General features: G+C 38.7%; 1 protein-coding gene across 1 annotated transcript; it reads left to right on the top strand.

Moving 5' to 3' along the window:
• Window positions 1–27,760: 27,760 nt before the first annotated feature.
• Window positions 27,761–60,110, top strand: DSC1 (desmocollin 1). Its single transcript, XM_081561539.1, has 16 exons — window positions 27,761–27,823; window positions 30,725–30,809; window positions 32,374–32,576; window positions 33,839–33,955; window positions 35,679–35,834; window positions 39,332–39,476; window positions 41,231–41,397; window positions 41,834–41,968; window positions 42,841–43,026; window positions 45,032–45,294; window positions 45,672–45,814; window positions 54,006–54,218; window positions 54,546–54,788; window positions 56,088–56,209; window positions 58,815–59,057; window positions 59,894–60,110. The coding sequence occupies exons 1-16, from the start codon at window positions 27,761–27,763 to the stop codon at window positions 60,089–60,091; spliced, it is 2,682 nt and encodes an 893-aa protein (XP_081417665.1). The 3' UTR covers window positions 60,092–60,110.
• Window positions 60,111–60,948: the final 838 nt, after the last annotated feature.

Raw genomic sequence — 60,948 nt, forward strand, 5'->3', positions numbered from 1 at the left:
ACCAGCTTTATATCCTACCTTCTGAAGCCCAACATCTACTCCTACGTGTGATCTCAAAGTTCCTACCAGTATAGATAGACAAGCTCTTTCAGTTCCTTTGGTGTGTAAGCTATTTCTCCCCAGAGCAGAGACTGTATTTCTCCATAAAGCCCTGTGAGACCTGTGATACTCAATGTGTCAACTTGGCTAGGCTATGATGTTAGTTGTTTGGCCAAATACTAGCCTAGATGTTGTTGTGAAGGTATATTTTAGTTGTAAATTGTCAGTAGACTTGAAATAAAGCATATTACCCTCCATGATATGAGCGACCCTTGTCTGATCCATTGAAGGACTTAAGAGCGAAGACAAAGTTTCCCTGAAATGAAAGGAATTTTCCTCAAGACTGCAACATAAAAATCCTCTCCTGAGTTTCTAGTTTGTTCTTCTGCAGATTTTGGACTCAAGTTGAACACGTACCTAAATTTGCAGCTTGCTGGCCTGCTGTATAGATTTCCAAGTTGGCAGACCTCACAAACATCCAGACCAATTCCTTAAAATAAACCTCTTTTTCTCTTTCAATCTGCATACACACACACACACACACACACACACACACACACAGTGTTTGATATATATTTTTATGTTGGTTCTGATTCTCTGAAAACTCTAACCCGAATCCCAAACTTGATCATAGGTTTGAAGGCAATGAGAAGAGAATGGGTAGATTTGGAAAGAGAATGCTTATTCCCAGGAAGCCCCATTCATCTTAAAGTTTTTTCTTCTAGGGATACTATATTGTCTATTGTCTTGGCTTGGGTTCTCCCAGGAGCAGAGCCTGAGGCAATGTAGACTCTTGAGCACCGGTTATTTATTTGAGAATTAACCCCAGGAAGACAGAGTAAAGGGTAGGGGAGAGAAAAATTGGAGAGGAAGAACCAGTACACGGGTTATTTCTGAGAGGCCTTATGAAATGTCCCCCAAAACTTTTGAGAATAATAGAGGGAACTACTTCTCCACTTGTTTGCATCCTCCGTTGTTTAAGATTGTGCATATTTGGGCATCATATGTATTTGTTTTTGTTGTTCTGTCATTAAGTCATATCCAACTCTGTGCAACCCCATCAACTGCAGCATGCCAGGCTTCTCTGTCCTCTATCTTCCAGAATTTGCTCAAATCCATGTCCATTGAGTCAGTGATGCTATCTAACCATCTCATCCTCTGCCGCTTTCTTCTCCCTTGCCTTCGATCTTTCCCAGCATAGGGATATTTTACAACGAGTCCACTCTTCACATCAAGCGGCCAAAGTGTTGGAGCTTCAGCTTTAGCATCAGTCCTTCCAATGAATATTCAGGACTGATCGCCTTTAGAATTGACTGGTTTGATCTCCTTGCTGTCCAAGGGACTCTCAAGAGTCTTCTCCAGTACCACAATTCAGAAGCATCAGTTCTTTGGTGCTCAGCCTCCTCTGCGTGACTACTGCAAAAACCATAGCTTTGACTGTATGGACCTTTGTCAGCAAAGTGATGTCTCCAATTTTTAGTATGCTATGTTTGTCATGGCTTTCCTTCCAAGGAGCAAGTGTCTTTTAATTTTGTGTGTATTTACTAATCCCATAATGAACCTTGGAGCTGGTCACCCAGAGCCACTGGAGGGGTAAGATAGTAACCCAAACATTCTGTTCTCTGACTATAACCCATCTTCTGGAATTCAACCCACTTCCTTTCTTACTTTTATTTTATCTGTTTTCCAACTTGTAATCTTTTTTTCTTTTGTCTCCCGATTTCTAATCCTTGATTCTTACATTTTGTCCATTCACAGGGCTCTACTGCCTTCAAGTAGGTTCAGATCTTATCTCCATGACTTGCTGGTTCTCTGACCTTAAACTCTCTAAGCCTCAATTTTCTTGCCTATAAAAATGGGATAATAACAGTACCAACTTTATAAAATTGTCATGAGCATGGTTTGAGATAATGCACATAGAGCATTTAGCAAGGTCTGATACATAGAAACTAGTCAATAAATGACAGCTAGTATGACTGTGATGGTTATCATAATAATGATAGTGGTATTTGTCCAGCTCAGGTACTACAGTTCATCACTTCATTTACTCTCACCTTTTGACCCTTGGGTTTCTGCTGGTCGTAACCAGTAAACATCAAATTTGAATTTATGGTCTCTTCATCTTAGTTGGACTTTTCAAGTATAATTACCAAAACAGGAAGATTAGGGCTCATACTTATTCATCTTCTTAACCTTTAGCTAGAGTAAGTCTACTTTTTCTACACAGTCATATTGTGCCTGCTCAGTCATGTCCAACTCTTTGCAACCCCATGGACTGTAACCCACCAGGCTCCTCTGTCCATGGGATTTTCCAGGCAGAATACTGGAGGGGGTTGCCATTTCCTTCTCCAAGGGATCTTCCCAACCCGGGGATCAAACTTGCATCTCCCGCCTTGCAGGCAGATTCTTTACTGCTGAGCCATCAGGGAAGACCTTTCTACACAGTGGTCATTACAAAGCCTTGCCCTTTGCAGCTGATGTTCATTATCTCACTTTTTTTCTTTCTTTTTTTTTTTTTTTGAGTGATGTTCTTACTTATTTTGAGAAGAAACTTAAATCAAGACAAGGACCTCAAAACCATCCTCTACAGCATCTTCATCCATTCTCCCCTCCTTTCCTTGAAGCTCAGAAGACACTCTGTATCATTATCTAAATCTAAGAGTTCAACATTTGGTCTTGCTTCACTGATCAATGAACCTGTTGCTACCTACATGTGCCAGTCAGGGTATGAGACCCTGTCCCAAGAGTGCTCTGTAACCTACCGACTGCTGGCTTTCTATGTCTGCTTTGCCACTTTCTACTAGTGTAACATTTGGGGAGTTATTTGGCTACTGGATTTCTCAGCTTAACCTCTATGAAAATGGAAAATAATAATAATTATCACATTGGGTAGTTGTGAGAAGAAGTTAATGTCTGTGAAGTGCTCAGAACAGTGCCTAGAACATCTTATGAGCTATATTAGCAATAGTTATTATTGGAACTTCCCTAACAGTCCAATGGTTAAGACCTCATCCACACTCCCAATTCACGGGACACAGGTTCAATCCCTAGTCGGGGAACTAAGAACCCTCATGCCACACAGTGAGGCCAAAAAACGCAAGCTATTATTCTTCTTGATGCAGGAAATACATCTGTTGAGGGACTTCATGGGAGGCAATGCAAAGGTGAGGGATCCCCTCTCCCTGTCTTCTGGCATGTGAGCTAGGAGTTTAGACTCCCTCTTCTGGGGATTTGATATTTGAGCAAGGGAAACAGAGGCAGAGAAGATATTCCTGGCTGTATCAGAGGCTTTGAAACCTGTGAGGGTGACAGTGTTGTGTCCTGTCACTGCAGGGGGCCATCCTAGGCAGAGGCATCGTGTAACAGGGTCTTCACTGTGTTTTCTCAGAGTGACATCTCCCTGGCTCTTCCCAGTTTTCTGAAGCTGGTTCATTAGCTTTTGTGCTGATTCTGTCATGTATGTCTTATTACTACATCCAATTCCTTTTCTGTGATATTAACTGGTGTTCATTTCTCTTGTCTGAAGCCAGGAATCCTGACAGCTTACAGGGATCCCTGCTGAATCTTAAAACTCTCTCTTCCCTTGAGAAGATAGCTTTCCTTTGCTATTGTTCAGCCACTCAGTTGTGTCCGACTCTTTGCGACCTCATAGACTGAAGCATGCCAGGCTTCTCTGTCCTTCACTATCTCCTGGAGTTTGCGCAAACTCATGTCCATTGAGTTGGTGATGCCATCCAACCGTCTCATTCTCTGTCGTCCCCTTCTCCTCCTGCCCTCAATCTCTCCCAGCATCAGGGTCTTTTCCAATGAGTCGGCTTTTTACATCAAGTGGCCACAGTATTGAAGTTTCAGTGTCAGTCCTTCCAATGAATATTCAGGATTGATTTCCTTTAGGACTGATGGGTTTGATCGCCTTGCTGTCCAAAGGACTCTCAAGAGTCGTCAGCACCACAATTCAAAAGCATCAGGTCTTTGAGAGCCTAAATTCATCTCTGAGAAATGATTGTAATGCATGGGATACACTGTATGTTCCACCCTAGATCTCTTAGCCTTGCCTTCTCTTGTTTCTCTACCAGATCTGCGTGTTTCCTGGCTGATTTAACACAGATACAAAAAGCATCTTGCCTTCTGATCACACAGAATTTTTTGCCATGTCCCTTCCATATCCCCATCACACAGGTTTGGAGTGACTTTAAGTCCTGAATAAATTATTGCTCAGAAAATGTCATTTTAATTTTATAATATTTAAAACACACTGGCATGGATTATAAGCAGAATCTAAATATGGATACCTCCATGTTGTACATGAAGGATAATTGGGAGTTTATATTTTATGTTGTTATATTATCTTTAATAGACTTCTAGTTTATAACAGTAGGAGTTATCTTTTTGAAGGAAATGCTCCCAAGAAGCCTAGCAGCTACTTTACTGGAATGATTTCATAAATAAGTTTCCTAAGAATATTGTTTGACTCCATTTATTAATGCAATTCCACTAAGTTGCTAAGCTAAAACTAGAGTTTAATATTTAATATCCTCAATAAAATAAAAAGAAATCAAATGATTTTTTTTATTAATAAATTTATTATTTTAGTTGGGGGCTAATTACTTTACAATATTGTAGTGGTTTTTGCCATACATTGACATGAATCAGCCATGGGTTTACATGTGTTCCTCATCCTGAACCCCCCTCCCATCTCCCTCCCCATCCCATCCCTCTGGGTCATCCCATTGCCCCAGCCCTGAGCATTTGTCTCACGCATTGAACCTGGAATGGTGTTCTGTTATTAAAATGTTCTCTCTCATACAAATGAATAGGTCAAAAATGAAAACAAAAACAGAAACTCTGCAACCTTATATCAGGATGATGTTTGCTGTGAAATGTACTTGCCTTTAGATTTATATATGAATATTTGAGGGACTCTCCTGGTGGCCACTCTCCAGTGGTGAAGACTTTGCTTTCCAATGCAGGAGGTGGGGGCTTGATTCCTGGTCAGGGAGCTAAGATATCACATGCTTCCCAACTCACAAACCAAAGTATAAAAGAGAAACAATGTTGTAACAAATTCAATATTTAATCCAGGTGACTGCAAATTTCACAGATTGAGCAATTCACTTGTGTACTCAAAGTACACAAGTGTAAGAGGCAAACCTACTCTTGAAATGACTAAATGGCTAAATGACATTACTTATTATGTTGAATGGGGTTTTCCTTGAGGCTCAGACTGTAAAGAATCCACATGCAATTCAGGAGACTCAGGTTCGACCTCTGGATCCAAAAGATCCCCTGGATGAGGGCATGGCAACCCACTGCGGTGTTCTTGCCTGGAGAATTCCATGGATAGAGGAGTCTGGTGGGTTACAGTCCATGGGGTCGCAAACAGTCAGACACGACTGAAACGACAGCATGAGAGAATTATGCTAAATGAGAGCGTTATTCCAAGAGCTCAGCCATGTTCCCTATCCCTCTTCTTCCTTTTTCTTCTATATTTATCTCTCTCCTTTTTATGCTTGAAAATAATTTATTTACTTATTTGGCTGTGCCGGCATGTGGGATCTTCGATCTTTGTTGCAGCACGTGGGATCATTTGAACTCTTAGTTGCAGCATGTGGGATCCAGTTCTCTGACCAGGGATGGAACCTGGACCCCCTGCATTAGGAGCACAGAGGGAACCATCAGGGAAGTCCGCTGCTTGAAAAGAATTTTTAGGACTCTGTAACAGATTTTTCAGCAAGGAATCACAAACTCAGAATACAAAAGCTTGTTAATTTTTCCTCAAAGGACAAGAGAAATAGTCTATTCATCATACGCCTTTTTTCCCCTCCAGGGAAACTCCAGCACCAGGGGAAGGGACAAAATCTGTGTTTTGGACGCTGCTGGACTCTGTGGATACGATAATCAGCAAGACTGCCAGGACCTTGTCTTAATGGAGGGCACATTCTAATGGAGAAGATAGACAAAGAGACAAAAATAAATGAGATACAGTGTGCAGTCCTAATAACTGCTAAGAAGGAAAAAAAGAAGGACTGGCAGAGAAAGTCATTGGGATCATGGGATCTGCTCTCAGTTAGGTAGCCAGGAGAAGCTCTCTGAGAGGAAGATATAAGCTGATTCATGGCTTCCCAGGTGGTTCAGTGGTAAGGAATCCACCTGCCAAGCAGAGACTCGAGTTGGGTTCCTGGGTCAGGAGGATCCCCCAGAGAAGGAAATGGCAACCCGCCCCAGTTTCTTGCCTGGGAAATCCTGTAGACAGAGGAGCCTGGCGGGCTACAGTCCATGGAGTCACAAAAGAGTGGGACACGACTGAGTGACTAAACCACCACCACCGTGGGAAGGGGGATGAACCAGGAGTGAACTAGCTGCTGAGGAGGAATTCCAGACAGAGGGACAGGGCGTGGCCAAGTCAAGGCAAGAATGACGATTTACCTGTGTGGTCTCATGGGGACCAATTAATTTCTTAACACCTAATCCTGTCATTGTCTTTTTTATTCAACAAATATTTATTTGTTTTTATGTGGGAGGCATAATTCTAGCCAATGGGATTAAACAGTCCCTGAACAGAAAGAATTTATTGTCCAGGAAGGAAAACTTGCCAGTCAACTGGAAATGACTAATCAGAGTAAAAAGAGGCTTTATGTGAGAAGCACACCTGCTACCAATTCACGTGGGGGTAGTGAACCAGGAAAGGTTTGCCTACACAGGTACCTGGGCATAAGGGGAATTATATGTCATTAACAGGTCATAGAAACACAGGAGGTGTAATTGTCTCCTTTCACTGGATTGGAAGAGTTGAATAAATGACTTCACCATCTCTATGGTTGAACTGTGTTCCCCCCATATTCATATGGGCTTCCCAGTGACTCAGCAGCAAAGAATCCACCTGCAGTGCAGGAGCTGCAGGGAACATGGGTTGATCCCTGAGTCAGGAAGATCCCCTGGAGGAGGACATGGCAACCCACTCCAGTATTCTTACCTGGAGAATCCCATGGACAGAGGATCCTGGTGGGCTACAGTCCATAGGGTCGCAAAGAGTTGGACATGACTGAAGTGACTTAGCATGCACATACATATTTATACGCTGAGGACTGGTACCTCAGAGTGTGACCTTATGTGGGTCAGGGTCATATGCCCATTAGCTAAAATGAGGCTATTACTATGGGTCCTAATCCAATATGACTGGTATCTTATAAAAAGGGGACATTTGGACACAGGGACACATAAAAAGGGAAGGTAATGTGAAGGGGCATGTGGAAAAGACAGTCATCTCTAAGCCGGCGAGAGAGGACTGTAACAGATCCTTCCCCCTGGAAAAAACACTTTGCTCACATCTTGAGAACAAAGAGATAATAAATTTCTGTTGTTTAAGTCACCCAGTTTGTGATATTTTGTTACAGCAGCCCTACTAAGCTAATACAAACATAAACTAGGAAATACCTACATGATTGTCTTAAATGAAAAGAATATACAGAAACGAATGTACAGAAGGTATATGTGTTATGTATGTGTTCTCATTTGTGTCCATCTCTTTCAACCCCGTGGACTGTAGCCCACCAGACTCCTCTGTCCATGGAATTTTCCAGGCAAGAATATTGGAGTAGGTTGCCGTTTACTTCTCAAGGGGATCTTCCTGACCCAGGAATCGAACCCAAGTCTCTTGAATTTCCTGCATTGGCAGTCAGATTCTTTACCACTGCACCATCTGGGAAGCCACAGAATGTATATATATTCACCTATAACTTGGTTATGTATCCTAAAAGTGCACACACACAAACAAAAATATTACACCTTTGGGAGAAAATATTTGTGAAAGATGTATCTGATAAAGGACTGGTAGCCAAAAATATACAAAGAATTTTTCAAAATTTAGAAGTAAAAAAAAACAGTCAACTAAAAAATGGGCCAAAGAACTTGAGTCCTCATCAAATATGATATGTGTGTGTGTGTGTGTGTGTGTGTGTGTGTGTGTTAGTCACTCTGTCCTGTCCAACTCTTTGCAACCCCATGGACTGTAGCCTGCCAGGCTCCTCTGTCCACAGGATTCTCCTGGCAAGAATACTGGAGTGGGTTGCCATTCCCTTCTCCCAGTGATATACAGATGGCAAATAAGCATATGAAAATATGCTTCACATCATGTCATCAGGGAAATGCAAACTGAAATAACAATGAGATACCACTGCACACCTATTAGAACGGCTAAAATCTGGAACACTGACACCACTAAATGCTGACAAGGATGTGGAATAAAAGGAAAACAAAATGATACAGCTGTGTTAAAGGCAGCTTGGCAGTTTCTTTCCCAGGTGGCTCAGCTGTAAAGTACCAGTCTGCCAAAGCAGGAGACATAGGTTCGATCCCTGTGTCAGGAAGTTCCCCTGGAGAAGAAAATGACAACCCACTCCATTATTCTAGACTGGAAAATCTCATGGACAGAGGAGCTGGCAGGCTACCGTCCATAGGATCGCACAAAGTTAGACACAGCTGACGTGACGCAGCACACATAAATGTACTTGCCTGGAAAATCCCATGGACAAAGGAACCTGGTGGGCTACAGTCCATGGGTTGCAAAGAGTCTGACACAGTTCAGTTCAGTTCAGTTCAGTCGCTCAGTTGTGTCCAACTCTTTGCGACTCCATGAGCTGCAGCACTCCAGGCCTCCCTGTCCAACATCAACTCCCAGAGCCCACCCAAACTCGTGTCCATTGAGTTGGTGATGCCATCCAACCATCTCATCCTCTGTCGTCCCCTTCTCCTCCTGCCCTCAATCTTTTCCCAGCATCAGGGTCTTTTCCAATGAGTCAGTCTTCGCATGAGGTGGCCAAAGTATTGGAGTTTCAGCTTCAACATCAGACCTTCCAGTGAACACCCAGGACTGATTTCCTTTCGGTTGGACTGGTTGGATCTCCTTGCAGTCCAAGGGACTCTCAAGAGTCTTCTCCAACACCATAGTTCAAAAGCATCAATTCTTTGGTGCTCAGCTTTCTTTATAGTCCAACTCTCACATCCATACATGACTACTGGAAAAACCATAGCCTTGACTAGAGGGACCTTTGTTGACAAAGTAATGTCTCTGCTTTTTAATATGCTATCTAGGTTGGTCATAACTTTCCTTCCAAGGGGTAAGCATCTTTTAATTTCATGGCTGCAGTCATCATCTGCAGTGATTTTGGAGCCCAAAAAAATAAAGTTTCTCACTGTTTCCCCATCTATTTGCCACGAAGTGATGGGGCTAGATGCCATGATCTTAGTTTTCTGAATGTTAAGCTTTAAGCCAACTCTTTCACTCTCCTCTTTCACTTTCATCAAGAGGCTCTTTAGTTCTTCTTCACTTTCTGCCATATGGGTGGTATCATCTGCGTATCTGAGGTTATTGATATTTCTCCTGGCAATCTTGATTCCAGCTTGTGCTTCATCCAGTCCAGCATTTCTCATGATGTACTCTGCATATAAGTTAAATAAGCAGGGTGACAATATACAGCCTTGACGTACTCCTTTTCCTATTTGGAACCAGTCTGTTGTTCCATGTCCAGTTCTAACTGTTGCTTCCTGACCTGCATACAGGTTTCTCAAGAGGCAGGTCAGGTGGTCTGGTATTCCCATCTTTTTCAGAATTTTCCACAGTTTATTGTGATCCACACAGTCAAAGGCTTTGACATAGTCAATAAAGCAGATGTTTTTCTAGAACTCTCTTGCTTTTTCGATGATCCATCGGATGTTGGCAATTTGATCTCTGGTTCCTCTGCCTTTTCTAAATCCAGTGAACTTCCAGTTCACGGTTCACGCATTGCTGAAGCCTGGCTTGGAGGATTTTGAGCATTACTTTACTAGAGTGTGAGATGAGTGCAATTGTGCGATAGTTTGAGCATTCTTTGGCATTGGTTTTCTTTGGGATTGGAATGGAAACTGACCTTTTCCAGCCCTGTGGCCACTGCTGAGTTTTCCAAATTTGCTGACATATTGAATGCAGCACAATATGACTTGTCTGACACAACTGAGTGACTAAACAACAGCAAGAAGCATGCTCCATATGATCTAGCAATTGTATCTCTGTATTTACCTAAGAGAGCCGAAAATTTATGTCCACCCAAAAACCTGCACACAGATGTTTATAGCATTTTTATTCACCATTGCCAAAACTTAGAAGGAACCAAGATGTCCTTCAGCAATCGAATGGATTCACAAATTGCAATACATTCAGACAATGGAATATTAATTAGTACTGAAAAGAAATGAGGTATCAAGTCATGAAGACAATGATGAAACTTAAACGTATGTTACTAAATGAAAGAAGCCAATTTGAAAAGGTTCCATACTGTGTAATTTCAACTATATGACATTCCGGAAAAGGCAAAATTGTGGAGACAGTAAGATGATCAGTGGTCAGCAAAGGTTGAGGTGGGGAGGAAGGATGAATAGGTGGAACACAGCCTAATTTTAGGGGAGGTAAACTTCTGTACAATACTATAATGGAGGGTACATGTACATTCACCAAACCCATACAGTATATACCACAGAAATAAACTCTAATGTGAACTCTGGACATTGGATAAAAATGATGTAACACTATGCCATCAGTTGTAATAAATGTTCCATTCTATTGGGGATGTTGCAAATAGGGGAAGCTACAGTGTGTGGGGGTAGGAGGTATGTGGGAACTGTCTGTACTTTCCTGAAGTGCAATGGCAGCCCACTCCAATACTCTTGCCTGGAAAATCGCATGGACGGAGGAGTCTGGTAGGCTACAGTCCATGGGGTCGCTAAGAGTCAGACACGACTGAGCAACTTCACTTTCACTTTTCCCTTTCATGCACTGGAGAAGGAAATGGCAACCCACTCCAGTATTCTTGCCTGGAGAATCCCAGGGACAGTGGAGCCTGGTGGGCTGCCGTCTATAGGGTCGCACAGAGTCGGACACGACTGACGCGACTTAGCAGCAGCAGCAGTGGTCCTTACTCTTGGCAGCACATTAAAATCACCTGGAAGGATATCTTTGTTTGGTTTCTTTGTTTATTAAGTATCTGAGCTAGCTCAAATCCCAGCAATTTGGATTTAATTGACCTGGGGTGGGGCCCAGACATCAGTAATTTTTTTTTTTAATTGTATACATGGTTGAAGTTGAGAACCCCTGACCTAAGCAGTATTTCTCCTCCTTGGCTAGACATCACAATCACCAGGGGCAACTGTTAAAAATGTAGCTTCCTTGGTCACTCCCTCAAGAATCTGATTCCTTAAGTCTGAAGTGGACCAAATGAATCTGTGCTTCTAACAAGCACCCTGGGTGTTTTGATAATCAGCCAAGTTTGAGAAACACAGGAGATGTCCAATAAAAATACTAAACAAGCTCAACTTGTCTGTTTTTTGTTTGATGACAAAATGCTCTCCAATTCATCTTACTGCTGCCTCTCGTTGAAAAAACAAAGTTTTTCTTTTAAAATTTTCTACCTTTTCCTTGCATATATGTTTGTGCACGTGTATTTGGTTTAACTAACCATCCATCCGTTTCAGAGCATTAAAGGACCAATTTGCAATATTCACTTTATGCACACACAGTCACAGATGCCCACAACATTAAAAAAAAAAAAAAAAACTAGATAGCGGCAAAATATTTGTGTATTTTTAATCACTCTAAACACTGGAAAGAATTTTTTAAATGATATTTTTCTCTAGGGAAAATTGCTTTGCAATCAGATGCTACTTTCTTCACTGACTGAATTACCATGTTCTATCCACATGAATTTGGGATTCTTAAATGACATTCTCAGAGTCTGACATTGACTATAGAATGCATACGATCAAGCACTTTCCTTCAATTTCCTTCAAGTCCCCCCTGTCAGAACACCTCGTCCTCATCCTCATTTGGGAGGTAGCACCTGGTGGCTCAGATGGTAAAGAATCTGCCTGCAATGCAGGAAACCTGGGTTCAGTCCCTGGGTTGGGAAGATCCCCTGGAGAAGGGAATGGCAACCCACTCCAGTATTCTGGCCTGGAGAATTCCATGAACAGAGGAGCCTGGCAAGTTGCAGTCCATGGAATCACAAAGAAATCGAATGACTGAGCGACTAACACTTTCGTCACTAACTGGGTTTTGGAAGAAAGCTCCATTCTGCTGACTAGACTTTTCAAGTGACTCTGCCCAGTGAGATTCTGTAAAAGGTGTTTCTTGTTAGACAGCTGCCTTTCAGCCAGGACTCAAATTGCAACTACCAATTTTCTGGGGTGGGGTGAGAAGAAAGTAATTCTGCCTATATTTTCATAGTTTGAATGTTATAAGCAGCATTCTAATTTACAGTATCTATTAAGCACATTCGTACTTCTTAAATCAGCACGGAGTTCTAGAAGTATGCATTTCACGTAGAAAGACTTCTTTGGAACTTGTATTCAGGAAATAAACTCAAGTTGCTGCTTCAAGCATACTAGGATTTCCAGATTTAACAAACAAACAAAAATGAATAGAACAGCATCATCACCAATGAAAATAATGACAAAATAAAGGGGGCAAGAACCCACAGAGTTCTCTTTCTCTATTTTCCTTTTTTGCTGTACTCTGCTTTTACCTGTGGCTGTTTTTCGCTTGAATCTTCAGGCCCTCTGTAGTTAGATTTTTTACTTAGACACCAACATGTTTATTTTGTTTTAATTCTTTACAAGAAAGTGAAACATTGATATATTTTCTTTCATTTTTTTCCCCTCACAATCGGAAATAGAGTAAGATTGTCTTAGTCTAAAAACAAAACAAATAGAATAAATAATCAGTGTTATCCCTGTTGGTTGTTTAACAACCAATTCTCCAGAAAAAATACTTTTGAAACAATGTTCTGATTTAGAGCCTATGATGTTTGCCATGGGGTAAATACTCCCACCATTGTTGATTTCAAGCTACCAACCTGATGTCTCTGAGAGCAGATTTTGGAAGAGACGTGCATAGTTGGGTATAAAGAGTCAGGACACGTGCCTTCAGTGCATTCCTGGTGGGAACGTTATGAGCATTTATTCATTTAATTTAATCCATTATAACCTAATAAAGTGAAAGAAGAAACTTAAAATCAATTGAGTATGGGTCTTGGTCTAGCTACTTACTAGCCATGTGAACTCAGGCAAGTAACTTCATTCTCTCTGATCCTGAGTCCTTCTGACTAATGTATTTAAATCTTTCTCTATAACCATTTCCTTTTGAATGTTTTCTGCTTCTCAGCATGTTTCAAAACAAGTGTAAAGTAAGTCATGTTGTTAACATGTACTTTGATATGATGTAATGAAAATGGCACTTTTACTGCAATTTAATCATGGGAAAAATACCAGACAAATCCCATACGATAGACAGTCTCTGACCAGTATTCTTTAAAACTGTCAAGGTCATTGAAAGCAAGGACAATGTAAGAGACTACTACAGTCAAGAAGAAACTAAGAAGACGCACTTACTGAATGTTATATGATATCCCTGATGGGAGGCTGGAACAGAAAAAGGAAGCAAAATAAAAGCTAAAGGAAAATCTGAATAAAGTATGGACTTTAGTTAATAATAATGTATCAATCTTGGCTCACCAATTATAAGAAAGGTACCACAATAATGTAAGATAATAGTAGGAGAAAGGGAGTGTAGAGTGTCTAGGAACTCTGTACTCTTCCTGAAATTTTTCTAGAAGATTGAAACTGTTCTAAAACATAACAACAAGAACAACAACAGAAAAACTCAAGTATAACATTTTCCCTATGGAATAAATATTTGGAAAAACTATTGTATGATATCACCACTGAATCCTCTCTTCTATAGATTGGAAATTCCCAGTGTCTTTAATGATCCTTTATGTGTTACATCTTCAAGTTCCTCCATCCTGGGAGTTTCTCATCATTTCCTGGTTTTGGTTTTGGTTATAAACTTCTGAAGATTGTTCTCCCTTTGGATCCCTTTAGTTGCTTAAATTCACTTCATCTTTCAAGAGCCACTCACACAGCAGCTCGTCCTTCGTGACGCACTGAATCTAACACACTGCTTGCCTATCCACCGTGCCAAATGACTCTTCTCCGCGCTCTCGTGACGTTTGTTCATAGCTCCTATTACATCATGCAGTGTCATAATTTTTCTCATCTGTCTCTTTTTTCACACTTTAAGAAGAGGCCATGTCTGTCATCCTGGAAAACCTAGAAAAGCACCAGATACAAAGAAGGGACGTGCTAATTATCAGTTGATAAAGTTGGTCCTACCTAGACTAACCGGTAACGCTAATCCATTTTGGTCAGTTCTCTGTTCAAATTTACAGTTGTCGCCGGATATCCAAGGGGGACTGGTTCCAGGACGCCCCACTCACACCACTGAGGATACCAAAATCTGTGGATGTTCAAGTCCCTTATATAAAATGACATAGGACAATTGGGTCTTGATATCCACAGGCTGGACTCCAAGGAGGGTAACTGCAACCATGGGTGGGCGCACTGTGTCCACATGCCTCTTTTAGATCAGATGTTCTGTATCCTCTTTTCGCTTATCTAATTCCTATCTACCTTTCAATTCTCCATTTATAAGGTACACTTTCTTTCTGAACCTCCATTCCACTTATAGTTAGTGAGTCACCATTAACTTGTTTATCCTTGTTTTAATGCACACTTACTTTGATTTCAGGACCATTTTCTTGGTCTATGCTTGAAGTCCTTGGTCTATGCTTGAAGAACATGTTGATGTCTATGCTTGGCCACCTAATACTGGCTAAGATGTTCTGATGGTCTGGTTTTCTGATTATCCTGCTGTTCTGTGAATGTCCTTCCTCTGAATGAATGGAAAACTAAAATTCTGACCAATATTTAGCATGTATTCATGTATTTCATGGGGCTTCCCTGGTGGCTCAGACGGTAAAGAATTTGCCTGCAATGGGGGAGACCCAGGTTTGATCCCTGGGTCTGGAGGATCCCCTGGAGAAGAGAATGGCACCCCACTGCAGTATTCTTGCCTGGAGAATTCCATGAATAGAGGAGCTTCATGGGTTACAGTCCATGAGATTGCAAAGAGTCAAACACGACTGGGAACTAACACTTTCTTTCATATATGTCTTGTTCTGTTCTCTCTTTGAAACACGCATTTTGTCCACTTCACAACATTGTAAGCATTTTTTAGGGCATAAGTGTTTTCCCCTACAAATTTTGTTTTTCTCACATTCCCAGGCAGTGTGATAGACACATAGCAAATCCTTATTAATAAATAGGAGTCTTATTCTAATTCACACTGTCTGATGACCTGGCAAAATACTGGGCCCATTCCAATCTGAATCCAAACTCTGTGAGTTAAGTCTGGGAGTTTCTACAGTCAGCACTTTCTAGACTCACTTTCCCTAAATTATTCCACAGCTGGAGAATTGTATGTTACCAATTGATTGCAGAAGCATCTACAATGCAACAATAATTTGAATCCAGTGGCTAATTGGAGCTATTTCATAAAGGGAGTATGCTTTAAAGGGTGTGGTTTCTTTTGTTTAACGTTAATCACTCTTAATCCATTTACATAAAGGAATGTGTTTGCACAAGTTAATACAAACGTAAAGTGTAGATGTGTATTTTTAATGTAACTTAGTCCACAAATATTCATGGAGTACTATCTTCCCTTTCTCCATCAATTACTATTTTATGCATTATATATTCTATGAGTTAAAAATTCTTATATATTCTATTAATGAAAATAACACCATCAGGGCTTCAGCAAAACAGACCGGAGAATTCTTTTCTTTCTGAATAAAGGTAAAATAGCAAAAGAGTCAGCACAATAGTTGAGATAAAGCTGAGTTCTTTCACTGTACCTGAGACCTCTATTCAGTCTCAGGAGAAGGATAGTGGGCAGACAGGCACATCTTCGAAGTACAAATATTCTCAGAAACAATCTAGTTCAAATGTATATCGGGAAACTTTTACTAAAAGACAAAACACTTTACAAAGTGTTTCTCTATTCTCACAGGAGAATATGTTTTTTTTGATCATGCACAGCAGTTTCTGTTTCCCATTCTCATTTTTCTAATTATCTTCCTGTATATGACTCAGGATGTAAAGAATCCACCTGCCAATGCAGGAGAATTGGGTTCGATCCCTGGGTCAAGAAGATCCCTTAGAGAAGGAAATGGCAACCCACCACTATATTCTTGCCTGGGAGATCCCACCATGGACAGAGGAGCCTGCTGGACATCAGTCCATGCAGTTGCAAAGAGTTAGACACTACTAAGCAACTAAACAACAACACTACATATAAGAAATAGCAGCACTTCATAGCAACCCTTGTAAGGACCAACAATTTAATCCCTCTTCTTTACTCTTTGAGCCTTAAGCAGCAGCAGGACCACTGATTTGATGATTTGACAGTCTGTTTGTTCAGTTAACCTTCAGTTTTGTTGCTCAGTCATGTCTGACTCTTTGTGACCCCATGAACTGCAGCACGCCAGGCCTCCCTGTCCATTACCAACTCCCGGAGTTTACCCAAACTCGTGTCCATTGAGTCGGTGATGCCATCCAACCATCTCATCCTCTGTTGTCCCTTTCTCCTCCTGCCTTCAATCTTTCCCAACATCAGGGTCTTTTCAAATGAGTCAGCTCTTCACATCAGGTGGCCAAAATATTGGAGTTTCAGCTTCAACATCAGTCCTTCCAATGAACACCCGGTACTGGCTGGATCTCCTTGCAGTCCAAGGGACTCTCAAGAGTCTTCTCCAACACTATAGTTCAAAAGCATCAATTCTTCAGCACTCAGCTTTCTTTATCGTCCAACTATTTATCATCCAACTCTCACATCCATGCATGACTACTGGAAAAACCATAGCCTTGACTAGGTGGACCTTTGTTGACAAAGTAATGTCTCTGCTTTTTAATATACTATATAGGTTTGTCATAACTTTCCTTCCAAGGAGTAAGTGTCTTTTAATTTCATGGCTGTAATCACCATCTGCAGTGATTTTGGAGCCAAAAAAATAAAGTCAGCCACTGTTTTCACTGTTTCCTCATCTCTTTGCCATGAAGTGATGGGACCAGATGCCATGATCTTAGTTTGCTGAATGTTGAGCTTTAAGCCAACTTTTTCACTCTCCTCTTTTCCTTTCATCAAGAGGCTCTTTAGTTCCTCTTCACTTTCTGCCATACAGGTGGTATCATCTGCGTATCTGAGGTTACTGATATTTCTCCTGCCAATCTTGATTCCAGCTTGTGCTTCCTCCAGCCCAGCATTTCTCATGATGTACTCTGCATATAAGTTAAATAAGCAGGGTGATGATATACAGCCTTGACATACTCTTTTTCCTATTTGGAACCAGTCTGTTGTTCCATGTCCAGTTCTAACTGTTGCTTCCTGACCTGCATACAGGTTTCTCAAGAGGCAGGTCAGGTGGTCTGGTATTCCCATCTCTTGAAGAATTTTCCACAGTTTATTGTGATCCACACAGTCAAAGGCCTTGGCATAGCCAATAAAGCTGAAATAGATGTTTTTCTGGAATTCTCTTGCTTTTTCGATGATTGAGTGAATGTTGGCAATTTGATCTCTGGTTTCTCTGCCTTTCTAAAACCAGCTTGTACATCTGGAAGTTCATAGTTCACATATTTCTGAAGCCTGGCTTGGAGAATTTTGAGCATTACTTTACTAGCGTGTGAGATGAGTGCAATTGTGCAGTAGTTTGAGCATTCTTTGGCATTGCCTTTCTTTGGGATTGGAATGAAAACTAACCTTAGATAAGAAGAAATTCTTAGGGGCATTTCATGAAACACTATACAAAATGTAATCAATCGAGATTTATTTTTATGACATCCAAAACAAGCTACAAGAACCTTGGGGAATGGGTTTTACTTTTAGTTCAAAAGTGAAAGAAATTAGAAATGGTTCCATTGAGTGTGAATCACATTAGCTATAGAAATGACAACACGTATTTCAATCTAGCCAAAGTCAATTTATAAAGCTCTGGATAAATTTATGTTTGTTACTTCAGAAAATATCAGTAGTTTCTCAGGGAAGATTAGTGTTTCAATGGACTTATAAGGCAGAAATACTTTTGCAGTCAACAGACTCAATCACAAAGTTACAAAAGGCTAGAAATTAAGTGTAAAAACCTTCTCATCTCAAGAAGCTCCATTGAAGAAAGGCTTTTCATTATTAACTTATTTGGTGTGTTCTATAACTATAAGGAAACTTATAGTTTCAAATATGGGCCAATACATAAAACAAAACATAGACATCATAAAAAAATACGATGGCTTGGTAGTTGTGAAGAGTGCTATACATCATGACTAGGTAAATAATTCAAATTCAAATTATAATTTTTTACTTAGTAACATAGAAAGATTTTTAGTGATATGATAACTTTTGATCCTGGTGAGAGTGTTTATTGTTGCATTCATTGTCAGTAAGAATGTACACAGGTAGCATCACTCAGTATTAGAGAAATGCAAATCAAAACCACAATGAGGTATTATCTTATGCTGGTCAGAATGGTTGCCATCAAGAAGTCTACAAAAAATAAATGCTGGTATGCAGAAAAGGGAACCCTTTTTGCTCTGTTGGTGGGAATGCAAACTGTGCAGCCACTATGGAAAACAGTGTGGAGATTCCTTAAAAAACTGGAAATAGAACTGCCATACAACCCAGCAATCCCATTGCTGGGCATACATGGAGGAAACTAGAATTGAAAGACACGTGTACCCCAATGCTCATTGTAGCACTGTTTACAACAGCCAGGACCTGGAAGCAACCTAGATGTCCATTTACAGACGAATGGATAAGGAAGCTGTGGTACACATACACAATGAAATATTACTCAGCTATAAAAAAAGAACTCATTTGAGTCAGTTCTAAAGAAGTGGATGAAACTGGAGCCTATTATACAGAGTGAAGTAAGTCAGAAAGAGAAACACCAATTCAGTATATTAACTCACATATATGGAATTTAGAAAGATGGTAATGACAATCCTATATGCAAGGCAGCAAAAGAGACACAGATACAAAGAACAGACTTTTGGACTATGTGGGAGAAGGCAAGGGTAGAATGATTTGAGAGAATAGCATTGAAACATGTATATTACTATATGTAAAATAGATGACCAGTGCAAGTTCGATGCATGAAGCAGTGTTCTCAAAGCCAGTGCTCTGGGACAACCCAGACAGATGGGGTGGGGAGGGAGGTGGGAGGGGGTTCAGGATGGGGGGACACATGTGAACCCGTGGCTGATTCATATCACTATATGGCAAAAACCACCACAGTATTGTAAAGTAATTATCCTCCAATTAAAATTAATTTTAAAAAAGAAAATCTCCATATTGACAAAATTAGAAAAAAAAAAAAGAATGTACATTGGTACTTTGCTTTTGTGATGCAAGTTGATTTTATATACCAAAAGCTATTAAGTCCCATTAAATATTTTTGATCTAGAACTTTTACTTATAGGACTCTATCTTGAAAAGATGCTCCTAAATCTAGAGAGAGCCTTCCCAGATAGCACGAGTAAAGAACCTGCTTGCCAATGCAGGAGACAAGAGATGCGGGTTTGATCCCTGGGTTGGGAAGATTCCCTGGAGGAGAAAATGGCAACCCACTCCGGTATTCTTGCCTGGAGGATCCCATGAACAGAGAAGCCTGGTGGGCTATAGTCCATAGGATTGTAAAGAGTCGGACACAATTGAAACAACTTCGCAAACAAATCTAGAGAAGGGTTTATCTATCAAGATGGTCTTTATAACCATAAAAATAAAAAATTAAATGACTTAGATACCCAATATTAAGGAGTTTGGTAAATCAATCATAAATCATTTATTTGAAGACGTTTAATACAGTCACTGGCAAATCTATGTAGGACTTATGACATAGGACAAATATTTGTTTTATTTTATTAAGTGGCATGCTATGTAATTGTATTTATAGCACAGTGTAACAATGTTAAAAAATTCTATATACAGAAACTGGACTGGAGTATATACCCTGGAAGATTACCTTTAGATCATAGGTGAAGATCCCCTTCCTCATTTTCTATCGTAACAAAGTTTAGGTAGGGAATATATATTTTTATGTTTAAAAATCAACAATTAAAAATATGATTTTTAATATGTAATATGAATAACTGACCGTAAAATTCCACCTGTCATTTAAAAATACTTTTTAAAAACTTAATTTTGAAAACCAGCACAGAAAATAATAATTGGAGGAAATATCAGAAAGAGAATAAAAGTCTAAAATATTCATTGTGTTTCTTTCCCCCAGGCTGAAGTACTTTAATTTTCAAAACTGATAGTAGACTGTAAGCTTCACGAGGGCAGAGATGATATTTCTTCCAGCTTCCATTCAGTAACACCAGGAGTAGTGCTTAGGAAGCAGAAGGTGTTAATAAATGATTGATGGTTAATCCACTGACATTGTTGAAATGAGAATAAAGAAAAGGTCAGTTTACTGGGCATCATATAATTTGTTTTTCCAGACTCACTTTTCTGTCAATAGCTGACAATTGTCTTGGAGCAAGATCCTCCTCACCACTTCTTCGTGCTCTGGCCTTCCCTTGAGTTTAGCCTTTGGAGAAAGATCCTCCAGTGGGATTGTGTTTACTCCAGCTAGTAAAAATGAGACATGCTCTTTCAACTATGGATTACTGAACAACTGACTGTAGTCTGAGAGTTTCTGTTTACCATCTTTGGCTCTGCACTATGAAAACTGAATGACAGTGAAACCAACAGAAAGTCAGAGCTAAGAGATGGAGAGAACCAATAGCTTTATTTATTCACTTATTTTTGGCTGCGCTGGGTCTTTGCTGTGGCGCACAGGCTTTTCACTGTGGTGGCTTCTCTTGTTGAAGAGCACAGCGTTCAGTAGTTGTGATGTGTGGGCTCAGGTTCGGCAGTTGTGACACAAGGGCTTAGTTGCTGTGAAGCATGTGGGATCTTTCTGGACCAGGGATCAAACTGGTGTCCCCTGCATTGGCAGGCAGATTCTTAACCCCTGGGCCTCCAGGGAAGTCCGACACAGCCAGTATCTTGGTGACATCATTTGATCGCTTGACTTGAACTATGCTTGAATCTAGGACATCCCTGGACTTCCCAATTGCATGACCTAACAAATACCTTTATCCTCAACAATTTTGTTTTGTTTTGTTTCTCTTAAGCCAATTTAAGTTGGGTGTGTGTGCTGAATAGAGAGAGTTCTAAATTATACAGATATTTATGCTGATGTTTCTTTTCATAAGTCTGCCAACAATTTTGATGATAATGGGAAGTGGTCATTTTTCATAAAGTTAGTCAGTACTCTATGCAAACAGCCTTAAGAAATCATTCCTTAGTAATTGTCAATAGCTATGAGTTACTTCTAATTTTTAGTAACATTTTACCCAGATAAAAGTCCATGAGTTCACTGGAATTGTAGGGACTCTCCACGGCACATTCAATTTCTGAGACCCAGATGTCTTCTACAGTTAACTTCTTTTTAACTCCTTTATACATTTCTAATCTTCCACATTAAGCCCACACACTCTGTTTTACTCCTGTAGTTTGTTTTCTTCAGTCCTGTACACTTAACCTAAAAATGTTTTGTAAGGGCTTCATTAACACGTAAAACATTCCTACCAGTCCAAAGTCTTTCAGAAGAAACTGAGTAACCTGACATAGATAATATTTTATGAGCAAGAAGCTATTTTGAGGCCTAGATTTTATTCATAAGCAGCACTTTCTGCAAGTTAGCTGTGAATAAATATCTTTTATGAAATCTGTCACTGTGCTTCTATAAGACATATTCTTTGAAATTCATAGGAAGGCATATATTCTTGACACCTCTTAAACTAAAAACTAAAGAACTGCAAAGGTCAGGTGGATCTTTAGACTTAAATCATTCTCTGTATGACCATAAATCTATGGTGGAAAATAAAATATACAATATATACATATTTTAAATTAATTCTTTTCTTTTACAGGAGTCTCTCTGTTAAGCATGTAATCATTATCTATTCTTAATTTCTCTCTAAATTGTTAAGATATTTAATATTTGTTAAAGTACCTCTTTTTAATCTATGTGCTGTGTTGTGATTTTGAACTAAAAGAGAATACATTTGTGTTCTGCTCCACAAAGTATGCCTTTTTAAATAGTAAGATTTCATCTTCTTTTCTTTCTGTATATAGTGCTAATCATCTAGCAGGGGTCAGAGCCCAGTATACAAACCTTTAAATATTTCTTCAATGAATCTATCTGCTTATATATCTTTAGATAGCATTTTCAAGAGACCTTGGATTTGCAATAATTTAGTGTTTATTTCATTTAAAATTCAGTCTCTGATTTTTTATTACACACCTGGGCAATTATATGGTATGAAACATTAGTACTTGCTATGAACCAGACAGTGTTCAAAGTGTTCTATGTAGTATCATATTTACCCTCATAATAGCTTATAAATCAGCAGCTATTATTATTCCCATTTTACTATGAAGCGATTGAGGCACAGAGGGTTAAGTGACTTACCTAATGGCATATTGTGAAAAAGTAGTAAAGCCAGGAGTTGAAGCCAGAGTCTAAGCTCTTAACCACTGTACAACACTATCAGTCAGCTATGTTGTTTATTCAGACACTGATTAAAAGAAACAAAACACAACAAATGTACACATTAATATAAAATAGAGCTCTTTTTAAAAAACCTGATGGCAGGAAATTGAAAAGGATAAATTTTATTTTCATTTAACTTGATTTTAAGGTAATTGATTTATTATAATTTTATTAAAAAAATAAATTATTTTCATATAAAGTGCTTAAATTTTTAAGGAAAATTTTGTGTATAAGTAGAAAATACAGAGAAAATATTGTTGATGTGGTAAATTTGCAAACCAATGATTCAGAGTTAGCCTTTTTAAAAGTTTTTAAAATTACTTTCAAGAAAGAGTTAATTGGAGGAAAAACAAAAACCATGTAGCAGGCGGGCTAAAAGAAGTAGAATTAAAAAAACAAAAAGATTCCAGAACCATGGAGAATATTCTGGATTAACTTGAACTTAGCAATTAATGCCTTGCATCTCTTCTACAGGTCATACATGCTAATTTTTTCAGTATCACCAGTTTAATTTTTGCAGTGCATTCTTCCCCATTTCAATGGAGAATGTCATAATATAGGAAGATGCAATTATGACTTCATTAATTGGAAAATACAACCCAACTTTCCAGGATTCAAGAGTTGAAGAATTTTAGTCTTTGAATTCAGGAATATATATATATATAATTAAATATATGTTTATTATCTAAATCTATATTTAGATAATTATGCTTAAACATAGAATTTCAGTTGAATTTACACATATACATTTAGGTAATTATTCCTGTTTCTACGTTTTCATTCTTTTGTTCCAAAACATCAAATATAAAATTTGTCAATTGAAATGACTTTATTTTCTTAGTGAAAATCAATTGCAACACAGATTCAGAATATATATTTATTGGTGATTTTATCTTTGGCAATAACATACTACAAAATATCATTCAGTTCTTTTTCTAGGACCTTTTATTTTCCAGTTATATTATTACTTTCATCTCTACATATTCTGTCAGATCATCAAAACAAAATCTTTCATTTTTCCTTTCTCTGAAGCATGGAGATTGAACTGTACCTTTTTTTTTTTATCTTTTCAGTTAAACATGAGGTAGAAATATAAGTAACAAGAGCAAGAAGACTAATTTCAAGTATATGTGTGTGTTAGTTGCTCAGTCATGTCCAACTTGTGATCCCACAGTCATGACCCCGTGGACTGTAGCCCACCAGGCTCCTCTGTCCATGGGATTTTCCAGGCAAGAATACTGGAGTGGGTACCCATTCCCTTCTCCAGGGGATCCTCCAGAAACAGGGATTGAATCTGGGTCTCCTGCATTGCAGGCAGATTCTTTACCATCTGAGCCACCAGGGAAGCTCAATTTCAAGTATAAACATTTGTAAAGTAAGTGGTTGAATAGCCATTTTACTTTTCCTATAGAAAGACCCTCACAGAAGAGGCCAGATGCCCATAGTATTCTAGAATAATTGACTGCAATTAAGAGGTATAACATGTAACTGTTTCTGAATACATTTTGCTGGTTTCAAACTGGTTTACTGTTCAACAAGACAGAATTCTCACATACCTGACCATCATTTTCTGCCCATTTTCAGTATATTGATATACATTTATTGTCAGAATAGCATGAAAGAGTGAAAGAAGTAGCACTTTGGTGACAGTCAGACCTGCGTTCACATGTTTACTTCTCCATTTTCTCTGGGCTAATGGGCAGAGGTTGGTTACTTCCTTTCTCAAGGTTTCGTTATCTAAAAGGAGCCCTCATTGGGCTGTTTGGGAGGATTTAGTGAAATGCCTGTCAGTGGTTTCTGATTCTTGCTGCTGCTGCTAAGTCGCTTCAGTCGTGTCCGACTCTGTGTGAATGACTCTGTGCGACCCCATAGACAGCAGCCCACTGGGCTCATCTGTCCCTGGGATTCTCCAGGCAAGAACACTGGAGTGGGTTGCCAGTTCCTTCTCCAATGCATGCATGCATGCTAAGTTGCTTCAGCCATGTCCAGCTCTGTGTGACCCTATGGACAGCAGCCCACCAGGCTCCTCTGTCCACGGGATTGTCTAGGCAAGAATATTGGAGTGGGTTGCCATTTCCTTCTCTCTCTGATTCTTAGTAGTGGCTAATTAAATATAAATTTATTTTCCTTTTGATGCTCAAAATTAAACAATTACCATTTGAAAATATTTACCCTCCTTTCCTAACTTCCATTGCTGCTGTGGGTGTGCAGTTGATATTGGTATTGAACTCATTGAGTTATGATGGGAGAAATGATGCTAAAGTTGCCATTGCAGGGGTCATTAGTATTTAAAAAAACTAAGCTTGATGGGAAAATGTACTTTTAGGCAAGAATTTCCTGCATGTAATGTACAATTTGGATGAATGGAGTGATTTTTAAAAAGAGTTTGTCTTAGATTATAGGTGTTCTCAAATAAAGATATTCAAGGGAAAACATCTCTACATGAGTAATAAAAAGAATGCAGTAAGAAGAGAATTGATATTTTATATTCCAATGGTATTTTTCACAGAAAGAGAAAAAGCAGTCCTAAAATTTGTATGGAACTACATAAGGCCCAAAAGAGCCAAAGCAGTCTTGAGAAACAATAAAATTGGAGACATTATGGGACCTGATTTCAAACTCTATCACAAAGCTATCATAATCAAAATAGTGTGGTATTGCACTCAGAGAGTGGCTGCAGGAGCAGGAGCAGAGTGGAGAAGTTGCAGCAGCAGCTGAGCTAAAGACCCAGCATGTCTGTTCAGCAGGATCTGGATCCAGTGGTGCAGTGAGCAAGGCTTGGCAGCTCGAGCATTGCAGGTCCATGTGCCCATGGAATTGCTGGTGAAGGGGGCGTCTCCCCAGACCCACCTGCCAGGCTTGGAGAGGCCAGAGGCCCAGGCACACAGGGGTGGGTGTTGGCCTCAGGGTTTCCCGAGTGAACCTTTAGGTAAGTGTGCCAAGGGAGGGGGATGTTGGTCAATGGGCACTACCTCCTCAAGGAGGGAGAGGAGGACCCCGACCAGGATGCACTCTATGAGAAGTACTGCCTAACATTATTTGTTAGAAAATAGTATGATATTGGCATGAAAACAGACAGATCAATGGAACAGAATAGAAAGCCCAGAAATAAACCTACAGTTAATGTGGTCAATTGATTTATAGCAAAGGAGCTAAGCATATACAATGGGGAAAAGAGTTTCCTCAATAAATGGTGCTAGAAAAACTGGACAGTCAAATGCAAAAAAAATGAGACAGGACCACAATCTTCCACCACACACAAAAACTCAGAATGACTAAGACTTGAACAAAAGACCTGGAAGCATAAAGCTCCTAAAAGAAAACAGAGGTGGTAAGCTCCTTGAACTAAATATTGGCCATGATTCTTTGAATCTAATCCAAAAGCAAAAACAACAAAATCAAATACTAATACAAGCAAGTGGGATTATATAAATTAAAAAGCTTCTTCACAGCAGGGGAAACTATCAACAGAATGAAAAGATAATCTACTAAATGGGAGAAAATAATTGCAAATCATATATTTGATAATGGGCTAATATCAAAACATATAAAGAACTCATGCAGCTCAATAGCAGAAAAGCAAATGATCCAATATAAAAATGGACAGAAGATCTGAATAGACATTTCTCCAGAGGAGACATAGAGATTGGTCAGTAGATACATGCAGAGATGCTCAATATCACTGATCAACAGGGAAATGCTAATCAAGACCACAATGAGATATCACCTCATTCCTGTTAGAGTGGCTATCATCAAAAAGATAAGAAATAACAAGTGATAGTGTGGATGTGGAGAAAAGGAACACTTCTGCACTGCTGATGGGAACGTAAATTGGTACCACCACTATGAAAAGCGGTATGGAGGTGCCTCAAAAAATTAAAAATAGAACTACCATATCCAGTAATTCCACTTCTGGGTATTTATCCAAGGAAAATGAAAACACTACTTTGAAAAGATATATGCACCCCCATATTCTTTGAAGCATTGTTTACAATAGACAAGATATGGAATCAACCTGGATTGCATTGATCAAGTCTCCATCAATGAACGAGTGGATAAAGAAATAGTGGTGTGTATATATACAATGGAATATTATTCATGTGACAACATGAGTGGACCTGGAGGGCATCATGCTAAATGAAATAAATAGGACAGAGAAAGGCAAATGCCCATGATCTTACTTTCATGTGGAATCTAAGAAAAAAATAAATAGATGGAAAGCTAAGCTCATAGATACAGAGAACAGACTGGTGGTTTAGAAGAAGGAGCAGGAGGTGGGAAATGGTGGAAGAAAGGGGTGAACTCAGGGTTTTTTGTTTTTGGTTTTTTTTTTGGAGTTTAAATAAATGGAATTTTAAAAAATTGAAGACTGCAATAAGAAAATTATATCTCATTCACTTACTTTTATAACATCAATATACACTATAGTAAATTCCTCTGACAGCTAGAGAATCAAACCAGTGTGCAGTAAATAATAAGGAGCAGACACAATGCCATCTGTGAAGCTGCTACTGTGGATGGCGGCGCCCGATCTCCAGCAGAACGGCTTTGCTGTGTGTGACAGACTACACCTAAATGCTTAGATGCGGAGATAACTCCTGATGTATGTGATTGCACATGCCTGTGTATCCCTGATTTGCCAAGGGCGGTTGAGGAGGCATCGCTTCTTTGCGTGGAGATCGTGCACAATCTATGTTTGTGCCCAGGGGCAAGACAGGTTAATAAGGCCAGGAAGGAGGGGAGGACGTGGGAGTGGGTAATAACTGGGGAGGACTTCAGAGCATCGACCTGGGGGGAAGGGAGGAGGGCCGAGGATGGAGGGTGTTCCCTGTTGCTTCTGCCGATGTGTCAAGTGGCAGGAGAAATTTTGAAAGCTGTGAGGAGGAGCCAGTGGCTGCGTTTGGGGGTGTTTTGTACCCCACCCTCCCCACTTGTAGGAAAACCTCTTTCCATTCCGAGGTAACTGAATTGAAGGACAAAGACTGACCCGGGAATAGGAGGAAAGCAATTGTCCGGCTGCTCCCTCTCCTGTCATTTCTCCCATTTGCCTCCTGACTTTTCTCCAAACCAAGTTCATCCGCGCCAAGGTGGCAACAGGTTACCCTGCACGGGTGCCAGCCGTGGGGAATCTGCTGAAGCCGCCCCGTGTATCCCAAGCTGCCCTGTTATCCAGACACCATCCCTGAGCATCAGGACCACTTCTGATGGCTGTGGCCTCTGCCGCCCCAGGGAGCATCTTCCGGAAGCAGCTCCTATTCTCTCTCCTGGTGAGTAACAAGCAAAGGATTAGGGAGTCCAAGCATGTTACTCGGTGCTGCCTTCCTTCAGGTTGGGCTTGAAAGAGAGGAGGGCGGGAGTGGAAGGCAGAAAAGGGAGACTGGAAGAACAGGAGCAGAGCTGAGTAAAATTCAAGGAAGCACGGAGAGACTTGGGACCCAGGATAGCAGGTGTTTGGTTTGCTTTTCAAGTTTCCACCGCCAAGCTGTTCATTTTTCAAGGGAATCCCCTCTTCAATCTTGCTGGGGTATTTTTCTAAGGAGTAATGGGATGAATTCACTCCTCAGGCATTTGGCCCAGAAAGTTCTGAGGTTTGCTTTTGCTACTAGTCACTAAATAAGCTGTACTTGTTTCACCTGCTTAGTTGCCCTGAGCTTCGAGAAGAGGAAAAGGAGTCTGGTTGAAGATATGAAATATCCAGGACTCGCTTCATTTTAGCCAGAAAGGCTGAGAGAAGGGCAGAGCTCTTAGTTCAAGGAAGGCATTTAACTGGGAAAAAAATAATAATAAAGAAAAATGTGACATTCATTGATAAAATACATGAACTTGACTTCCATTTATGTTTTTTGTAACTGTGTATTTAGGTGCTAATTTTTTCTTTGGTGGGGGTTAGGAAGAAGGGAGTTGTCCCATATCTACATCTGGCATTTCTGAGCACTGAATTTCTTTCTTGTTTTCATTTTAATGAAGTATTTTACCTTCAAATTATATTTTCAGTATTTAAAGATTTTATTGTATAAGGATAAATATTTTCTCTGCATAAATAGTACACTAGGGGACTTCCCTGGTGGTCCAGTGGCTAAGGCTCAATGCTCCCAATGCAGGGCCCAGGTTCAATTCCTGTATCAGGGAACTAGATCCCACATGCCACAGCTAAGAGTTCTCATCTCAACTAAGATCCCGTGACTAAGACCCAGCACAGCCAAATAAATAAATTAAAAAAAAATACACTAAGTGGGGTTAATGGTCATATGCTCATCCCATAATTGTCTGAGGGTGTGTGTGGGGGGGGGAACAGAGATCTTTATTTAGTATTATTAGTTAGGTAAAATGAGGGGGAAGCTTTCCAAGATATCCACCCAGATTTCTTTTACTTTTGGTCTCTGCTCTGCCCAGTACCCTTTGGTTCATCCACTGCCCATCCATTCCTTATGCCCATGATGCCTAAAAATGCGTCCGACTCCAGCTTCCTCCAAATAACTAAGCTGCTTGTTTAACTTGAAGACTGGGATATAGTATGTCTTAGAGATCTGCACTGGCTCTGTCTGTGAGGCAGAACCAATGAAGTGGGGACCCTATACAACAGGAAGGAAAAATGATGGAGGTATGAGAGGAAATGTGGATGTATCCTCTGAGAATAATGTGTGACTATATAGTATAGATGTGTAGGTCTATGAATCTATGTGTGTATATGTGTGTATATACACACGTCTATTTCTAATTACAAAATGCTCTTCCATGTTATATACTTAGACCATTATTAATATAATTTTTTATATACAGAAAGTTCTTTAGGTATATTTTTGTACATTCCCTAACATTAGAAATGAAAATATTAAAAAGTCAAGTAAGTAGTAAAAAGACCCATTTTTTAAAAAAACGTTATTTAATTCAAAGCCAGAATACAAATACAACTTTTTAAATTCCAGTTTTTGGTGTTATCTAACACAGTTATTATAAAATTACAGACTATTTAAATAGGCTTACATGATATATCCAATAGACTTGGGTTGAGTTAGAAAAGAAATGTACATCCATAGTGTAGCTGATGGTTTTCTTTCCTTCTCTCAAATAATGGGTCCCCTAACTCTAGAAGGGCTTCCCTTGTGGCTCAACTGGCAAAGAATCCGCCTGCAATGCGAGAAACCTGGGTTCAATCCCTGAGTTGGGAAGATCCCCTGGAGAAGGGAAAGGCTACACTCCAGTATTCTGGCCTGGAGAATTCCATGGACTGTATAGTCCATGTGGTCACGTAGAGTCGAACACAACTGAGTGACTTTCACTTAACTCTAGAAATATGTCCTCAGAGAAATATTGGTTATAAAATTCACCTATCTGTTAAAGCTCTATTTTATATTTAAGTAATAACAAAACAGTCATTTTGAAAAACAGTAGAGGAAGAAATAAACAGAAAATGCCAAGAAAAATAGGTTCTGAACTTACAGACACTTTTAAACTGATAGTGTTTCTTTTATTTTTCAGATAGTCTCGGTTTTTTCTTGAGTTAGGTATATGGCTTTGTAAAGCAATATTTGTGTCTTGAATTGAACTAAAAATCTTTACCCTTTTGAAGTCTACTCTCCATATTTTGAAATATATTTCTTTTTAGACTGATTTTGTGAATGAGATCATTTAGACTTTGAAGTTTATGCCAAGCCTTTCCGAGGAGTAATTTGAGATCAGGGAATACTGGTGGGTGTTGATCTTTAGGAGGTTAAAAACATCCTCAAGTATTTTTTGACTTAATCAACTATACCTCAGTTTGCTTGGGGCTGTGAAAAGAATGATTTGTATACAAATACATAATTACTGAATTCCAAAGTTAAGTACTTTCTTCATGCTGAGAAATAAAAATGGCATTTACAAATGACCTTAGAGATGATAAACTCTACATAAAGTCAACAGTTTGTAACACATTTTCTTGAAATGATGCAATACAATTCAGGTTCTAAGAACTCTGTTCATTTTAATTTTTTCATTGCTACTAAATGACTGTTGTGCTCCTAAAGCCACTTTCTTTGCTGTTTCTTTTTAAAATGAATATGAAAAATATTGAAAGATTAGAAGATTCATTTGTTATTTAAATTCACAATATTTTTATCAACAAGACAAAACTGTAATGTGAAAGCTTCTGATCAAATGTAACTCCTGATTTTTTTCTTTCTTTTGAGGTTTTAATATTATTTTGCGATGCTTGTCAGAAAATTTCTCTTCAAGTTCCTTCTCATCTTCGGGCTGAAGCACTTGTAGGCAAAGGTGAGAAAGGATGTTAAGAATTTCATAGTTTAAACTGCTACATTTAGCTTTCGGCTGCTCAAGCCATACAGTAGTCATTTGGCATTAAAATTCGACTTGAAAGATAAACAACTTGTTTTTTGGTCGTGGTTAGAAACGATTAAAAGCACCAAGTTAGTTGTGTACTTTTCTTGCCAGGAAAATTAGCAAACATCAGAAGGCTAAATTATCTTAGTTTAGTACAAACAAAGCACCAAAATGAGAAACATATTTTAATTTCCTATGACTGATCTGCTGCCAAAATCACCAAGCCAACATTCTTTAATTGATTAGATAGAAAATAGACATGTCAAAATTGAAATGCCCCAAAATAAAATTTATGCTGGAGGTTGATGACAAAGACCAGGTGCCCAGCAAGAATTTATGTGATCTATTTTACAGAAAAGCTTCTGAAAGTCAAATAAAATTTTAAGTAGTCTTACTATCACAGCCAGGCTTCCCTGGTGGCTCAGCGGTAAAGAATCTGCCTGCCAATACAGGAGACGCAAGAGAATGTGGGTTCAGACCCTGGATCAGGGCTATCTCCTGGAGAAGGAAATGAAAACCCATTCCGGTACTCTTGCCTGGGAAATCCCATGGACAGAGGAGCCTGGTGGGCTACAATCCATGGGGTTGTAAAGAGTCAGACACAACTGAGTGACTGAAGATGCATACACACACTGTCACAGCTATACCTGAGGCATGAGTTGGTTGTTCTAAGTCCAGGAATAACATCCCTTTCATCAGTATTTTTCACTAGCCTTAAGTTTATGGCTAGAAAAACACATCTCATACGCAGAAGTGGTATTCTTTCCAAGACACACAATGCTTTGCCCAGTGTTTGGAGGTTTTAAATTAATCCCTTTTTCTTTCAAAAATACTGAAAGGATACACAGCCTACACTCTAAAGACACATTGTAAATATAAATATTGGGTTAGCCACAGAGTTCATTGGGGTTTCTTCTGTAACATCCTATGGAAAAATCTGAATGAACTTCTTAGCCAATCCAATATATTAAATATGAATCTGCAAAGGAAATATTTTGATATAACCACTAAGCATTATTAAGCATGGAGTTTATTAAGCTTCCAAAAGATTTTATAGAAGTAGTATTTGCATATTATTTAAGTATAGAACAGTTTTCTAACTTTTTTGCAAGACAGTTTTATAAATAACTATCACAGATGATTACAAAGAAGTTCAAAATCTGACATCATGCAGTTAGTTATATTACATGTAATAGAGAACAATGCATTTGTGCATAATAATGAGTTAAAGTGGAAACAATAAACCCAGTGACATTAAAAATATTTTATATCTATTCATAAATTAATTGCTAATGAAATCAGTGGAGACAGTGACTCCATCAACTTAATTATTTAATTTTTATGGCCTGTAAGTTTTAGAATAGCAAGTACTCCACACACCCCTAGTGTAACCTCCCTCTTTTTGCTTCTCACACACTAACTAGAGGTTGTCATTCCTGTAAAACTTGTTCTATCCTTGTTTCACTTTGCAAATTACTGTGACATTTCTTCCCTGCAGTGAATCTGAAGGAGTGTCTCCAGTCGGCCAGCCTAATCCAGTCAAGTGATCCTGACTTCAGGATTCTGGAAGATGGCTCCATTTACACAACACGCGAACTTGTTTTGTCTTCTGAAAAGAAGAGTTTTTCCATTTTACTCTCAGACAGTCAGGGACAGGGGCAGAAGAAGATAGAAATCATACTGGAAGCAGGAGGAAAGAAGGTAATTAGACAAGAATTAAGCACAATAATCTGCTCACCAGAGCCCTTCATCTCATTTATTTCCATCCGCGCTAAAATTCTTGTTCTTGAATACTCACTTTTTTTCCACTCACTTTTCTATTCCATTTATAACAAACATTTGTGACGACTAGGCTGCTTTAATGAGTAATAGAGTGATTTATAAGTGGTGTAAAAATGAACAGCTCTGTAGCCAGGGAACGAAGGCAGAATATCAAAGGTTTCAAATAATGTTTTGAGGTGTGGCAACAAGAGTGACCTACCTGCAGAACGAGGCTCACTGCAGGTTGACTCTGGCTGGAAGCGTGACACTCCACCCCGAATGGCTTTCCCTCAAGTGACTGTGGGTTTGAGTCTCTCTTTAAAGAAAAGATGAGAAGGTCTCCAGTTTATTCCTATCTTAACAGAACATTTTACAGGGTCCTTCTCTTCAGAGAATGCTGTATGGCCAGCCCACAGGATTGGTTCGAATGTTCTGACTCTAAGCTAGTCTTCTTGCAGGGAATGGTGATGCTTGGGAAGTGAGAAGGAAAAAGCTTCCTGGAATTCATATAAATCTCACTTTAAACAAATTATGCACAATGAATTTTATCTTACAAGATAATTTATTAATAAGCAATTTGATTTATAAGGAAATTTTTCAGCTCAATTCCTTTTGATTATAAGAATCTTCATCAAATTTAGAATATGCTTACAGATTACATATACTTTACATTTATTTAATATTTAGACTTAATGTTATATAATTACATAACATTAACACGTAAGCCTTAATGTAACATAAGGCTTATACAATATTATTTTATATCCAAATTGTAAAGAGTCTCCATATGAAATAAAATATGCTGGAACACACACTGTGTGTCTTTATATAGGTATACAAATGCTTTTCAAGGTAGCTAGTATTTTAGCAAATTTTGGTTGTACCACTGTTACTGGAATAAAATCAATTCTTTACTAATGGATTATTTCTTTTTAGCGCTTCAGTATTTCTTCAGATAGTATCTTTCATCAAAACCCTATAAAGTTCTGGTTGGTTAGGTGATAAGTGATTAAAACAGGAAATAGGTGGAACTGGTTCTTTGTGTGTGTGTGTTACTAACAAAAAAACAGAAATTGGGCATTATCCAAAATATTGTTATGTGCAACTGTTACCTATTTTCTTCATGTTACTGTTTATGTGAAAAATCATTGTATCTAGAATGATACGCAATGCTGTATTTTTTCACCTCTCATCAAATGCAGATTCCTAAAAGACATGTGAAAGACACAGTCCTTAGGCGAAGCAAGAGGCGATGGGCGCCTATTCCATGTTCACTGATGGAGAACTCACTAGGTCCATTTCCACAGCACGTGCAGCAGGTACATCTCATCTCATTTGATGTTATATGTTAGCTTTGTTTCTTTGTTTTTAAAACTTTCCATTTGAGTTGAATCAGGGTTTTAACCTGTTGGTACTAATAAGGACCATCTATTTACGAGAACTAGACTCCTGTAGAAGAGAGTTTGAATTTTATCACTTTCCTCCCAAAGTCATGTTTTAGCATTAGAAACAAGTTGTGTATTTTGAGTTTCTGACTCTTTTAGGTGTGCACCCAGATTCTCCCAAATATCTTGCCAGAATTTAGCATTCACATACAGAGGACATGCCTACAGATTTTGCATAATTCAATTCTCCCTTTCATTAGCACTTATCCTCACAAAAAAAAGGCCAATATATCTGTTTTCCAAAAAGTGGTATTACTGCCATTTAACTGAATATAAGCATAGGACAGTTTTCAGTTCAGTTCAGTTGCTCAATTTTGTCCAACTCTTTGTGACCCCATGGACTGCAGCATGCCAGTCTTCCCTGTCCATCACCAACTCCCGGAGCTTGCTCAAACTCATGTCCATCGAGTCAGTGATGACATCCAACCATCTCGTCCTCTGTTGTCCCCTTCTCCTCCTGCCTTCAATCTTTCCCAGCATCAGGGTCTTTTCCAATGAGTCAGTTCTTTGCATCCAGGTGGTCAAAGTCTTGGAGCTTCAGCTTCAGCATCAGTCCTTCCAATGAAGACTCAGGACTGATTTCCTTTAGAATTGACTGGTTTGATCTCCTTGCAGTCCAAGAAATTCTCAAGAGTCTTCTCCATCACCACAGTTCAAAAGCATCAATTCTTCAGCACTCAGCTTTCATTATAGTCCAATTCTCACATCCATACATGACTACTGGAAAAACAATAGCTTTGACTAGATGGACCTTTATCAATGAAGTAATGTCTCTGCTTTTTAATATGCTGTCTAGGTTGGTCATAGCTTTTCTTCCAAGGAGCAAGTGTCTTTTAATTTCATGGGTGTAGTCACCATCTGCAGTGATTTGGAGCCCAAGAAAATCAAGTCTGTCACTAATTCCATTGTTTCCCCATCTATTTGCCATGAAGTAATGGGACCGGGTGCCATGATCTTTGGTTGAAATTGTGCAATTCATGATACATTAACTATGGGAGTAAAGTTGTGTTATTTCCAGTTTTTTAGTCACAAAATTTTCCATTCCAAATAATTCAAAACCACTGAAATGATGGCTGTATACAGGAATAAGAATAAGTGAATAAGAATAGAAAAAGAATATTCAATGCCATGATTTTTCCATACATATGCAGATAACTTCAAAGAATTTAGTATCCAATAAGTGCCAGAGTTTGTGGCTTTGCACAATGCAGGATATAATTGAGAATTTAAAAATATGGGAGACACTGGGAAAGAAAGACCAGATATGTGGGAAAGAGAGAAAGAAATAAAAAATAAGGACTTCCCTGGTGGCTCAGTGGTAAAGAATCTGCCTGCCAGTGCAGAAGACCTGGGTTTAATCCCGGGGTTGGGAAGATCCCCTGGAGAAGGAAAAGACATCCCACTCCAGTATTCTTGCCTGAGAAATTCCATGGACAGGGAAGCTTGTCTGGCTACAGTCTATGGGGTCACAAAAGAGTCCAACACAACTTAGTGACTAAACAACAACAATAAAAAATAAACTATCACAAGAGATTAGGTTGAAAGTATTTATCATGATATATTTGCTCTTTTCCTAAACTGTCAATTATTGTTACAGGTTCAATCTGATGCTGCACAAAACTACACCATCTTTTACTCCATAAGTGGACCAGGGGTAGACAAAGAGCCCTTCAATCTCTTCTTCATAGAGAAAGATACAGGGGATATATTTTGTACAAGAAGCATAGACCGTGAGCAATATCAAGAGTTTCCGGTAAGATGATTGCATCATTAATTCAGATTTATGTTTTTTATTCCTGGTTTAGTATTTTCAAGCTATTTATATATATCAGAAAAATCAATGATTTGTCTTAATATTTTAAATATTATTCATGTGTCATACAAACTTTAAATTTCTATTGGTACAGTAGATGAAAAAGGATGATTATTACAAGGGAAGACAAGGGAGGGGGAAGGGAAAATATAATAACAATTTTAAAGGACAGGTTTTGATGTGTATAATCCTGGGACAACAGCAGTGAATTTTATTGAATTTAAAGTTCTCTATAATAAATTAGCTCTGATCACATAATAATTTTTAAAAAATACTGATGATTGGGCCAATTCCCAGAAATTCTGATTTAATTGTTTCAGGATGAAAGTAAAAGTGTTAGCTGCTCAGTCTTGTCCGACTCTTTACAACCCCATGGACTGTAGCTCACCAGGCTCCTCTGTCCATGGGATTCTTCAGGCAAAAATACTAGAGTGGGTTGCCATTCCCTCCCCCAGGGGATCTTCCCGACCCAGGGATAGAACTGAGTCTCCGGCAATGTAGGTCGATTCTTTACTGTCTGAACCACCAGTTGAAAATTTGTAGTCGATGGTATAAAATTTAAATAGTAGTCTTCTAACTCAGCTAAAAATATGACTAATTATAAAATATAACATTCTATTTATACTTAACGTAGCAATATTTAAATATGTTCTTATTGCTTTCAATATAGAATAATGGGAACTAGCCCACAAAGTCATTAGTTTCACTGAGCTTTTTGAAACTGTTGCTGTAGTAACTAATTATGAAAATATTTATAGTTTCTTTATTATCTGAGCATAAGTGAATTATCCTAGGGATCCAGGCTGTAGTTTAAAGTTAGCTGAATTTCCAATTTAAATCATCTTTTTATTTATTTTGAGATGAACAGTGAAAAATAAAACTAGAACCAGAAACAAAGTCACTACATCTGAAAAATCAGTGGAATGTGAAATAATGATATTTATTTTAAACATTGGGACATATCATTTTAAACTACAAGTGATTCTACAGTAAGAATTAGATGATCATTTCCATTGAGGAGAAAAACTAACAAAAACTAATGTAAATTACAGCAGGATGGACTTAGGTTAGATGTGGAGATGTTTTACTGCCGATGTGATCAGGTAAAGAAATTCATTACAAGTGGTCCTGTAAGGCAGTTTTTACAGAGGGCAAACTCTTGGGGGTAGTTTGTTCTCCTAAAAAAGAAAGATTAATGGAATTACATGCAAAAAGCTACTTATTGAAGAATTATCCAATGTAAGGCACTGTGTTAGGTGTTTTAGTTACACAAATATCCTTAGTCTCGGGCTTCAACTCCAAGAAAAATTGGAAACCAATAGGGACATAAAACAATGATAGAGTTTCCTCTAGCCAAAAGTCTCAAAATGACAGCAGTCTAAAGAGAGAAAAATTACATCAAATATGAGGGGGGGAGGGAGGGTTTGATAGGAAGGCTGAAAGTGTGGTGGTGGAGGTGATGATGGTTATGGTGAAGTGGTGATAATACACTGCTGTATCCCTTAGTGTGGAATTTATTAAGATACAGGGATCAGACTGATGGAAACCAAAGTATAAGTTTTATTACTGAAAAAGCCCAGCTGGAGGTTGTTTGGGGAAAAGTGAAAAAGGGAACATGGATGATTATTTCAAAACCTTCCCTCCTAGAGATTAGAAGTGGAAATGTCTTCCCTGTCAGGTTAGCATGCGAAGATGAAATATGGCCTTTCAACACAGCAATGAGGATTTTATGTTACTTTGGTAGATAATGGTGAGATCACAGAAGAGTCTGATTCAGGAATATCATGATTAAAATTGTGCTTTATGGAAATGCGTCTGACTCCTGAGGGCTACATAGTTTGGAGAATTAGGACAGTTAGGACAATTACAGGAAAGTTTGTCGGACGTTGGTTGGAAAGTTGGTCGGCCAATACTTTGGCCACCTGGTGCAAAGAACTGACTCCTTGGAAAAGACCCTGATACAGGAAAAGATTGAAGGCAGGAGAAGGGGATGACAGAGGATGAGATGGTTGGATGGCATCACTGACTCAATGGACATGAGTTTGAGCAAGCTCTGGAAGTTGGTGATGGACAGGGAAGCCTGGAGTGCTGCAGTCCATGGAGTTGCAAAGAGTCAGACATAACTGAGCAACTGAACTGAACTGGTCGGACGTGTGTGTAGGATACAACAGGAAAGTTGATAGGATGCATTTGGGGTCACATGAGGATGGTGGCTTTGGAAATAGAAAAGAGGGGATGAATAATAAAGAGACACAGAAATGCTGTAATCTCAAGAACCTGGTGCACAGAAATGCTTCACTCTAGAGTCTGGCAATTGACTAACATAAGGCTAAAGAGGGAGGGGTTAGATACCTGGGATTTTAATCTTGGTTCATTCTAGAAAATGGTTACAGTAGGGAAATCAATAAAGTTAGCTACGGTGAAGAACTGAATTCATACAGAGTTCACTCTGGGCAGCTTTAGTTGTTCCTGTCAGTGGAGAACATCTGTTTAACTCAACAACCATTTACCAAAGACTCACTATGCATATACCACGTAAGAAGAGTTCAAAAATAATCTGATGGTGTTTAAAGAGAAAGGGCATTAAATCATTGCATTTGGGGCCAACATATATCCTTTTGAGATAGAGTTTGGAATGTATATATGATTTTGCTAACACTTTTACTACACAAGAAATATATCTTAAGGATAGAAAAATGAGAAAATACAGGTAAATAGAGAAAAGAGCATAATTGAATCACCCAGAAATAGTAAATATATATTGTTTATTTCTTAAGTCATTATATCATGTCCAACTCTTTGCAAACCTATGGACTGTAGCCCACCAGGCTCCTCTGTCCATGTGATTTCCCAGGCAAGAATCCTGGAGTGGTTGCCATTTCCTTCTCCATATATGTGTATCAGTTCAGTTCAGTTGCTCAGTCGTATCTGACTCTTTGTGACCCCATGGACTGCAGCATGCCAGGCTTCCCTGTCCATCACCAACTCCTGGAGCTTGCTCAGACTCATGTCCATCGAGTTGGTGATACTGTCCAGCCATCTCGTCCTCTCTTGTCCATTTATAAGTCTACAAATAACTAGAATCATATTTTGTATAAATTTTAGGAAAAAAACCAACAACTTGTCATTAGCATGACCTGGGGAAGTCTACCTGCATTCTAACAAGGAGAACAGTACACACTTAATTCAGGGGCCAGAGAAGCCTCATTGAGCTGGAGTGTGTGGTCTCTGATGGGAGAACAATGAGAAAGAATTGAAGCTGGAGGGCAGGCGTAGACTGTGCGGCTGTGTTGTCTCTCTGTTGCATACTTTCTTAGTTAGGTAGACCTTTGCCCATTGTTTTTTCTAAGTTTTACGACTTTCCCCAACTGCTAGGTTCAATTTTGTGCCTAATTTGTTATTTAAGAATCAACTGATGGTGTTCATCTACCTTTCAGATCTATGCCTATGCTACCACTGCAGATGGTTATGCACCTGAGTATCCACTTCCCCTAGTATTCAAAGTTGAAGATGACAATGATAATGCCCCATATTTTGAAAGCAAAATGACTAACTTGACTGTGCTTGAGAATTGCCGAATTGGTAAGTTCATGTTTTAGGAATACACGAGATTGTTTGCTTCAATTGAATTCTTTATTACTGTTTTAAGCACGGTTGGGCAAAACATTCTCAAATGTTTGACTTTCAAGGTATTTTACATAAGGACTTCCCTGGCATTCCAGTGGCTAAAACTACATATTCCCATTGCAGGGGGTCCAGGTTCCATCCCTGGTCGGGAAACTAGATCCCACATGCCACAACTAAAACCCAGTGCGGCCAAATGAATAAATATTTTTAAAAGATATTCTACATAAAACTTTGTAGTCTTATAAGATCATAGGCTTTTCAAAGTCAAAGTCCTTGTACTCATTGTCTAGGCCCATGTAGAAGGCTGCTAACTGATCCACAAAGTTACTAACTTTGTTACATTAATCCACAATGACAGACAAATGCTGTTTATAGTTTCTATTTTGATCATGTGCATAGATGTCCCTGATGTATTTATAAAGCAATGGATCTTTTGAATCTTTACAAAGTCACAATACCATTTCAAGGACTCAAAAATAGATTTTGGTATGGAAATGCTGATCAGGCTTATAACATGTGTACTCCTTTACTTTGCTTATTTTCCAAACAAATTGAAAAAAAAAAAAACTTAAACTAGTCTGATGCTCTTAGCAGCCAAGATTGTGACCTCATCAAACCAAAGGGTATAACAAGTCTAATTTATTCTTAAAAATCACAAGATACGTTCTTAGTGTCTAAGCCCCCTCCATTCTGTTGTCACTTTGTGTACATATTTAATGTTACTCTCCACAAGAAATGTTTCGCTAAGGTAACATTACTAATACTCTGATTTCCGAGCCATAAAGCTCGTCCAAATGACACTCAGACTTTTGTGTAATGTTTGGTTTGTATGTATTAACAATTCAGCACATTTATTAAGCTATAAAAGCATGAAACCTTTGTTATCATATGCAAAGCTGTTCTTTTCCTTTAACATTATCAAGTTGAATATAAAAGAAACAAGATATATAGAGAAGGTCTCATCTAAAAATGGTCATGGACTAGATTGGGAGGAAGAATTTGAGCACCCCTGTTCCCAAGGGTGGGGTGGATATTTTTACCTATGTAGGATACAAATCATATTATCAGTGGTAGCCACCTAATTGAAGTTTCCAGGTTAGGGTAGCTTGAAGCTGTGGGAGAGCATTTAGATACTTCCCAGTTGGCTCAGTGATAAAAATGGTTTGCCTATCTGTGCAAGAGCTGCAGGAGATGTGGGTTCAATCCCTGGGTTGGGAAGATCCCCTGGAGGAAAAAATGGCAACCCACTCCAGTACTCTTGCCTGAGAAATGGACGGAGGAGCCTGGCAAGCTACAGTCCATGGGGTCGCAGAGTCAGACATGACTGTGCATGCATGCATGCTTCAGTTCAGTCACTCAGTCATGTCCAACTCTTTGTGACCCCATAGACTGCAGCACACCAGGCTTCCCTGTCCATCACCAACTCACAGGGCTTACTCAAATTCATGTCCATCGAGTCAGTGATGCCATACAACCATCTCATCCTCTGTCGTCCCCTTCTCCTCTCGCCTTCAATCTTTCCCAGCATCAGGGTCTTTTCTAATGAGTCAGTTCTTCTCATCGGGTGGCATGCTTATTTATTGATAAACTAATCAACCTGGGGGTTTTAAGGGAGAATATGCCACAGCAATGCCTTGATTTTATTTTTGTTTGTAATTCAATTAGATCACTACTTTAAGTTGTTGACAACATTGGATTTATCTAAACAGGAACTTCAGTGGGAAAAGTGACTGCAATAGACCTCGATGAACCTGACACTCTACATACTCGTCTGAAATACAAAATCTTGCAGCAAATTCCAAGCAATCCAAGACATTTCACCGTACATCCAGACACAGGTGTCATCACCACAACTACACCTTTACTGGATAGAGAAGTAATGAATTGCTTAATATCTCAATCACTAAACTATATTTAAACTGATCATGAATTCCCAGAGAAGTTACAATAAGGTTCTTGGTGGCCACCTCTCTAAGAATGTTTCCATATAGACTGTGTGTAAGTCTTCTCAGGTCTATTCCTTTGTCCCTACAGAGATAGTGGGAAGATACAAGGTCTCAGAGATCATTGACCTGGTTTGATGTGTGGATATTAAAATAGCTTTACTTTTTAAAAAATTATATCAGAAACATCAGCTTTTCATTGTACTGACTGAAATATCTTTTCTTTATTTGCTTTTATGGTGGTTTCTTTTTTTTTTTTTTAATCAAAAAAGAATGTTTGTGAAAGAATCAGAGCCTGAGAAATGGCTATGGGACTCACAAGTTATGAGAAATATGTGTTCATCAGTGTATCTTTTTCCTTTCTTTCAGAAATGTGATACGTACAAGTTAATAATGGAAGTTCGAGACATGGGGGGCCAACCTTTTGGTTTATTTAATACAGGAACAATTACTATTTCTCTTGAGGATGAAAATGATAATGCACCATACTTTACAGAAACTTCTGTGAGTATATATGTGTATTCATTTATCTAGGTTCATTTACTTCTTCAAAAAACAAATCTAGGGTCTGGTAGCTCCATGAGATTATACATTTTGGTTTTAATAGCAACCATTTACAAATAACATCCACAGAAAAATATGATTTCTGTAAAAATAATCACAGTGCTAGGATGCAAGGAAAATAAGTACTCACTTAGTCATCTACAAGTCTTTCAGGTCAGTTTAGTCACTCAGTTGTGTCCAATATTTGCCACCCCATGGACTGCAGCATGCCAGGCTTCCCTGTCTATCACCAACTCCTGGAGCTTGCTCAAACTCGTGTTCATCAAGTCGGTGATGACATCCAACCATCTCATCCTCTGTCATCCCTTTCTCCTCCTGCCTTCAATCTTTCCCAGCATCAGGGTCTTTTCCAATGAGTCAGCTTTTCGCATTAGATGGCCAAACTATTGGAGCTTCAGCTTCAGCATCAGTCCTTCCAATGAAGATTCAGGACTGATTTCCTTTAGGATGGACTGGTTTGATCTCCTTGCAGTCCAAGCACAGTTCAAAAGTATCAATTCTTCGGCTCTCAGTTTCTTTATACTCCAACTCTCACACCTGTACATGACTACTGGAAAACCATAGCTTTGACTAGGCAGACCTTTGTTGGTCAGGAAGTTGAAAAGTTAAGGTATGACGAATGGACAAGATTTGAAACAGCATTATCAGTTTATCGAGGAAAGAAGGGAGTTTATGTATTAAATGTGTACATCCTTCCCACTGAGTGTTTGCACATTTCCATATCACTTTGCTTTCTTTTCTTTAAATACAACTTTGAGTAGAAAATTACATTAAAACTATGAATTTATAATAACAGTGGGCAATTGTTTCAGTATACTGTAGAAGTAGAAGAAAACAGAATTGACGTTGAGATTTTACGAATGGCGGTACATGATCATGATTTGCCAAACACGCCTCACTCAAAGGCTGTGTACCAGATCCTACAGGGAAATGAAAACGGAACCTTCAAAATTAGTACAGACCCAAATACAAATGAAGCAGTCTTGTGTGTTGTCAAGGTAAAAAATATTTATATATATATATGTATGTATGTATATAGTAATTCCTGTATGTATATAACTAGAGTTGTTGCAATGCAATGCTGAAATGATTTACATTGTTTCATACATGAACTTTATTATTATTATTTTATCCTCATTTTCTCTTAGACGAAAGACATGGTTGGTACAAAAATGATTGTTCTATATATGAGGAAAACCAAGGCAGAGAAATATCAAACTAATAAATAGATATTAAAGGATCTTAGACACCCACTTATCTAATTCCTTATAAGCATAAGACAGAGAGAAATGGAAAAAAATCAATATTTGAAATTAACCTCTTGACTTTTCGATTCTCTTCACACTCACATTATAGTTTTACCACTCTACAATATATTTTATAAGACAGATTATTTACTAAACATTTAGCATCTATTCCCATTAATTCTCCTATATTTGAGGTAACAAGTGTGTTGGGATTTTTAAAATTTAATTGCATTTGCTGGCTCAGAGAATGTTCACTTTAACTGAACTTGGTTTCTTTCTGAGATTTTCTCCCTGCAGTCTTCACTAACTTCTTACAACTTTCCATGTTAATTTCTTAGAGACAGTGTCTTTTCTTAGAAGGGATATGCATAAATGTTGCCTTCCTCATGAAATTTTTAAAAAATGTGCTTTAATTATAATATTACTTATTGTTTTTTTCTCTATTTCTATCTTTTTAAAATTTTTGGACTTTTTTTCTAGGTTTAATTCTCTCTTTTTTTGTTATTTTGGTAGATTTTAGTCTCTAATTGTTAATTGTTTGGAGATTCTTTCTAGTTATTCACTTCAGGAACAAACAAATCCAAATATAATGTACTTGGAAAAGGTGCTGCTAGATAACATGGTTATATCTTTTGATTTAGATACTCATAGTAACTGCTCCATTATAGCCATATCTCATGTCCTAGTAGTCTTATTTCGGAGCCAAACTTGGGTCCACTCACTCCTGCATGGTAAAGACAATCTACTGACAGTTGTGGTAAAGTGTAGCTTTCTTGTAAAAGTTCCAATACAAGGAGAGTGGCTGACTTGTGCTTGAAATCCCCAGACTCCCCTATAGTGTGTCTGTGGTAGTTCCTCAGTCGTGTCCGACTCTTTGTGACTCATGGACTGTAGCCCACCAGGCTCCTCTGTTCATGGGATTCTCCAGGCAAGAATACTGGAGTGGGTTGCCATTCCCTTCTCCAGGGCATCTTCCCAATCCAGGAATCAAACCCAGGTCCGCATTGCGGGCAGATTCTTTACTGACTGAGGCACCAGGGAAGCCCCTAAGGGTTTCAACAAACCATTTACAAAGGGAAGGTGAGGAAAGGGCCTTCCGGGTATGTGGTCAGCTTGTGCACAGTGTGCTGATTGGCTGATGGTGAGGTAACAGGGTGGTGTCACGGGAGTTAACAGTATCAGTCTTTAGGTCTGGGGGCTATGTGCTCATGGTCATCAAGGAGTTAACATCTTCCATTTAGTGGGTTGGGGGCAGGGTTTCACATCTTTAAAACAACTCAGCAAGTGTGCACCAGGTGCCATTATCTGGGTACTTCAGATAGGGTCCTGCTTGGTTACAGTCTATCTAATTATTTTACATACTTAGCTTAGAGGGACTTTTGCTGATTTAGTTATCACTGTTACTCCATTGGATAAATAATAAAAGGATGAGAAATAGCCCATTGAAATTCATTCAAATATTCTGCATTTCTATTCATATTCAAACTTGTAAAAAAAAAAAAAATGGAGGCAGGAATTTCCCAAAGGAAAGTGAGAAGAAAAATTGGTTGAATCTTAAAAATAAACAATTTTGCATTTGGTAGTGTTTGTTGCTTATAGGAAGCTGATTATTCATTGTTAATACATGAGCTGCAACTTTCAGTAACATTTTATACATAAAAATGATTCTCCCTTTGGTGCTAAAACTTAGGATCATACTTTTGTCTTCTGTATATAGTGTTAAATATTGACTCATTGAAGTGTGTTTATTGAACAGCCACTGAACTATGAAGTCAATCGCCAAGTTGTTTTGCAAATTGGTGTGCTTAACGAAGCACAATTCGCTAAAGCAGTAAACTCAAAAACCACTACAACTATGTGTACTACAATTGTCACTGTTAAAGTTAAAGACCAGCCTGAGGGCCCTGAGTGCCATCCACCAGTAAAAGTTATTCAGAGTGAAGATTGCCTCCCTGAAGGCACAGAACTCCTTGGATACAAAGCAGTGGACCCGGAACGGGGCACTAGCGAGGGCTTAAGGTAAGGTATTTTCAAAATTTTCTCCTTTTTAATTGTGATGATCATCTTTGTGCTCAGTCGCTCAGTAGTGTCTGACTCTTTGTGACCCCATGGACTGTAGCCCACTAGGCTCCTTTGTCCATGGAATTTTTCAGACAAGAATACTGGATAAGGGTGCCATTTCCTCCTCCTGCAGAGGATCTTCCCACTCAGGGATGGAACCCACATCTCCTGCACTGGCAGGCAGATTCTTTACCACTGAGCCACCTGGGAAGCCCCGGTTGTGATGATAATTGATTTCGAATTTGGGAACATTCTACGTGTTTTTCAGAATGACAGATATTGAGCTTATGTCCACTCTTTGGTTTGAACTTTTACATTTGATTTCTGAAAACTAGGTATAAGAAGATACGAGATGAAGATAACTGGTTTGAAATTAATGAATACACTGGTGACTTGAAAACTGTAAAAGTGCTAGATAGAGAATCAACATTTGTAAAAAACAACCAATACAATGTTTCTGTGATTGCATTCGATGCAGGTGAGTGCAAGTTTCTAGAAATAAAATATAAATATAGGACATATGTTTAAGGAAATCTAGGAGTTAAATTTAAATTTGTTTCCACATCAAATTTAATGCAAACAATGATTGCTTAATTGCAAACAATGGTTGCATCATGATTGCTTAATTTCTTGGCAACCACCCAGTTGAGGTCTCAGTGTATCACTAATTCAAAACTCGGGGGTTACAGTTTCAAGGTTCATATTATTTGATGTCTGCCATGGATCTAGTGGCATCATCAAGGATCTATATTGTTTTCAGGATTTTAGGTTTATATTATTCTGATTTGAAATTGCTGGAGGGGTTCAACTCCCTAAAACAGATGGGTTCAGAGAGGTTTGTTCTGAGTCTTTCTTACTGGGGAATAAAACATTTATCCTATTTCCTAAATAAATGTCCAAACAATGATTTTTGAAGTCTTTTTTACTGAGATTTGCAATCATTCTCCAAGGTTAATTCTAGAATCTATCTTGTGAAGAAATGTCCTAAAATAGTGATCTCCTTTTGAACATACCCTCCAAGCAGTAAATCATTTTTTAATATGAACCTTTGCAGTGTAAGCTCTGTCAGTTGGTTTGTCTTTTTGCAATGCAAGTGCTTGACTGAAGCTTTGATTGCCATCTCAAATAAACACATTCTGAGCCACAGAGCTAGATCCAGAACCGTGTCAACCCCTATCCCATCTCCCCAGGCTCCTTTGTTTTGGAGATCTTGGTTGATTTCAATGACTCACTATTTAAGCTGCTTGTTTTTCTCTTCCTGTGCTTTAAATTCTTGCTCTTGTGTTTTAAATTCATCAGTAAAGAGTGAGCCTGTGAAACCCAAGGCCCCAGCTTCCACCTCAATACAAACAGAATCCCAGGTGTCACTCCCCTTGTCCCACACCGCCCCCCACAAGCTTACTCTGGCTGTGTGATGTATGATTTCCAAGACTGGTAAATAATAAACCTTCCCCCACCCCCAAAGCTTCCTGATGGTTTTTACTTAGGGCATCTTGCAATCATTATGATCACAAGGGTCAGTTCAGCTGCAACCTTGATTATAGATAGGCTGAGACCTGCCAAACAACTACCCCAATGTATTTATTGGTGTGTTTATTTATATACATATACTAATATGCTAACATCATAACATACTATGTATACATTATAAAAATAGACTTTAAGAGAAGATTATAAAAAACATAAGTAAAAGTTACAATATGGCATTTCATCTCATCAATTATACGCTCACTCATTTGGGGTAAATTTCCATAAATGATAAAGATGAGCGAACTTGGGTTTTTATGATAGATCTGATGTTTTTGACTGTTTAATCCAAGATGATTGTCTTGGTCTATACCTGGGTTGGAAAAGAATTTCCAGACATGAGGCAGAATGAGAGATGAATACATTTTATTAGGGTAGGAGAGGCTGTTAGAACAGCAGGCCGGCTCAAGGGAGAACCAATCGTTTTCTTGGGCTGCTGCTGCTGCTGCTGCTAAGTTGCTTTAGTCGTGTCCGACTCTGTGCGACCCCATAGACAGCAGCCCACCAGGCTCCTCCGTCCCTGGGATTCTCCAGGCAAGAACACTGGAGTGGGTTGCCATTTCCTTCTCCAATGGAGGAAAGTGAAAATGAAAGTGAAGTCGCTCAGTCATGTCCGACTCTTAGTGACCCTATGGACTGCAGCCTACCAGGCTCCTCCGTCCATGGGATTTTCCAGGCAAGCGTACTGAAGTGGGGTGCCCTTGCCTTCTCCAAATCTAACCTGAGACAAGCCAAAATGGCTAGTAGCTGATTTTTATGGCCTCAAGACAGAGGAAATTCCTACTGAAAATGGTGGCATTAGGTGACTGGTTAGGATGCTATAGGGTGGGTATTTTACCTAATATGGGGTCAAGGAACTGGCCAGTTTAGATCTAGAGGCTCATGGCAACAGTTGCTATGGGGCTTGGTCAGTTCCAGAGATTTTTGTCCTGTGACGTTGGTGCAGGGTTCCACACCTGTGATCTTGGTATAGAGCTCTACAATGGTATGGTTAGCATATTTTTATACACTGGATGTTCAAAACAAACAAGCTGGTACAGCAATGCTGTGGTCTTTTTTCTATAGAATCATTGAATTTCTTTAGGAGGAATGGGCAAGTGCATGAATAAATATGTCAAATCCCATGGAAATAAACAATAGCTGAAATGGTCCAAAGTCATAAAATGACTTGTTCATGCTTGTTCATTTTACCCTTTAATAGTTTGATAATAAGATAAAGACAAATATTTTCTCACACATGATACTTCTACTTTTTTCTATAGCTTTACAATAAAAGCCACATCTACTTAAAAAAAAAAAAAAGATTCTCTGTTGAGAGACAAAGGTTAAACTAATAAAGATGCTGCTGCTTATGATGTACATGGCGAGGGCAAGCCAGTCTGTTATTATGTCCCATTTAGGTTTTTTCCTTACTTTCTCTCTCAGCCTTGGTGTGTTCTTGTTGCCTGGGAATGGGAATGGTCTGTTGCACATCATAATCGGTGAGAAAACCAAGCAGTCTGAAAAAAGTATGCCCACGAGCCGAAAATATTTCGGTTTCAAAGTCTGAAAGAAAACAACAATTGGAATATTGTTGCCTAATTATGTACATATGATCTTCCTTTAATCTTTTAAAAAAATTTATTCACTTATTATTTATTTTTGGCTGTGTTGGGTCTTCATTGCTACCTGGGCTCTTTTCTAGTTGCAGTGAGTAGGGGCTACTCTCTAATCGCCATGTGAGGGCTTCTCTTATTGCAGATCATGGGCTCTAGAGCATGCGGGCTTCAGTAGTTGTGGCTCTGGGGGCTCTAGAGCGCAGGTTCAATAGTTGTGGTGTGCGGGGTTAACTGCATGTGGAATCTTCCTGGACCAGGGATTGAACCTGTGTGCCCCGCACTGGCAGGCAGATTCTTAACCACTGGACCACTAGAGAAGTCCTTCCTCTCCTCTTGGCACCTCTCACAGAATCTCTCATTATAATTCTTTCAGTATAAGTAGGAAAAGAAAATACCCTACTAAACAGTGGGGGAAACAGTAACTGAGAAATACAGTTAATACTGCCACTACTTTATAATCATGGTGATTTGCTACTTATAAAAAAGCAAAGGTGAAATCTGATTGGTTCAGGAACACAATTATGTTGTAAAACAAGGATTTATATTTACTCACTTGTAACTGGTGTAATACCATTGGTGTAATACCAATGTTGATTGTCTTTTAAGTCCTAAGTTCTAAGCCATGAAAACTAGGATTCATAAGACGAAATCAAATTTTTCACATAGTATCAATTGAAGGATGATTATATTCTCATAAAAGATTCTCTATACCAGAGAATAAATACTTTCCCCTTCAAAGAATATATGAATATCATAAGAAGTGGAAAGCAGTTAAAGTGTTACCAAGCTGAAAGGATAAAGGGAGGTGATTTCACAGAAATGCAAAAGCTTGATGATAAAAAAGGAAATACTCTTTGGGGAGAAGGAAAATATGGAAAACAGAGATACAAGACGTTAACTATGTCTTTTGGTGATAAAAGAATGTCTGTATGTATAGTGATCATAGTACAAAGAAATGAAATGTCATATCTATGTCCCAAGCTCACGGAAAACCTGGGTGTGCTCGAGAAGGAAAGATAGGGTGTTAGAAATTTTAATGGAAGATCATATGATGAAGGATTTTGTTTATTTAAACTTTAATCCATTTTAATAATGCTTCCAAGGGTCAAACATATAAGTAATTACTTATATTTCTACATGAATATTTAGTTTTGATGCTCATATATAGCTCATGATGATTATCTAGGTATCCAATTAATTTCCTTGTATTTTTTGTGTCAGTTCTTTTTGTCAACCAGGTTGCTTCCCTGCTTTCACTCTAAAAGCAGTCTTTTGTACCCCTTCCACCTACAATAAGGCTGCCCCTTCTGTTTGAAAGTCACAGGTCCCTTTGCTTCTTCAAATGGATGGCAGTGATGACTTTTGTGATACCTCTCACTAATCTTTGTTTAGTTCTTCTCTGAATACCTTTTTAACCCTCCTTCCCTGGGAATAATACTGTGATTATCACAGTATAAGTGTATAAACTTATATATAATTAAGTATACGACACATATAGGTGATGTGTCTTCTCTATAAAATGGAGCCCTTGTTGTTCCTCATGTACATTCTTTTCCTCTAGCGAGGCTGGCTATGAACTCATTTTCAAATAAAGACCCTTATCTTTGCTAAATATCTTTTTACCAAGCATCTAGCAGAGATCTTTGCATGTTTGCTTCATGTAGGTACTGGTTTTCGCCATTCCTCTGCTGTTCTGTGAGTCTCCAGGTCCAGGTTGTGAATTTTACTGCTTAGACCTTTGCAAATTCAGGTGCATAACAGGCACTTGGAACACTTAGTTTTAATGTAGAAACTTGAGTTCAAAAGTTTACAAATGCTTTGATATACTTGAATGTAAAAAGAATTTTCTTAAAATGAATATTTCAGGGTTGTCATGTGGAAGAGGTAAACTTTTAGTGTGTACAGTCCAAAAAAAGAAAATATTAGAAATGATTAGGAGGTGTATTACAGCTTGGTAAGAAAGAATCTGAAAACTTTCCAATCATTAATTAAAGAGTTCTGTATATGGATTAGGCTGATTTATAACCCAGTGAACTTTCTGTTCCTGGAAATATTTAAATAACAATGGGCAACTCTTGCTTTTCAGAGTTCTGATTGTTGTAAATTTAGATTTTAGTTAACCCAAGATGTACTTTCTAGCCTGGAGGTTATGACATTCTCTATTCACTGATTCTTGGCATTTGCTTATGTGTTTAACTTAAAATAAGGTTTGTTCTTATTTAGTTCCTTAGTTGTGTCTGACTCTTTTGCAACCTCACTGACTGTTGCCCGCCAGACTCCTCTGTCCATGGGATCTCCCAAGAAAGAACTGAAACAGGTTGCCATTTCCTTCTCCAGGGGATCTTCCTGACCCAGGGATTGAACTAGTGTCTCCTGTACTACAGGCAGATTCTTTACCACTGAGCCCCCTGGAAAGCCCAAAATAAGGTTTAGAAGCAGGCAAACATACCTACTCAATTACCTTTTCACAGTCTTCAACTATTATCAGGAATTACATATATTTTTTTTTTGCTCTGTTTCCCAGAAGGAAAAAATTTGCAATCAGTCTTTCGTAGTTTTAGAAGACATCTAGGACTTTGTTTTCAGTTGTGGCTTTGCCTACTATCCATTTTAACAGTTTTGAGTTTTCGTTTTTTAACAACATGCTTAAAACAGAGACTGTGATGGAAAATAATCATTTATGTGATAAATGTTGGTTGAATATGGAATTAAATGAGTCTTTATTTGCTTCTGGATGGCTGCCCTATTTCTTTATTTCACTTTTTAAAGTGTGATTTCTATTGTACCTTAAAGAGAAATAGCTTTCTTCTTATATTTTAATAGTTAAAATCCTAATACACATGTTGAGTCACACTAGTACCTGTAACTCTTTTTTAATTAAAAAAGCTTATTTTCCCTACTTCTCACTTCTTTTTTAGGTGTTGAAGTTGTCATTTGTACTCAGATTTGTTTACAAATTTATGGCAATCTCAGAATGTTTATATGCTATTGTGAAAGTGAAATCTTTCAGTCGTGTCCGACTTTTTGCGACCCCATGGACTGTGGCCTACAAGGCTCTTTTGTCCATGGGATTTTCCAGGCAAGGGTACTGGAGTGGGTTGCCATTTCCTTCTCCAGGGGATCTTCCCAATTCGGGGATCAAACCTGAGTCTCCCACATTGCAGGCAGACGCTTTACCATCTGAATCACCAGGGAGATATCTATGCTATTGTAGATTTTTTTTAAACAAAAGTGGTTATTTCTCTTCAATTTCTAGATGTTGTTAAATTTGTTTAGATTGAATAGTTTTTAAATAGGTATATACTGCTGTTGCCTTGTAAGTAACTAATTTGAAAGTCACTTTGAATAAATTCTTATTCAACAGAAAAAAATTTCACTGAAATACACTACTTGATATGGCTTAATTGTTATTTTAATCTAAAAAGAAAAAACATTAAATTTGCACATGATTTATGGTAGTGCCTGGTGGGCTGCCGTCTATGGGTCGCACAGAGTCGGACACGACTGAAGCGACTTAGCAGCAGTAGCAGCATATGATAAATTCAACGTTCATGCACCAAAATTTAGACCAGCATTCGAAGCAATAAAAGTGAGGAATTTCATCAGTTATTTTTCTGTTTATTTCAATTTTGAAAGTGAAGTCGCTCAGTCATGTCCAACTCTTTGCGACCCCATGGGCTATAGCCGACTAGGCCCCTCCATCCATAGGATTTTCCATGCAAGGGTACTGGAGTGGGTTGCCATCTCCTTCTCCAGAGGATCTTCCCGACCCAGGGATCAAACCCAGGTCTCCCATATTGCAGGCAGATGCTTTACCGTCTGCACCACCAGGGAAGCCTTTTCAATTTTGAAATCTTATTATTTAGAGTAGTTTTATCACAAGCTTTAAAATTTGAACATGTTCTCTAAACTTCATTATCTCTTAAACACCAATAATGGGCATTATGCTAATTTAAGATATTTATTTAGACTTATGTATTGAAGCATTAGACCATTAATAGTGGAGTTCTGGAGTTAAGAGTCCTTATTCTCAAAAGCATATTAATTAGATTGGGGGGGGTGCAACTTTTTTACAGTTTGTTCAATTGATTTTTTTAAGTATAAAAATTAATGCTATGACAAACCTAGACAGTAAAAAGTAGAGACATTACTTTGCCGACAAAGGTCCGAAGAGTCAAAGCTATAGTTTTTCCAGTAGCCATGTAAGGATGTGATAGTTGAACCATAAAGAAGGCTAAGCACCAAAGAACTAATGCCTTCAAATTATGGACAGCAAGGAGATCAAACTAGTTAATTCTAAAAGAAATCAACCCCAAATATTCATTGGAAGGACTGATGCTGAAGCTGAAGTTCCCATAGTTTGGCCACCTGATGCAAAGAGCTGACTCATTGGAAAAGACCCTGATGCTGGGAAAGATCAAAGGCAAAACGAGAAGAAAGTGGCAGAGGATGAGATGGTTGGATGGCATCACCAATTAAAAGGACACGAGTATGAGCAAACTCGGAGACAGTGAAGGACAGAGAAGCCTGGAGTGCTGCAGTTCATGGGGTTGCAAAGAGTTCAAAACAATTTAGCAACTGCACTACAAGTGTTCAGTGTGTTAGTATAAAGTTAGCCAGGAAATACTGGGCAGATCACTGAACTGTCAAGATGAATACAAAGTAGCCCTTAGGATGAAAAGTTAAGTGCATGAGCTAAATATGAACAAGGGTTTTGAGAAATTGAAAATGTGGCTAGCATTGTCCATAGAAGTCACAGCAAGTTTCATGCAGAGGTGACATTTGAATGGATTCTTAAAGGATAATAAGGTTTTATCAGGCAAAGGGGAAGAGGAAAGTGTTCCCAGCAGTGGCAATAGCGTGTGCCAAAGCTGCACACAGGATGGAGCTCAGTTTCTGGGTTTGATGATCAGTTTTACGAAGTTTGGGCTTCCCTGGTGGCTCAGATGGTAAAGAATCTGCCTGCAATGCAGGAGACCTGGGTTCAATCCCTGGGTTGGGAAGATCCCCTGGGGGAGGGCATGACAACCCACTCCAACATTCTTGCCTGGAGAATCCTCATGTAGAGAGGAGCCTGGCAGGCTACAGTCCATGGGGTCATAAAGAGTCGGACACAACTGAGTGACTAAGCACACACATGACAGTTTGAACGATGAGTATATGAGGTAAAGGGTCAGGAGAGAAAGTCAGGAAGTGATTGTGACCTAATGTAAAGTGTTTATATTTTAAGCACGAATGCACTTTCAAAGAAGGATGTAAGAAATCAATTATCTTCTAAATCGGTCATTCTGTAGTGACATTACTCATAATCTCATACCTTTTAATTTTAAAAACCACTTCACGATGTCATCTGATACAGCTACCAATCTCCAGGGAAGAGTAATATCACTATTTTGTACTTGTAGCAGTGGTATTTGTGGTTTGGATAGTGTGTGAAATTCAAGTTCAGACAACTAGTAGAAAGCAGATGTCAACTGTACATCATAGAGATTGTTGAAACTAAATGTTTAAGTGGAGAAATATTCTATTTTTTATTTTTCTTAGATGGCAGATCTTGCACTGGAACGTTAGTAGTTCTTTTGGAAGATAAAAATGACCACCCACCACAGATAAACAAAGAACTGACACTTTGCCGGCATGATAAGGATTATGTTGTTCTTGAACCTACAGATCAAGATGGACCTGACAATGGGCCACCTTTTCAGTTCATTCTTGATAATTCTGCCAGCAAACTTTGGACAGTAGAGACAAAGGATGGTGTGTAATTATGCTAAACCTTCTAATCAATAGGACCTTAGAATGTTTGGCGGTCTAGACTTTTACCTTAGTTACTTATACTAAATAAATCTTAATTTTAGTGAATTATTTTATTGATCCCAGATAAAGGATAATACCTTGTTTCTTAAAACAATGAGTAATAAGATTAGATTCTTATTCTGAATATCTTTAAGAAAACAGACAAATCCATTTTAATAAAATATTTGAATAATATAGTAAACATAGAATAGTAAAGATAAGCATAAAGCAATATCAATTACTTTTCCTGTCTTTTCAAGAAATCAAAATCTCTTTTTTTTTCAATAGGTAAAACTGCCATTCTTCGGGGGCGGCAAGATCTTGATTATGACTATTACACTGTTCCTATCCAAATAAAAGACAGACATGGCGCTTCTGCAACACACATGTTATCAGTGAGAGTATGTGATTGTACAATTCCATCCGAATGTCAAATGCCTGGTAAACTTCCGAGAGAGGCGGCACTAGCAAATGTGTTCCTTGGAAAATGGGCTATTCTTGCCATGGTGTTGGGTTCTGTATTGTTGTTATGTAAGTATAATTATATAGAATGTGTTAGGTGAAATGTTATCTAATATTTAAAAAAATATATGACAATTCTTTTCATCAGTGACATTGATAACCTTTGTGAAATGTGTCCTTTTAAAAATCTTGTGCAAACTCTATGGCTTGGAGTTCTGAGTCACAGAAGAAAAGGAATTTTCAGAACTGTGGCCTCAGTTCTTCCAATAATTAGCTGTGAGACACTGGGTAAATCATTTCCTCTTCTTTAAGCTCTTTTTTTTTTTCCATGGTGCAATGAAGAGGTCGGGTAAAATTAATGTTAAGTTTCCCTTCTATACGAAGTACGATTATCTTTCAACCAGCCACATTCTTGTAGTGGATGCACAAAAAGAGTTAGTGAAAAGAGTAGTTTAAAAACTTACTTAGATGTTTGTGCTCAATGATATTAATGAATATTAATGAAATCATTTAGCATACATCTTAATTAGACTCCAGAGTGTGAGGGAAATGGCCATATGATGAGCCGCTGAGGAAAAGCAATAGAAGATTTTACATTCTGCAAACTGGTTTTTGGAGATGCAAAGGTGATGGAAACCATTGCTCAGGCTTCTCCCCTCCCTTCCTCTCCCTTTTTTCCTTTCTTTGCTTCTTTTCCCTTCCCTCCTCCTTTCTTTCTCAAAAATCTGTTTGACTACACACAGCCTATTTGCATTTACAGGCCTTTCCCATAGCCTTTACTGTGTCTGTGTTCAGTGATTTGTGTTTCAGGTTAAACTGGATATTCCTCTTTGCACTTAATGGACGCTTTCAAAACCAAGCACTGGTTTTATGTAATGGCTTTTCCTGTTTGGTTTATGTCTAATGTTCTTTGTTTTGTGACTCTAAAATCTTTGAGTTGTTCTGTATGGACTTTAATACCAATAAGACTAGCTTAAAATCCAATCAAATAAAGTTACTATTTCAGTGTGGAGAAAAGAAGGAAAACGTTGAATTCTGAACCTGGGAAGAGAGCTATTCACAAACTATGTTCACTTTATTTTTTTTCTTTTTATTGATTTGTTTCTTATTTAGCCTAATAATATAACCTCACTAAGACAGAGATAGTCTATATATATTTGTTAATAATCTCTTATAAATTTTAAGACCCAAAGAAATCTCAATTTATGGAACCAATTTTTTAAAGTTCTGTGAAAAAACTTAAAAAAAAATTGATTCAAATGATTTACCATATAATTCAAATGATTATAATCATTTACTACAAATCCAATGATCTACTGTACCAGCATGAAAAAAATGTGATTTTACTTATATATTTTTATTTTTTAGGTATTTTGTTCACATGTTTCTGTGTTACCGTTAAGAAAACAGTAAAGAAGTGTTTTCCAGAAGATGTAGCCCAGCAAAATTTAATTGTATCAAATACTGAAGGACCTGGAGAAGAAGTGACGGTAAATCAGATTTCGCCTTTTCTGGTGGTTCAATGAGGCTGTGCTGTGCTTAGTCACTCAGTCGAGTCCGACTCTTTGCAACCCCAGGGACTGTAGCCCCACAGGATCCTCTGTCCGTGGGATTCTCCAGGCAAGAATACTGGAGTGGGTTGCCATTCTCTTCTCCATCAAACCCAGATCTCCCGCATTGCAGATTCTTTACCATCTGAGCCACTAAGGAAGCCCAAGTTCATTGATAACAGATGATTATTATGTAAAATAGTAATAATGATACCCTGCGTGCGAGCTAAGTCGCTTCACATATCCAACTCTGTGTGGCCCTATGGACTGCAGCCTGCCAGGCTCCTCTGTCCATGGGATTCTCTAGGCAAGAGTACTGGAGTGGGTTGCCATGCCTTCCTCCAGGGGATCTCCAGGACCCAGGGATCTAACCCGCGTCTCCTGCATCTCCGGCACTGCAGGCGAATTCTTTACTGCTGAGCCACCAGGGAAGCCCACATGAATGGCAGAGTTCACATCAGTGGGTTGCCTGTCCTCATCCAGGGGATTTTCCTGATCCAGGGATCAAACCTGAGTCTCTTAAACCTACCTGCCTTGGAAACGGGTTCTTTGCACTAGTGCTACCTGGGAAGCCCAAATAATGATAACAGCTAATGCTCCTGAGAAATCTGTATGCAGGTCAAGAAGCAACAGTTAGAACCGGACATGGAGCAACGAGCTGGTTCCAAATTGGGAAAAGAGTACAAAAAGGCTGTATATTGCCACCCTGCTTATTTAACTTATGTGCAGAATACATCATGCGAAATGCCGGGCTGGATGAAGCACAAGCTGGAATCAAGATTGCCGGGAAAAATATCAATAACCTCAGATACGCAGATGACATCACCCTTATGGCAGAAAACAAAGAGGAATTAAAGAGTCTCTTGATAAAAATGAAAGAGGAGAGTGAAAAGCTGGCTTAAAACTCAACATTCAAAAAAACTAAGATCATGTCATCTGGTCCCATCACTTCATGGCAAATAGATGGAGAAACAATGGAAACAGTGACAGACTTTATTTTCTTGGGCACCAAAATCACTGCAGATGGTGACTACAGCCATGAAATTAAAAGATGCTTGCTCCTTGGAAGAAAAGCAATGACAAACCTAGACAGCATATTTAAAAGCAGAGACATTACTTTACTGACCAAGGTCTATATAGTCAAAGCTATGGTTTTTCTAGTCATGTATGGATGTAGTCATGTATGGATGTGAGAGTTGGACTATAAAGAAGACTGAGTGCTAAAGAATTGATGCCTTTGAACTGTGGTGTTGAAGAAGACTCTTGAGAGTCCCTTGGACTGAAAGAAGATCAAAGCAGTCAATCCTAAAGGAAATCAACCCCAAGTGTTCGTTGGAAGGACTGATGCTGAAGCTGAAGCTCCAATATTTTGGCCACCTGATGTGAAGAGCTGACTCATTGAAAAAGATGGTTGAATGGCATCACCAACTTGATGGACATGAGTTTGAGCAAGCTCCAGGAGTTGGTGATGGACAGGAAAGCGTGGCATACCGCAGTTCATGCGGTAACAAAGAGTCAGACACGACTGAGTGACTGAAATGAACTGAATACTTATTGAGCACTTACTATGCCAAACAGGGGCTTCCCTGGTAGCTCTGCTGGTAAAGAATCCACCTGCAATGCAGGAGACGTGGGTTTGATTCCTGGGTTGGGAAGATCCCCTGGAGGAGGGCATGGCAACACAATAACAAAGCATGACAAACTGAATGTAACTGAATTGAAATTTATTGTCTCACAGTTCAGAAGGCTAGAAATTAGAGATTAGGTGTTGACAGAATCCTACTCCCTCTGAAGGTGCTAGGATTCTATTACAATTCTCACTCCCAGCTTTTGGTAATTCTTTGGCTTATGACATCATTGATTCATATGGCATTGTGTGTGTGTGTCTGTGTCCAACTTTCCCCTTTTGGATTAGAGACCCATCTTACTTGATTAGGACCTTGTCTCTATTTAACTAATTGCATCTAAAAATGACTCTATCTTCAAATAAGATCATATTCTGAGACACTCGAGGGTTAGGACTTTAACAATTGAATTGGGGTGTGGGATGTGATTTAACCTGTAACACCTATGATATAAGTATTATTATTATCCTGACTTTACATATGGGGAAATAGAGAGGCACAGCAGTTAAGTGATTTGCTCATGTGAAAGTGAAAGTTGTTCCGTCATGTCTGAGTCTTTGCGACCCCATGAACTATGCGGTCCATGGGATTCTCCAGGCCAGAACACTGGAGTGGGTTGCCTTTCCCTTCTCCAGGGGATCTTCCCAACCCAGGGATCAAACCTAGGTCTCCCGCATTGCAGGTGGATTCTTTACCAGCTGAGCCTCAAGGGTAGCCCAAGAATACTGAAGTGGGTAGCCTATCCCTTCTTCAGGGGATCTTCCCGACCCAGGAATTGAACTGGGGTCTCCTGTATTGCAGGCGGATTCTTAACCAACTGAGCTATCAGGGAAGCCCTCAAATTTGCCCTATCAGATTTGCCCATGGTGGGAAATAAATGAAAGAAAACTGTTAGTTTCAATTTGATTTATTTATTTTAGGATGCAAATATTAGACTCCCCACACAGACATCCAACGTTTGTGACACAAGCATATCTGTTGGCACCCTTGGTGGCCAGGGAGTCAAAACACAGCAAAGTTTTGAGATGGTCAAAGGCGGCTACACTTTGGATGCCAACAAAGGAGGCGGACATCAGACCTTGGAATCTGTTAAGGGAGTGACGGACACTGGCAGATACACATACAGTGACTGGCACAACTTCACCCAACCTCGGCTTGGCGAAGTAAGTGCCAGTGTCTTCGTGTTCATTTTACATGAAAGTTAAACTCTGTTTATAAATCAGGATTTTCCCAAAGTTTTACTCCTTATACATCTGGAGCTCATCACCATTTTAGTGTTGAATTATAATATATATATGAATATTAGATCCAAACCCAAAGAGAAAAATGACCTCGTAAAGTTAAATTTTTAAAATAAGGTTTCCAAAACTTGACCTAGGAGTGGCATATGTAGGTATTTCTATACTTTGCCAGGAAAGTCACCTACAGTGAAATGTTACAGGGTACTACCTGGATCACAAATTATAAATATTCTTAGTATGCTGAATCCTCCATGTGATTATGAAATCTTAATGATCGTCATCAACCAGATAGATCATTAAGCTTTTATTTTGGGTTTTAGTTCCTCATTTTATGTTCAGATCAGTCAATGTAGATTAATATTAGCCAGTTAAATATATTATTATAAGTATGTAATAATGTATAAACATAAGGGTCATAGCTTATATTAGTTTCCCCTAAATATGTAGAAAAGCTGTAGACACATTTCAATGATACAAATCTCATGTTTAAATGGGAAATTGTAAGCTAGTTGTGTGATGCATGTGGAGCTTTAGTTTTTGTCAATGTGTTCAGTAGGAGCATTTATATATTTGCTATATTTTAAGAATGAATATAATACGGACCAATCATGTGCATTTTTTATATGTAGGAATCCATTAGAGGACACACTCTGGTTAAAAATTAAACAGTAAAAGGTAAATCAAAGCCATTATTTTTAAGCTAATACATTTAGGTGTTTTTTAAAAAAAATAATAAAATGTGCTCTTTCTCGACACAGAAGGTGTATCTGTGCGGACAAGACGAGGAACACAAGCTCTGCGAAGACTACGTTCGCTCCTATAACTATGAAGGGAAAGGGTCTGTGGCCGGCTCAGTGGGCTGCTGCAGCGATCGGCAGGAAGAAGAGGGGCTTGACTTCCTAGATCATCTGGAACCCAAATTTAGGACGCTAGCGAAGACATGTGTAAAGAAATAAAATGTGCCTTTTGATAGTGTAACATCTACGAATGCATATGTAGGAGTTTATTGAATGTAAAACAATAGCAGCATCTGCTAAAGTATTTGTTTATGGAGGTAAACTTCCAGTCGTGTATGGATAAGGATACTATGAATATGAACCTCCCTCAAATGCTCCTTGTCTGCGATAACTTTTGTCTTCTCTGGAAATCAGTGTTTCATTTGTTAATTTCCTTTTCTATGCATGTACATTTTCTCGCCCTTTCTAGGACTGAACTGTGTGCTTTCTCACAGCTTCTGTTTGAAAACTTATGTTACTTGGTATGCTCTGGAAGAGTATGTGAGGGAGTTAGGGATTGTGGAGATTAAAGAAAAATACATTGTTATTTTAGATGAAAAAGAAATCTTTTCTTCAGAATCTTGGGGACAGTTATGCTTTTAGAAGTATTGTCTTTGGTGCTACAGAATTGCTTCCTTTACCCGAATGGCTCTGTGCTGAAGAATTTTTTATTCATTCTCTGATGCAATCTTCGATTTGGTGAATAAGAGCTTATCTTTCATTGTGTTTTCACCCTGTGGAGCTGCTCCCAGCTTGATCCTGGGATCTCTATTGATGTGGATGCATTATCAGCTTCCTCCAGGTTCTAGAATTGTTGGAAAGATGTGGACCAGAAGAGGCTCACAGCAATTTGAGTCGTTGAGATTTTTTTCAAACAGCATTTCCATGAAAGAATTGCAGCCTTAATGCCCATGGGTTGACTGAAACATGCAAATCTGTTTTGTTGGACCACCATAATGTATTATTACTTTTTAAAAATGTAAATACCTTGGCAAGGACATGTTCTCTCTAGTTTGACATCATCTCACCATCGTCAA

This window comes from Giraffa tippelskirchi, chromosome 14 (genome assembly GCF_054371585.1).
Source record: "Giraffa tippelskirchi isolate mGirTip1 chromosome 14, T2T-mGirTip1v1.2.pri, whole genome shotgun sequence".
Taxonomy (NCBI): Eukaryota; Metazoa; Chordata; class Mammalia; order Artiodactyla; family Giraffidae; genus Giraffa; species Giraffa tippelskirchi.

Bases quoted from the DNA above. Each gene is read 5' to 3' on its own strand.
- DSC1 (XM_081561539.1), top strand. From the start codon at position 27,761: ATGGCTGTGGCCTCTGCCGCCCCAGGGAGCATCTTCCGGAAGCAGCTC. The intron at 32,577-33,838 runs GTAATTAGACAA...CATCAAATGCAG, and splicing joins TGGAAGCAGGAGGAAAGAAG to ATTCCTAAAAGACATGTGAA. The intron at 41,398-41,833 runs GTAATGAATTGC...CCTTTCTTTCAG, and splicing joins CACCTTTACTGGATAGAGAA to AAATGTGATACGTACAAGTT.